This window comes from Elaeis guineensis, chromosome 9 (assembly GCF_000442705.2).
Source record: "Elaeis guineensis isolate ETL-2024a chromosome 9, EG11, whole genome shotgun sequence".
In the NCBI taxonomy this organism is placed as follows: Eukaryota; Viridiplantae; Streptophyta; class Magnoliopsida; order Arecales; family Arecaceae; genus Elaeis; species Elaeis guineensis.
The window spans coordinates 2,895,766-2,966,242 of NC_026001.2; the positions used below are offsets into that span (position 1 = coordinate 2,895,766).

General features: G+C 37.1%; 6 protein-coding genes across 12 annotated transcripts; 3 read left to right on the plus strand and 3 right to left on the minus strand.

Moving 5' to 3' along the window:
• The first annotated feature begins 222 nt into the window (after positions 1–222).
• LOC105052100 (OVARIAN TUMOR DOMAIN-containing deubiquitinating enzyme 6) lies at positions 223–11,203 on the plus strand. Of its 4 annotated transcripts, none has more exons than XM_019852914.3 (9): positions 223–459; positions 715–1,716; positions 3,759–3,920; positions 6,553–6,630; positions 8,055–8,133; positions 8,245–8,390; positions 8,713–8,778; positions 10,507–10,681; positions 10,820–11,203. In XM_019852914.3, exons 2-9 carry the CDS (start codon positions 1,051–1,053, stop codon positions 11,065–11,067), a joined length of 1,620 nt encoding a protein of 539 aa, XP_019708473.1. In that variant the 5' UTR covers positions 223–459; positions 715–1,050; the 3' UTR covers positions 11,068–11,203. The 4 variants fall into 4 exon arrangements, with proteins under 4 accessions (XP_019708473.1, XP_019708474.1, XP_019708475.1 ...); XM_019852915.3 differs by having other exon boundaries at positions 236–459; positions 705–1,716; XM_019852916.3 differs by having other exon boundaries at positions 236–459; positions 843–1,716.
• Positions 11,204–15,317: 4,114 nt separating this feature from the next.
• On the plus strand, positions 15,318–24,016 carry LOC109506282 (mRNA-decapping enzyme-like protein). Of its 3 annotated transcripts, XR_012134249.1 has the most exons (9): positions 15,320–15,683; positions 15,763–15,803; positions 16,163–16,212; positions 18,058–18,202; positions 19,734–19,787; positions 21,615–21,747; positions 22,192–22,653; positions 23,691–23,839; positions 23,947–24,016. XR_012134249.1 is itself a non-coding variant. In XM_073243120.1 (8 exons), exons 1-8 carry the CDS (start codon positions 15,525–15,527, stop codon positions 23,745–23,747), a joined length of 1,098 nt encoding a protein of 365 aa, XP_073099221.1. In that variant the 5' UTR covers positions 15,318–15,524; the 3' UTR covers positions 23,748–24,016. The 3 variants fall into 3 exon arrangements, 2 of the variants coding, with proteins under 2 accessions (XP_073099221.1, XP_019708411.1); XM_073243120.1 differs by having other exon boundaries at positions 15,318–15,683; positions 21,618–21,747; positions 23,691–24,016; XM_019852852.2 differs by having other exon boundaries at positions 23,691–24,016.
• Positions 24,017–24,899: 883 nt separating this feature from the next.
• On the minus strand, positions 24,900–29,057 carry LOC105052099 (geranylgeranyl transferase type-2 subunit beta 1). 2 transcript variants are annotated; one of them, XM_010932803.4, is made up of 9 exons: positions 28,794–29,057; positions 28,529–28,682; positions 28,327–28,443; positions 26,419–26,485; positions 26,163–26,311; positions 25,716–25,849; positions 25,518–25,616; positions 25,351–25,426; positions 24,900–25,191 (listed from the first exon to the last, which is right to left on the minus strand). In XM_010932803.4, exons 1-9 carry the CDS (start codon positions 28,845–28,847, stop codon positions 25,097–25,099), a joined length of 945 nt encoding a protein of 314 aa, XP_010931105.1. In that variant the 5' UTR covers positions 28,848–29,057; the 3' UTR covers positions 24,900–25,096. The 2 variants fall into 2 exon arrangements, with proteins under 2 accessions (XP_010931105.1, XP_010931106.1); XM_010932804.4 differs by having other exon boundaries at positions 28,529–28,679; positions 28,794–29,054.
• Positions 29,058–30,430: 1,373 nt separating this feature from the next.
• LOC105052097 (uncharacterized) lies at positions 30,431–46,409 on the minus strand. The gene is made up of 14 exons (XM_010932801.3): positions 46,026–46,409; positions 43,157–43,314; positions 41,080–41,183; positions 38,638–38,704; positions 37,335–37,427; positions 37,085–37,249; positions 36,821–36,961; positions 36,616–36,693; positions 35,525–35,637; positions 35,204–35,264; positions 32,726–32,893; positions 31,787–31,888; positions 31,032–31,121; positions 30,431–30,940 (listed from the first exon to the last, which is right to left on the minus strand). Exons 1-14 carry the CDS (start codon positions 46,315–46,317, stop codon positions 30,878–30,880), a joined length of 1,695 nt encoding a protein of 564 aa, XP_010931103.1. The 5' UTR covers positions 46,318–46,409; the 3' UTR covers positions 30,431–30,877.
• Positions 46,410–49,746: 3,337 nt separating this feature from the next.
• LOC105052096 (probable F-box protein At2g36090) lies at positions 49,747–51,093 on the minus strand. The gene has a single exon (XM_010932800.4). It carries the CDS (start codon positions 51,058–51,060, stop codon positions 49,963–49,965), a length of 1,098 nt encoding a protein of 365 aa, XP_010931102.2. The 5' UTR covers positions 51,061–51,093; the 3' UTR covers positions 49,747–49,962.
• Positions 51,094–62,656: 11,563 nt separating this feature from the next.
• On the plus strand, positions 62,657–69,557 carry LOC105052095 (uncharacterized). The gene is made up of 7 exons (XM_073243572.1): positions 62,657–62,883; positions 66,574–66,923; positions 67,599–67,702; positions 68,008–68,121; positions 68,386–68,520; positions 68,646–68,969; positions 69,072–69,557. Exons 1-7 carry the CDS (start codon positions 62,657–62,659, stop codon positions 69,555–69,557), a joined length of 1,740 nt encoding a protein of 579 aa, XP_073099673.1.
• Positions 69,558–70,477: the final 920 nt, after the last annotated feature.

A 70,477-nucleotide genomic window follows, 5' to 3' on the forward strand; every position in this document is an offset into this window, starting at 1 on the left:
AGAATAGGCTTTGTGCAAATCTTGTTACTGGTAGTGTTTTTATTTATATAATAAGTTATTATTATTCTCATTTACGTTTTAACGGTCGATGACGGCTGGGGAGAAGGTCCGTTATTTGGTAATTTATATATTATAATATAGTTATAATGTAATTATATCGGCGGGATGGAGAAAACCTTGGCAGGCGATGTGAACCCCACCCACCTCTATAAAACGCCTCCACCGGTGCCATTTGGGCATTTCTTCTTCTCCCCGTCATTCTATTTCCCGAACTCCGCCTATCTTCCTCTCTCACTCTTTTTTTCTGCCCTTCTCTCTTTCTTCCTCTTCGAGAGGAAAGAAAGTGGTCGAACGCTCTTCCATTTCTCACAAAGTATTGAAGTCGATTCCGAGCCCGCACGAATTCTTCGATCGGTCCCACTGTGGAAGATCTCGGCGCCTCTGCGGAATCCCCCCAAGGTAACTATCTCCATCTCCTCCTTCTGATGCGTTTCTTTCCTTCTTCATCGACCGATTCTTTAGGATTTTGGGGGTTTCTTTCTGGATTCTTGTTTCGGTTCTTCCAAAAGAATCCTCCCTTTTCCCTTCTTTTGATTTTCGTTTCTTGATGAGGTTCTTGATGTTCTTGAAGGTGTTTTCTTCTGTTTTCTTTTCTTTTCTTTTGTTGTTGTGTTTCTTTTTGATCCGAGATTTATGGATTTAAGGTTTCCACAGGGGAATTGGTGAGGTTTCTGGGATTATAGGGGCCTTTCTTGTGGTGAATTAGGGTTTATGATAAAAGGGGGTTTGTTCTTGGTGGGTTGAGTGGAAAACGAGGACTTTGGACTGATGAGAATTGATAGGGGGATGCAGAGATTGTGCTGCGGGGAGGAGAGCGTTCTGGGCTGGAAGAAGTCGTTCAGCCGAGGGATTGGCATTGGGGCGCCCAAGGTCAGAACTCGTAATAAAAGGATGACTAAGGTTTGGAGGCTTTGAGTTGTCAAGCGGTGGAGCTAAAAGGTCCAAAGGGAAAGAAGGCACCAGAAGGATTAAGATTTTTGGCTGAGCAAGATGACTCGTATCTTTGTCCAGCGAGGTTCAGCCTCAAATGCCAATCGCCCTCCCTCTACTTCACTGCCGCCACCTTCGGCAGCTCAGGCTGTCTCAACCTCGAAGGAGGAGGAGCATGATACGGAAGTTCTTCAAGAACGAGGTGTTCAAGGTGATACCACAGAGCACTGTGGAAGTTCTGAGGATAAATCCATAAAGAATGATGAGCTTCTGCCTGAAAGTTCCCACGGTATCCCTATTGAAAGGGGGTCTGATCAGCGTGTTGATGACAAGGAAGAATATTTGAAAGATGATGCATTGGATTCTGCAGTTCTGGAGGAAGAATTGGGTGGGTTTCGGGCATCTGAGCGTTCAGACCATGATGAATTGGTGCGTTCTAGCATTGGATTTTCCCAGATTGTTGCAGGAGGTTCTTACCCTCCACCTCCTCCAGTGCCTCCTCCAAAACCATCTTCAACAAATATGAGCCCAAGGAGAACGGGTTTGGGGTGTTCAAACGGTGCGAGGATTGGTCCTTCCAGAAGGCCATCAGCATGGCCTGTAGTCTCAACCCGGTCATCACCATCAGGTTCTCGGCCTTCTTCTCCCAGGTCATATGGTGAAGGCGAAGGTTACAACAGTGCTGATGAACAGAGCCCTCGTTATGTGTCCTCATATGATGATGCAGTAAGATCTTGTTCCATTGCGATTTGATTGTTAACTTGGTCATCTCACTAAATTTATCAACTGAATATTTATTACAATGAATAATTGCTTGCAGTAGATGATGTCCTGACATCTTGATCCACTGTGTTCCATGGCAGGTTGAAATCACTATTTTCCTTCTAGGAATTATTCTGCTTTCACACATGCTTGTTGAATTTCTTGCATTCTAGAATATTTTTCAGTTTAAAAGAATTCCATTTAGTTGAAATATACAGTTTAGTTATTGCTATTAGTTTTGTGTGCCTTTTGTCTGGGTAAGGAAAATCCAGTTGATGGTGATTGGTAAAGCCAAATGAGTAGATGAGGGAATGAAGTTTTCTATGAAACTTGATCTAAAGCAGGGCCCCTATGATGAAACATTGAACTAGTAGTTCTGACCAATTCAATCCGGCCTATAATTTTCCACAGTTATGGTTCTTAATTATGGTAATTTGGTTCAGTATACATAATAGAAAGACTTGGAACATAAACTGGACTATAAGAATTGAAATAAACATAAGAAAGTCTCATCTCATCAATCTTGGTCATCTTTATGTCTTGATGCCTTTCCAAGGTCAGGCTTCTTAAAATATAGAAGTATCTGCGACTTCATCCTAATTGTGAATATCTAATATCTAATTCTCCATTCTATAACTGGGTCCTCTTCTCACCATGTCTATCTTGGGTTCATGTGGATATATTACGATTGAAGATCAACTTTTTTGATGGTTCTGATTCTCGTCTATTTTCTCCAATATAGAGTTTAGGGTTGTTGTGGCTGCAATTTTCTCAAAAAATATTCTTTATTTGTTCATTCATTTCCCTTTTTCTTTTGCAAATCATATTTTGCTACGTATGGTTTTAATTCTTTTCCTTCTTGCAGCCAGTGGAAGCAGATATTTAGGGACTTGCATTATTATGAAGGCAATCAAATGTTGACATTACTTCATTTGGGTTCTTGTTATGAATTCTGATTACTGTTAAAGATGCCTTCTTATGGATGGTTTCACTGTATTTGAGCTGCTCCCATTAATTTCATTGAAATTGCAGTATAAAAATCAATGGGACTTGGTAGAAACACCAATCTAGGGACACTGATGGATAGATGTTCTGTCTTCTCATAAAATATGACACATTTGATTGAGCACCCTTCAAATTGTGCTTCAAACACTCAGGGTAACATAAACCTTTTACAGCATGAAGAATGTAATTTGTAATTATATCCTTTTTTAGAGAGGTTAGGATCATGTGAAATAAGGTAGCAAATTGAAAAGGATGTTACAACTTGGTTTTCTCCATAATTTGATTCACTCTTGCTGCCCTTAGTTGACATCTATAGAGCTCTGGCATCTAATTTATGGTTCATTTTTGTTTTCTGGTGCTTATTCTTAGAGTATTGTGAGTTGCTGTAGTGATTATGTCACAGCAAGGGGACCGACCAGCTAGTAGTGATGGAATTTCTACAATCTTCACCTGCTTCTGCTTGAAATAGAAGGGATTAAATTATATATTTAGAGTCCTTTAAGTTAAACAAAATAAATCGTTGTTTGCCTGATATTAGTAACGGTCTGTTGCCTTTGATAGACAAAAGCTCTGAACTGTGAGTCACATTATTTGAGTTCATTGGTTGTGTTTCTCAGCTCCTTGGAAATTAGTTTTGGTTATGAATCTAGCACCTAGCTTTATTGTAGATTTGTACCATTGAACAGAAGGCTGGGATTATGTCATTGGTCTGTCGGTTTTGCTGGACACAAGCAACATAGATTTGGAATGTTGATATCTGTAGTTAATGTGTAAATACGGCATCATCAGGCTGAGATTATTGAGACTAACGATATATATTTTATGTCCATTTGATTGTTCATAATTGTCAGATACAAAAACATGTACCTGTATCATCCTTTCCATCAAGTGAGCTTCACTTTATATGTTTCTTACTCTTGTTATAATACTGAATTGATTTCCTTTTTTTGTGCTGGTGTTTACTTTGGGATGTAACTGTGACATGCTTATTTTGTTTTAAGGAGAGAGAACGTCTATTTGACCTTGAGATCAGACGAACAAAGGGATTTGAAGTTAAAAAAATGTTGGAGGATGGGAATTGTCTATTCCGTGCTGTGGCTGACCAAGTTTATGGTGATCCAGAAGCATATGATATGGCTAGGCAAATGTGCATTGACTATATGGTAAGTGTTGGTACCAATTGACTGTGTTCTTTTTTGATTAGGGAAATGTGCATTGATTAGGATAAGTAATTGCATCAATTAAATGCCATCTTGTGAACAGTAGGAAGCCTGCATTTGTTATTAGGCATGTCAGGGTTTACTGTAGAAGTTAGTCATTTTAGCTTTCTTTTAGATATTTTCTCCTTTTAAGTAGCATTATAGAGATGGCCCACATGCACAAACATATACAATATGATTTGCTATTAGCCAAATGTCATATTACTATGGTTTGGTAACAGTTCTCGATTCATTAAAGCCCAAAGCAAATTGGTTTAGAATGGTTTCTTTTTCTTGCAGTACAGTTTTATCTAATATGAAAAGATGGGTGAATAAGAGAATTTTATGGGAAAAGACATGCTAATAATTCCTAGGTTGTTAACTCCCTTTGTCATTCTTCTTCTAACTCTCTTTTATTTGCTCAGTATTGATTCTAGTATATCTTGATGAATGCCAACCATTTTATTGAAAAATTTATGATAAATGATGATTAATTCTGGTTCTAATTTATTCAAATAGAACCCAACTACTTTAGAAATAACAGGTTGTGAGTTATGAGTGCGAACCAGAATCAAGTGAACCAATGAGCCTATGTAATTATGGTTTGGTATGATACAGTTTTTTTATATATAGGGAAAAAGTTTATCAAAAACAAGAGGCTATGCATTTCAGGAACCATCTGACCATCAAATGACTATCGAGGTGTTCAAACAAATCGAGGATGGCGGTCTTTTAGATCAACAATTCTTGATCATTGTTTATCTCAGTTCATGGTTGCACTGTTGTTTTGTTAATGCTATTTTATCGATGGTGGCGGATATGATCCACACCTTTTCCTCATGCCATTGTTGCAATCCATGCATCAATGAGGAGACAGTGGGATGACAAGTGACAAAAAGCAGAATGGCGGACAGACCTAAGTCCTTCAATATATGATGGATTCTCTGTTCTTAATGGAAGTTTAGACTGTTAGTCACCTCAAAGGATAAGGATCAAAATGCTGTACATTGGATTTTTTCTTTCTTTTTATTTTTTAATCTTTGCATCCTTAGGTTATTCTTCATTGTTTTTTAGTGCAAAATAGGTATTTTGAGTACCTAAACATTCTTCTGACTCAAGTAATTATGTTTGATTTATGCCAAAGATCGATGCTGATTATAATGGTGAACAAGTCATTGGCATTAAAATATCATATATGACAAGGTACAAAGTACTACCAGTATATAGCCTTAAACTAATGAAGATAAAGAAAATAAACCTAAAAGAGCCAGGGAAGGACTAAGGGAGGATAAATAAAAAAATGGAAAAAGGTGCCAGCCCATCTGAATGACATACTCAGTGTGTATAGATTCAGTTTTGCCCACCCATGCAGCAACCAGTGTTGGTTTGCATCAAGATGAAAAGCTGCAATATTCTGGGTAAGGAGGGGCCATTCGTTATTCCTACAAAGTCACAAACTAATATCAATATGCGTCTCCACTGTCATGTCATTTGTTGTGTACATGGTGCAATGGACTCGCATGTTAATTCTCAATCACCTTTCTATTGATGGACCAATAGTGAGATGCCCCTTTCTTTTTTAGCTTGCAATTATAATTTTGTATTTGGAAATAGCAAAGACCTCTCTCACAGTGGTCCTTTAGCCCTGCTTGTCTGAAGATATTTACTTGTGAAAATTCTAGCTCACAAGAACAGTCACATATATTTCTCATTACAGATTCTCAGCAAAGGATCTCTCCAGGTTCATGGTTTCAATAAAAAACAGCTGATGCGTATATACTGATAACCAAGTAATCTTGATTTGCCCATGTACTCTGAACATATAATTTGTGCCTCCGAACATCATGAGTAATCTTGATTTGCTCACTCATGATGTTCGGCGGTGCCTGAGGAGGGGCGGGGGGGGGGGGGGGGGGGGGGGGGGGTGGTTACTGAGCCAGGGGGTTTAATCAGATAGTGGAGGGAGAACTGTCCTAGTTCCTTGTTGGTTCAATTCGATATGTCCCGAACTGGGTGGTTAGGGATGGTGGGGGGTCAACCATGGTTGGGAATGTATTTTTTTGGTGATCTTATAAACACTTAAAGGCGGAAATGGAATAAATCTCACAACTTTTGGGAAAATCTTTATATATAGAGAATCAACATTTCTTGCATTAATTATTTTAAGCTTCTTTGAGTCTTATGAGTTAAGATTTTGACTGAAACCAATATTCATCTTTAATTACATTTTTTTTTCTTGAACATTGATTTATTTGCATCAAGGTCTCAAGTTGAATCAGTTTTTCAATTTTTGCCCTATTTTCACTATTCTAGGCAATTTTGTCTGGTAATATTGTACTGATGTTGCATTTTCCAGCCTGTGCTTTCCTTTCTATTGATTGTTACTTGGTCTTGACCCTTATTTTTAACAGTCATATTTGGGGCTAACATCATAGGCAAATACTCATTGAGCATAAAAAAGTATATGCGCGCTGTTAATGATTTGTGAATTGTGGAATCATCACTTGGAAAGAGGAAAAAATGATTATTATTTAGTGTCTGTGACATGTACTTTTGCAAATTGTAGCAAATCACAATCTTGTTTATACTTTCCCAGGAAAAAGAGAGGGACCATTTCTCTCAGTTTATAACTGAAGGATTTACATCTTACTGTAAGAGGAAAAGGCAGGACAAGGTATCTCTCTCTCTCTCTCTCTCTCTCTCTCTCTCTCTCTCTCTATATATATATATATATATATATATATATATATATATATATATATATATATATATTGATATAGATATGGACAACTGACTTGTTATTTGTGAGATGCTACCATGCATTTTGCTCTTGGATTAAATTTAACATTTACACTACACATCATACCTTTGTGCAACCCCTATTATTGTTCCTGATACACATGTGACTTCATAAGCATAAGGCTTAGCTTAATGTGACCATGATGGCTGTAGATGAGGCAGCAACTAGGTGCATGTTTATGTTAACTTAAACTCAGACCCATGATGCTCTCTTACAAGAATTGCTAAGAGCAGGCATAAGTGGGCCCACCACTCTGATTGCAAAGGTTACTAACTGCCTAGAGATATTTGGGTAAACAAATTTACTAGAAATCTCTCTGACTCTGCTTGATTATCAAAGAACCATGCATCCAATAATTTACATTGACTCTTTTTGTTTGCATGTTAGCTTAACATCTCTTTTATATATATTCTCCCAGACTATCTTAAGCCATCATTGAATAAGAGACCTAAGTGTCGAGGAAGTAGTTTTCTTGGCCAATGCTAAAACATTTTCCATACTTTGTAACGAATACTGTTTTGATCGTTCCTTTTGTTTACAACTTTATCTGTTTAAATCAATGGCATGATGATACTAAAGGTCTCACAAGATGAACATCCAATAATCACAATGAATGCGAAATGTTATAACAGACTCTCTAATTATGTTTCTTTCCCTTGGGATGGTGTTCTCATAAATGACTTTCTTCAGTGTTTACACTTTGTCAGGTTGGCTTGAGCAAGAAACCTAGGAGGGATTACTATAATGCTCTCCTTGTAACTAAACATGAATTGCAACTTTTCTAATGTTACTGTAACACATGTTGCTTAAAGAGCTATATGACTGCATATCTGAGACTCAATATGCCTCAGTTCAGTTGAGATCATCAAAATTTTATGCGGCAGCCTTGTTTCTTGTGAGATCTTATCTCTAGAAACTTGAGTATAATCAAGTATTCTGTTTGCCTGCATTTATTATCCTCTTTTATTTATTTAATGTCACTGATGTTACTATGATGCTCTCTCATGCATGTCAAGCTTTGCTCTTAGAACATCTTGTCTAGGTTTTCTGGGCTTCAATTTATCCTACCATGAGCTTGTAATGAGTGCTTGCAAATTAAAAAGGGAATCAAATCTGGTCCAACATTAAGGCATATCATCAGTCTCATTTAGAAATCCAAAAGCATATTTTGAATTATTTTTTCATCACACTTCTATCAATGAATTGTAGGGTCTTGTCGATGGAAATGTTTATATCCATAGAAATGTACCTACTGTCTGCTTAGCTGGGAAATTCATTGATTGACTAGCTTTTTATAGGTCTATGGAAATAATGTGGAGATCCAGGCATTTGCCGAGATGTATAATCGTCCTATTCATATCTATTCATACAGCACGGGTATGATCCAACCCCCCCCAACCCAACATCCTGTTCAGGCTATCATTTTTGTGGCCAATGCACTGCAATATTGTTTACAGTCAGCTTATAATGTTGTCATTTTATATGCAGAACCTATTAATATCTTTCAAGGAAGCTATAATACAGAAATGCCTCCCATTCGGTTAAGTTACCATCATGGCAATCATTACAATTCACTTGTTGATCCATGCCGATTATCAATTGGTGCAGGCCTTGGATTTAGCAGTCTTCGTGGGGTGAGTTCTTCTAACATAGTTTCTTGCAGCTGCATGACAGTCTATATTGACTCATATTATTGCCTATGTCCATCTCAAGCTCAGTATTTTTGCCATTTTCTACATGTCAATATAGAAGTTAGTGGGCATTGGTTGGGCGAATTTCAAAATTTTAGACTATAGATGATTGCTTTCAAGATTCTTCAACTGGTTAGATGGACTGTTGTTTTACTTGCATTATCGATTTTTATCAGTTACACTTAGGCATCTGTATTTATTTAGATGCTTGTTTTACAAATTCTGTTGCTTCTTAACCTGGTTGACCTCTTTTTGTCTTCTGTAGAGAAACATTAGTAAGGACCAGGTGAAGGCTGCTATCAAAGCCCAGCAAGACCAGCAGATTGATAATGTAAGCAGTATTTATCTGACTTTGCTATCCATTCTGTGTTGTGCTAGCGATGTTTGTTTAGAAAGCACATGTTTGACTGCTTTGTATTGTTCAAAATGAATATATGTCAAGTTGCATTTTAGGCGAAGCTTCTAAATCTTTTTGATCTAAATCATATTATTCTCTTCAAACTTATCTGGCATCAGTTGTTCTCTGAGTTTGACCATGTGTGACTAGTTATAGCTTTTAAATTACCTTATGACGTGATTGGGTGGTCGTTTCCTATAAATGATATGACATGACTTGTGATCTTTTCAGATTTAGAATTGATTTTACTTGCAGCCATTAATGACTAACTAGCCATTTTATTACATCATTGTTGGTATTGAATATTTGAAGCTTCTGATTCCCCCTCCCCATCCACCCCCCCACCAGTCAGTCCATTGGTGTAAGGTTATGAGATATGATATTATATCTGATTGAATCCTTCTTTTAATTCCTTTACCATGTTCTATTTTTGAGATAAGCATTTATGAGGATTGTAGATCGTTATGCTCGGAAATGGAGGAAATGGCAAATGGTTAGATCATAATTACCTAATTCACTAGAGCAGAAGCACATTGTGAATTGGTACACTTGCTGGTTGATAGTACAGTTTGGTGCAATAAAAAAGATGAGCGCAGTAAATTCACTTAATTCCTATTAGTCTGTCTCCTTGTATAGTTCCTTCTAACTCTCCTAACAACTATATTATCATTTAATGCATATATCTCAAACAAATCCAAGCCAACTATCAACAAAATTTCATAAACCAAAATATAATTGATAATTTGAATTAAAAAATTCTCATCCCACTCAAGGAACCGATTTACTAAGGAAGACTGGATAGCATAATTAAGAATATGAACCAGAACCGAGCGAACTGATCCGGCTCCAGTCATGCCAGTCATAAATCCAATGTTGTAGTATGTTGACAATCCATGTGTGTAGTCCATGTAACACACATGTGATTGGGATTATGATGTTGACTGCTCCATGTCAACCTGTAAAGCTCTTTTAAACTTTAGCTACAATGAGGTATTCTCTTCTATATGAGAGGTATTACTATTTGTTCTTTGACTGCCCTGATGGTGGATTTTTCTATTTAACGGATGTGAATAAGACCTTCATCACAACAAGCTATATGATGTCTACATCCTTGGAATTTAGCATCCTTGGCACAATTTTTGGCCCAATTGTGTGGCATTATTATGTGTTGGAGTCTCTGCCATGCTACCCTCAGTGTATGCAGAATAAGGTGCAAGTTATTAGCTTCTCTGCTGGTGTGCTGAGGCCAAGTATGATGTGCATTGAACATCATCGTAAATTCGTAATGGATATTTAGCTTTCAAGCTCAGCTTTTTTGTCCTTGTGATAAAATTTTCCATTTTGTCTTCCCTTATTGTAGTAACTGCAATGCTATTTGGATTGCTAAAAACATAGGCTGGGCCCTCATCTGCAAGGCTTATGTAGCACAATTCATATGTTGCAGCTCATCCATCTCCTTTGGAGTCACAATATCCATGTGCTTGTTCAGAATGGTGATGAAAGTAATCTACAAGGACGTATGCTTAAATTGTATAATCTTGTTTTCAGAAAGTATTAGCATCTTGACTTGATGCTTGTTTTGTTGAGTTGGAACTTGGTAATATATTTGATTCCATTTTTTATAGACTGACTAATTCTTCCTGAACAAACACCTAATGGCAGGCCCTTCTAGCTGAGGGGCGTTTTTACTCTGATCTGGAGCTGACTGAGAAGGAAATAGAGCGGATGGTTATGGAAGCTTCACGAGCTGAATATCTGGCTGAGGAGAAGATGAAACAGCAGCTTGCTTTCAGAGAATCTTCCACGTCAGGAGCGGAACCATCATCTTCAGGAGCAAGTAGGTTCTTTTTGGACCACACTTCTACCAAGATTTCAGTTGCTTGTCAGATGCTAAATTCATTATATATATATATATATAAAATGTCTTTGCTATTGGCGAGTCTAAAGCAATTCTAACATGCCTTTGATTGAACAGCAACTGGGATGGGGACATCCCGCGCATTATTGGAGGGTGGAAGTGAAAAGGCACTGTCGTCCGACATGGTCCTCACAAGCAGCATGCAGGTGGTCCTATCAATGGGTTTCAGCTATATGCAAGTTATTGACGCTTACAGCATCTTTGGCGATGATGTGGATTCCATGATCTGCTACCTGCTGGAGATGGGAGCAACTGGTGCTTTACCTGGCGGTAGCAATCGATGCAAGGGGAAAGCAGCGGAGTGAACCTTGGACCAGAGTGAACGTCTGGATAGCGTTTATACGGTTAAACATGTAAAAAAGCATTGCCTTCTTATGCTAATAATGTTTCAATACCCAACAAAATGAGTTCAATAAATGCTAACCTGGACTTCCGGATGCCTATGATGTTTCTCTGTTTGGGTTTAAATGATCATCATACAATGCACGTGTTTTAGGGCTCAAGGGATCAACCGTTGATTTAATTATATCTTTCTTTTTTTTTTTTTTGGTAAAGTTTTAATTATATCTTTTCAATAAAACGACTTGAGCTACTTATGGATAGCAGCAAAATAACTACTTAACTAGAGACTTAGATTTAATGTTTTTCCAGGGAGCAAAGATGGTGTTGAAAAAATTGTTTCGTTCTTATTGCAAGCCTCATACTAGGTTTCTGAGCAAAATCTTCTATTGATCTGTGAGGAACATAAATCATAACAGATTAGTTTTGGATGTTGTTGTTGGTAGCGTATCTTTTTTATTTTTTTGTCATTATTTTTCTTGTCGCACGCTACCTCAGAACTCCCTTCTTCCACGTAAGTATCCGCAGGCTGTTCAAATTGTTAACAAGATTTTGCAGTAGTTCAAATTTAAGCATCCAAGCAGCTTAGCTACCTTAATTCCTGCATCGCGCGGGCTTTGGCTTGTCCATGCAACTCCATCTTTCATATTTTGGTTGTAGCAGTGTTCGTTTCTAACGTAGTGGAAGAACAGATTATTTCAACATGCTATTCATGAAAGGGCGTCAGCATTAGTATGGCTTTAGGTGGGCGACGTAAAAACACTTGGACGCCATGGTCGAGATATTGCCGTTGTGACTATATGATGAAGCTTTGAGGCGAAACTGCTTGGGAGCATCAGAATATCATGCAAGAATAACTACAATGTAAATCCGAAAAACAAACAGCCTGTGAGCAGATTTACCTGGGAGCCTCCATCCTCAAGTTCTCTTAACACCAACTTGGATGGCGGTGTCTTGGGAGGTGGCCGGCATGGTAGATTGAGGTTTGTCATCAAGGGACCATATTCCAGGCTAGCGGCAACGTAGGGTGGTTGGATTTTGGATAGTTTGTTGCCTAGAGCTAAGCTAAGGTTAGTTTGGGCAAGGTCACTTATGTGAGACATATATCAAGGACTGACCATTTGATTATTAAGGGAGACTCCACTATAGTTATCAGTTGGGTCCAATGCCGGATGGAGGCTCCTTTTCACCCCCTTCTACATGATATTTGTGGTGTTTTGAGGGGGTGCATCTCTTTGGGGATTGAGCATGTTTATCAAAAGTTGAATAGGACATTAGATTGGGTTGCTGAGATTCGTTTCCTAGGCTCAATCCAATTAGAATTTTATTTTTAGTTGATCATTAATTTTAATGACTTTAAAATTTTATTTTTAATATTATTTTATTTAATTATTTTATTTTTAAAATTATTAGAATTTTTATCTTAGTGGGTCTTTGATTTGTAAGTCAAGATAAGAGTCAAACTCCCATCCACATAATGTCTCCTTAATAGAAAAGTCATGTAAAGAATAATGTGGAAGATTGTATGGAAAGAAAGAAAGAAGAGAGATTATTTGTGCATGTAGAGATTTTTTTGTAAGGCGCCTTTGTGAGGTTTTGGTCTTTATTTTTTGAATAAATTTATTTTTTCTCTCTTATTTTTTTTATAATTTTGTTCTTCCATAATAATTTTTTCTTACGATTCTCCGTAAATATTCTTTTGTTTGGTGTTCGTTTTTTATCTTGGATTGGTACAGTTGATCTACTACATGTAGCATGCCGTTCTGTATGGTATCAGAGTGAATATTTTGATATTTGTGACTTTACATGATATTAGAATTAAAATCTCAAAATTGGTGGTCCATGTCTTTGTGGCTTTATATGATATTAGAGTCGTAGGCTTGGAGAGTGGTTAAGCGATTTACAGCTTCGAGATCAGATTTATTTGGAATGCAGTTTTTTTGGAGCAGCAATTTGATTGTTGGTGATTCCTATATTCGTAGCTTGACACGGTTAAAGAGCTTTCAATAATTTGCTATGCAGTGGTGCAAGTATTTGGACTCTTGTTTGGTGATTCAAAAGATGAATCATCATAGGTGATACTATTACTATCTCTATCAATGGGTTTAGTATGAGATACCTGATCTTATCAATATCAATAAAGTTGCCTTTAATATTACCACTATTTTTCGTAAGTTGAACAATACTTATTATGTATATTGGAGAAGGCTCTTGTCAAATCTTATTTGACAAGCCCAGATTTATAAGATATTTTGGATGAATCAAAGACGGTGCCAATAGATGAGATTAGAAAAGAAAGTGAAATTTAAAATTTCAATAGATCATATGGATTTTTCAAATTTCAGTTGATAAAAAAAATTATCTCCATATCCAGAATATAAAAGAGCCAAATAAAGCATAGAATATTTTTGTTGTTCTCTACTCAAATTTTGGTAATGTGAGAAATCACAAATGAAAATCACCTGAAGAATGAATTCTAGTTTCAGACTTTTTCAAAAATTTAAAAAAAGAATAAAATTAATTTAAAGATGAAGATTTGAAATAGGAGGAGCTTGATCAGTTAGATATTGGATTAACTTCTGAAGACTTGAAGCATGACAAGATTGATTAGCTTAAGAACCAATCAAGTTCGAAAGAGAATCTTGAGCAGGAAAAGCTTAATAAGATGGCTGCAGTCTCAAATTCAGAAGAGATCATGATTGAAGAATCCACTAATTTTAAAATTGCTCGGAAAGAGTCAAAGGATACTACAATTGATCCAGTTATAGAGATCTGTATAGAAAAATCAAATCATGCGGAAGAGTCCTATATTGAATCTAGCCAAGATCTAGATGCTTCTTATGGAGAATTAGTCAGCTATAAAGATGAAGAGCTGATTAATTTTAATGTAATTTTGAAGATCAAAGAACAAGAGCATATACTTGGTGGAGATGATTTTTATTGTGCCTTGGTATCAGTTGATTTTAAAGCTACTCCAAAGTTCAAACTATTAGAGGACTCTATATACAAAGATTTGATTCCATATGTAAAAGCCAACGGTGCGTAGAAACTTGAAGCTCCTCAAGTAGAGGTATATGCATATGACCAAAATTTTGCTTTTGATTTTGATTGTGTGCAGGTAACAGCCGATGCTCACAATTCTTATAACTGATAACTTAATATTTGTTGGGATGAGCTGGATGTTTGAAGGAGTCTCGACTTCTTGATCGTAGAGTCAATGTCGAGAGAAAATATTGTAAGACATCATCGTCTTCAACATATGCATCGAACAGGACGAGCTAGCAGAGGAATTATTGTTCGAGCTAATAAAGAAATTTTGTTATTCAATTATTAGTTCGATAAATTATTACATATTGCTACGTAGCAATGATGGCAATGGCTATCATAATGTTTCATAACATCGATAACTTCAGCATTATCGATATAAAATTTTCAACGAGGGAGAGTGTTCAAATTCATTACCAAATCTCAATTCAATTAAGATTCCATATTTAGTTGATCATTGATTTTAACAACTTTGAGATTCTATTCCTAATATTATTTTATTTAATTATTTTTTAAAATATTATTAGAATTTATATCCTATCGGGTCGAGTTAAGATATGAGTCAAACTCCTACCTACATGGTGCTCCTTTAAAGAGACCTTTAATTTTTTTTTTTAATAGAAAAATCATGTAGAGAACAGTATAGAAGATTATATGAGAAGAAAAAAAGAGGAAAGATTATTTATATATATGGATATTCTTTTTTAAGACATCTTTATTAGATTTTGATTTTTATTTTTTTAGAATAAATTTATATATATTTTTTAATTTTTTCTCTCATAATAATTTTTTCTCTCTCGCTTTTCAACAAATATTTATTTATTTATTTTTTACCTTAAATCAATGTGATCGATCTATCATGTGTAGTATACTATTTTATTTGAATTATCTAATATGTGAATATAGAGCATTTTGGATAGGCCCATAGATTGATCATTCATTGGTTTTGATGGATCTCTACGATATTTTATTTTCTGGCTTTATTACATGGTTACACAGAGTCCATCTAAAATTTAAGGAAAAAAAAAAGAAGCAGCAGCCTTCTTGGTTTGTAAAGGAAACTAGAATAGCATGTCATGTCATGCCATGCCTAACTCAGCTACAGGAGTGGAGGTGCACGTGTAGAGGTGGGAACCGCTCGGTCGGGCATGGCATGGCATCGTCCTTCATGTTTTCCTTTCCCCATGTCCTCCCCCCCCCCCCATCTCTCTAACTCTGCTCACCAGCGAGCACTCGAAGCTCTCCCGGCCCTCCCCCACCTGCCCATTTTTTTTTTTTTTTTTTTGCCCCTCCAACGCCCGCTCGCTTGTTGAGTCCTCCTCTTCTCGTTAGGGTTAGGGTTTTCTATTTGGGCCTGCCAAAAAAAAAGAGAAAAAAAATGTCGCAGAGCGGGAAGTTGATGCCCAATTTAGATCAGCAGAGCACCAAGGTCCTCAATCTCACCGTCCTTCAACGGATCGATCCTTTCGTCGAGGAGATCCTCATGACCGCGGCCCACGTCACCTTCTACGAATTCAACATTGAGCTCAATCAATGGGTATGCCTGAATCTTTTTATTCCCTTTTGCCCCTTTCCGTCCGGCCTTCCTCTGATATGACCATCGCCTTCTCTCGCAGAGCCGCAAGGATGTCGAAGGCTCTCTATTTGTCGTCAAGAGGTGATCATTAGGATCTCTCCCTCCCACTTGGATATCCGATTTGATTGATATTCTCGAAATACTTCCGGGTCGCTTCTGGTTAGGAATTGGAATCTTGATCCTTTTAGATTGATAATTCGTTTGAGTTTGTCCGACATTCTTTCTTTTGTTCCACCTCTCAATTCTCTTACAACCGTTTCGTTGGTTTCCAATCATTGGTATGGGGCTTTTACTTCTGACACGGTGATATCATACCAGTTTGGGCACCACCTTTTCGGAGATTTTTTTTTTGTGTGATTTTGTTTAAAAACCGCATGGCATTATTTGCTCTGTTGCCAGATTTATAATGTCAAAAAGTCGTAATAATCGCATTCTTGCAGAAATACACAACCCAGATTTCAGTTCATTGTCATGAACCGACGCAACACAGGTACAGAATTAGATCTCTCGCTCTCTTATAAGAATTTATATTAATTTATGCTGTAGCATTCTGCTGCACAGTGTTTCGTTGAGATGACATTATAGTGGCAAATGACATAGTATGGGAAAGCTAAATATGCCGAAACATAGGTTCACGGTGGAAGCAATCACACCTGAAGCAGATTTTCATATTTCTTTATTTTTTTCTTTTCACTGAAGATCAATTGGAGTGGGCTGCACCTCTGTCCTTTCTGCTACAGATCAAATCAAATACAAAATGATAAGAGTGATTTTGTTTCCAGGAACTTTGTCATTACATGAAATTTTAATTAGTCTTCTTTGCATCCAGATGCTTTAAAATATACTGTAATTAAATTTGGTGCTACTATCTGATATCTTCCATCTTCATACCAACTGGTATAAGCGAAGGAGATTGGGTCCTATTGTGTCGGTTGATAGCTAGCCTCATAACTCTACTCATCTTTTTCTCTGGAGCTTTCTTGTTTTAAGTATTATTCTGTAGTCAATTTTGTCATGATGGAGGGTTCTGGCTTGGTTTTTCTTGTTGGCATCGTACTGTACAACCCAACCACTACGTTGATCTCTCCATAATGGGGTGAATTGTTAATCTATTACAGGATGTGGCACTTGCAAAAGGTTTTGTTGCAATATTATCATGAATTATAGCATTGACAGTGTGATTGGTTAAGATCCTTGTCAATGATTTCCACATACATACCTGCTGTGGAAATTCTGTGGAAATTCAATCCTGGACCCACTTCCTAAGCACACCTGCACTATTATCCATGCAACCATACTGGCTCCCACACCCATTCCCAACTTTTGGCAAGTTATTTTCCATTGGTTGCCCTCTCAAGACCTTGTGATGTCTTTTGTTTGATTATACATATATCCAAGATTTGTCATACTGTACTGAATCGGACGGTGTGGAGCATATACCGTGCCATACTGGTTCAGTACCGAGAATATGGGGGGCATATCAAGACCCGGGTATGCCGAACCAGCCCTGTACCATTAAAGTAATAGGTTGGCATCGGTATGGGGCCTAGTATCAAGATGGTGGACCTTGGGTATAACATCATCATTTGGATTGCCAACACATTGCAGGATGTAAGAATTATAACATGGTTCGTAGGAAGGTTATGGCAAGTTAGACTAAGCTAGATTAAGTGATTTTCAAGCTAATGATTGATATTTGTTGAGAAGTTTCTGCATTTTTGTTTAATGAAGATTAAGAAACTGTGGTAAAACAACATCCATATGCACACATTACACTTACTTTTTAATATATTGAAAATTTGATTAATCAAATTTTCATGTTTTGTTTCTCAACAGATATCTATCTCTAGTAATCACTATATCAAAATTTAAGACAGCTGACGGATATTTAAGGGTGAAAATTGGAATCTTATACAATCATACCAGCTTGCATAATGCTATTACTGGTTTAAATATAGTAGGAATGCTTTTGGATGTTACATAATAATACAATTGCTAGTCACTTTTCCTTGATGGGTCCAAAAGTTCCTGCAAATTGTCGAACTGCTCTTATTTTTACTAGAAAGTAAGAGCCTATGCCACGTAGTATTTTTTTTAGTTTGGATTTGCTCTTCTAATCAGATTGGTGTTTGGTTTGCAATTTCATTTTGTTCATTGTGACTTCCATATATTTCCATTCGACATCCTTTAGACTTTAAAAATTCTTCTAGTTTGGATGCAGATTGATTTTGAATCTATATAGTGCAAATATAATTGGACCAGTGAATATTCTCCCTATCTAATGGAGATACATTTCTACACATGTATCTAAAATAGCCTGCTATTTTATGAACAGATAATCTGGTTGAGGATCTCTTGGGAGATTTTGAATATGAAGTTCAAGTTCCATATTTGTTGTATCGGAATGCAGCCCAGGAAGTTAATGGTATATGGTTCTACAATGCACATGACTGTGAAGCTGTTGCAAATCTTTTTGGCAGGTATTGAGAGTTAACTTTCCATTTTTTTGCATCCTTCAACTTTAAGAACTATTTTAAGAATCTCAAATAAACTGTTAACTTTTGTGTTACTTATGTCACTAATAGATGGGGTTGAAAGATAAAGCATTTTCCTGATGACTTGTTATGTTTCTATTTGTGCTTATAATGGTATTTAGAATCCATTAACCATGACCAGAAAGCCTTATTCCATCCTTGGATCAGGATCTGTACTGTTTTTTCCTCTGGTAAAGGACTACATCTTCTTTCACCTGTAATCTTTCCTAATATGTTTATCTTACTCCCTCTTTCCCTGCAATCAAGGTCTACTTTCTTGTGGCATCTTAGGTGGTTCTTTGCTCCTTTACCTCTTAGAGATGCAACCCTCAAGCTTCCAACAATCCTTTTTGTCTAATAGAACAAACACAAATACCTTAATTCAGTCAGTAAATATCAAACCTGTTTATCAAAGTGCTTCTCTGATAGCTCAAGACATCTATTTTCAACCAAGGAACAATCAAATCTCATTTTGTTCCATTTTTAGTAAAATAGTGAAGGATATTCCATTAATAATGCCAAAAGGGGTGGAGGGATATGTATTTGTTGTTCAGGTCGATTAGGTGTGGCAGATGTGCTCAATATGAACTCTTTATTTATTTCGCTGCAGATCAACCCTGTAATTGCTGGATCCAGCATCTTAGATGGTGAAACCCTCTTCTTACAGCTTAACATTTTGTGTTTTTGACAAAGTCAACTTAAACAACTTTGTCAGTGATTTTGCTAAAAACTCAATAGCTTGTGATATCACACAGAACTTCATAACCATTGTGACATAGTTGATTATTTCAATTTTCTTATGTGTTTTCTGCCCTCACATCTAAGCCACCAAAATCGAAATTCTCTTGAATAATTATGTTTGTCGGATAAGGACATGGAATTCAAGTGCTCAAGTATCCCAAAGAGTTCCACATGACAAATTTAGAAGATTTAAAATGATAATGCATCCATATGATCAAAATAACACCTATATGCATACCTATTGGACACATATGTGTTTGCTAACAAATATATGCATGTGCATGTGTGTGCATGCATGCATATATGTATGTATCATTTTGTGATGTAGGATGTTACTTTTCAATCACTTGTGGTTCCTTCCTTTTTCTTTGGAGAGCTGCTTAAATTTGCACAGGATTGCTGTTTCATGTTTGTTCTGTTGCTTGGGTCAATCATTGTGGTCACCTTGCAGAAGCTGTGTGTGTCTACAGTGGGTGGAGGGGGGTGGGGGTGGGGGAATTGCTCTTAAAAACCAGATGCATGTTACTTTTATCAGTTACACTGAGGAGCATTATGTGTGACAAATTTTATTTTTGCATTAATATCATGTACCAAAATGGTATAATCCATGCTATTAAATCCTTTCCTGAGATCTCATTGTTTTTTATTGTGTGAGCTCGTGAAGTTTACATTAATGCTTTAAATTGATATGATGTTACATGATATGTCTAAAATTAAATTGATCTTCGTTGACCAGGATACTGAATGCATACTCCAAAGTCCCTCCAAAGCCCAAAGCTTCAACTAAAAGGTAGTATACAACTTTCTTTAACTCAAGCATCAACTATGATGTGCTATCTCCTTCCTCTGCATCTGAGTGTCATAACATGTTGAGTCGAAACCACAGGAAATTCATGTTATATTCAGGCAATTTGTTTCTTTTAGTTATTTTTGTTGTCTGTGTATAAGCATTAAACACTTGTCAGCCCTAGGATATCTTCTTAGCATGCTTGGTATGGATGCTAATGTGCTGGCTAATGAGCCTTGTTCCCATTGTTTGGTCAAGTTGTCAGGCCATTCTTGGTGAATTTTAGATATCATTCACCCAGGCCTGGCCTTCATCCCAAATACCTGTGTCTTGTTTGAGCAGGAAAAAATTCCTAATGGCTAACACTCACTTTAAAACAATCTGCATGCTTTTTTGCTGTTTAACAGTGTATCTGTAGGCTACAGTTTTGCAAAATACTCATGTCCGTTCCTTAGGCTTTTCGTTCTTTTCTACGTACATACATTCATACATGCATAGCAGGCACTTGTGAGTTACATTAGATTTGGACCAATTTTCACTCATTCACATAGGAGCAAAAGAAGATGGGCAAATAGAAGAACAACTAGGGAACATTTGCACTGATTTCTTTCTAAAAGAAGAATCGGAATATTTTGATCAGCCATTGTTGGGACTGAGACATAGACGTTTTGGTAATTATTAATGTATAGTCATTACTTGACCAAAAATAGAAAAGAAGTGAGCAATTTAAATTTGGATTGGATATAAACAGAATCACATCCAGTTGTCCATTTGGTGCAGTTCTTAGCAACACCATTTGGAGTTTTGTTCTTGAACAAAAAAATCTTTATAATGAAAGATCGCTCTTTTTTTTGCACTTAATCAAAGTTTTTTGTGGAATTCCCATAGGTGATTGTGATTGTGACATTTCCTTGTTCTTTTTTTTTTTTGGGAATTTTTCATATGTAACAAGTATAGCAGCTTTCTATTGTAGAAGCATACTTTATGATTGCAAAGAGAATTGGTTTTGGCCACTGGAACAGGTTTTTTCCCGGACTAGATCAAACTGGTCATGTTAATCACTGAGAAGTTGAATGAAATGTCATCATTTTGCTAGTATATCTGGAAGGCAAGATTTTCTAATATTGCTTGAGAGCAGTAGAGACTACTGAGACAAGTACTGGCAATAAGTTGTCTTATGGGGATTCTGTGTCATTGCTTGGGACCAATACTGGTGATTCTGTGACATTGCTTAATCATGTATATCAAGATCCTGGTGGCACCACAATGGTGGTGGGATTTCTTGACTTATTATATATGAATGCTATGAGTAGCTGTGTTCCTAGATAGCTTGTGGATCAAGATCAGCTGTACTCTCTTCTTTGACTTGTTTTCTAATACTGCATTCTATTGATATTATCAACCACCTCCTGAAAATATAAATCTCTCTCTTAATATCCTGTTCAAGTTCTTTCTTAACAGTTCTTTCTACTGAGATTTTATTTTTTGTATCCAATATGGCAACATGATATTATAGTGTTGACATGATGCATGTTTAGTATATAGCTTGTTTATATCATATACTAAATAGTGGCTTCTTTTGGTAGATCTGATCCCACACACTGTATTTTGATTTGGTGCGTTGCTTTTTCTCTGAATTGCATACTGCTTTGTTGCGCTGATAATTGCTCCAAGAAGTGTTTTTTTTTTTTTTTTTTTTGAATTCTAAATTCTTTGCTGCAATCCTTGTGTCTATAATTGTTAAATATCTGAAGCAATACTTTCCGTTATGTGTAACCGACTTCCTGAATAAATTTGTGTCTGTTTGATTCTCCTTTCCCACATTTGCAGCAGTGAGTTTGAAGAGTTGGAAGCTGTTCCAACGTCAGCTGTTGTGGAAGGTCCTCTGGAGCCACCACCAACATCATCTGCAGCTGCTGCTGTTCCTGATGTTCCCGATGATTCATTTGTGAACTTCTTCAGTGTATGTTCTTTTGCTGACAGTAAACTTAACCTTGCGATTATTATTGTACCTGTGGCTTGAAACCTTGTCTAACATGCCTGGTTATGTTACCTTGCGTGAAAGGGAAAGTCCTATAAATTTGAGTTGGCCTCACTCGTTTCACATGATAATGTGTTCCTGAGACTGGATGGTCCTCGTGACATCTGGACAAAGCTTCCACGGTTTTTTGTCCTTGCATGGCAATGCAACATTATTATTATTTCCTGGAAAAGTAGTCCCTGAACTCGAGTCTTAACCAGTCGCTTTCTTGCTGGAAACTTGTTCCCTTCCCTTTTTCAGAAGATGCATCCACTTTGCTGCATAGGGCATAGGATGGTAGTAAAAGTAGGAAAAAAAATGTTGGACGTGCCTTTACAGCTCGAGTTCTTGCATCTCTCTGACTGGAATTTTCCATGGTTTTTACAGACAGCTACAAATATTGGGAATATATCAAATTCAACAGTAACCGGACAACAACATCAATCTTCTGTGGCAATTCCTTCATCTTCCCATGTACCTAATGTCATTCCATCACCTGCGCCAACCCTGCAGTCTGCCCTTTCTCTGCCAACTTCAACCCCTCCTCTAATGCCACTCCTTGATGTTCATGAATCTAGCAGCAATATTAATCGTGTTACAAATCTGGTCAAACCTTCCCTTTTTGCACCTGCGCCCGCATCTTCTTCATTGATGATGCCACCATTAGCATCTTCTATGCCCACTGCTCCCCCACTTCATCCTCCTTTAACCATGCAGCGTCCGTATGGTACTCCGTTGCTTCAACCATTTCCTCCACCTGCTCCACCTCCTTCGCTTACTCCTGCTCCAAACTATGGTTCCGTTATTACAAGAGACAAAGTCCGGGATGCATTGCTGAAGCTTGTGCAGGTACTCCCTTCTGCTCTTTGCTACCTCTAACAGAACATATTTACTGCTGACATATCTGACTCTGACCAGCTTGCTCCAATGAACATGGCATGCTAAATTCAGTGAATATATAACATATGGAATCATGATTCAACAGTTACTAAATTCTTTGGTGACAAGAAAACTGCAGATCTATAATTGTAGGTACTCAGTTTTTGGCCCATATTAAAAATAATTTGAGGGAATTAACAAAAGTAGATCCATACTTGATATTGTAGTTGGGAAAAAAATTATGAACTAGAAAGATAAGCAGCTCCACAACTTTTTTTCTTTTTTTCTTTGGCAGCTAAGGGATGTCAATTTAAGGACTATAATTGGATTTGAAAATTCAGAGGAAATGCTCCCATCTTTTGTGCTGTTTTTTCCCCTCTGATTTCTACTGTTGTCATCACTGTTAATGAAAGCTTACGTTCACGTGTTCTATGTTGTGTTACTGACAAATATTAACACACCTGAGATTATAAATTGTGAATGGCCTTGATTTAATCTGTTAAAGGATTTAACATTTTCTGATTATCAATCTCAGTATATAGAAAATTGGTGGTAAATAGCATAAATCAGTTCAATGTTTACATTTTTCAACATCACCTGATTCAATCTGATTCTCCTATATGATAAATTTATGAACATCTGTGATATGATTGTACATTTGTTGGAATTCCTAAAATAACTGAAGCAATTTTGTTGCAATTCTTTGTTTTCCTTCAGATGTCAGGATCAGAGTATTTTCTTCAGTCTTGGCTTGACTCTGTATTCATCTCAAATTTTCATGTCTTCCCCAATTTAACTACCAACACTTGGCCTTTCCTTCTCTGCATTCTCTGTTGCATCTAGTGTCACCTTGTGATCTGTTCTGTAAACCACTTTTTTTTTCATCTCTGTTTGGGTGGTATTTCTTTTAATTATCAGCCGGCACATTACTGCTTAGATTATCACATCTGCATGATAGCTTTTGTGAGTTTTTCTGCACTAAAGCTTTCTGTGTTACTTTGTGACAGAACGACCAATTCATTGATATGGTGTACCGGGAGATGCTGAATGCACATCTTTCATAAAACTGAAGAGTGGGGTTTTGGAGTTGTGCCTGCTTTTGTTCATGTGGTTTCTTCATTTCCTGTGCTTGTAGGACGCTCGCTTATCTAGCTTTGTAAGTCTTTGCCGTACTCATGGGAACCCCTATTTTATGCAAATTTTTCGTACATATATCAGTAGTGACATTGTACAGATGTTCATTTTGTGTTTGTGAATTCTCAGGTTTTTCATTATTTCAACACCTGATTGTGGAGCATATAAAAAATTGAAAAATAACAGGTGTTTTGTGCTACTCATCTCCATAACCTCTCATGTTCTAAAAAGCTAATATTAGCTCATTAATATGAACTGCTCTTTGCATAAGTCTGGGAGTTGTCCAGCCCTATCAAGTGACAAGCAGGATTAACTACATTTCGGACATGGCTGTCGCTAACAACCATTGCACTTTGTGTAAATTTGCAATAAATATCATTTTCCTGCAAAAGGAGCTGTGAACCACAGTAAAGATGAAGCTTTCCTGCTGAATTATATCAGCGGGGCCCTTTTTTTTTCTTTTTTTTTTTTTTCTGGTGGAAATTATCTGGGTCCTTTTGAAGTGCATTTGAAGCATGAAGCATCCAGTCAGACTTGCAAATTTATTTTCCATTGTTTAATAAGAGCTCCATTTAAGTCATAGAGGCTGATTAGAATAGTATGAATGTATAAGGATTTTACCGGCGGGTAAGGTACAATTCTCAGTATGGGCGCAATACAGGGTTGATGTTCCGATACAAATGAGCCAAAAAAAAAAAAAAAAGCTAGTGAAAATTGCTGAGCCTTGTGAGACATTGGGATGGCATGCATCCAGATGCCTCGATATGGATGGATGCAATTCACTTGCCAGCAATCGGAGAAATGCAATCAAGATAAAGATCACTCCTTCAAACGAAGGTTAGCATTAGAATGGTAGTGTAGCCGTAGGCACCACCATTAGGTGTTTCTGAAATTGGAAGAAGTGAATTGGCATGGTGATAATTGGAAGAACGTTGGTGATCTAGTTTTCCTCCACTCGCAAAGCAAAAATATTGCATGTGTTAAACAAAAATATTGCATGTGTTATATTAAATCCACCCCCACTAACCGTAAAATTATTATTCCCTGCAAACAAACAAGACGGATTGGTATCAGAACAGGGCTAACGGTTATAAGACTTCAAACCTGTATTAGAGAAATGGTACAGTGAACTCCTCATCAAATTTAGAACAATCACTTTGGTCGAATCTGTTTGAGCACAGAACCCATTGTACCATGACAGTGATTTTAATTCTTTTCCATCACATGGCTTCCGTCAATCACTAAAAAGGATTTGGCTTGCCGGTAGTGAAGGAGCTCTCTATTTTCCAAAGAAGATTCGATTCACAACATCAACAGGTAAGGCATAAGCAGGATCTATTGACTTTAATCCTGGATATTCCATCAGGGACAGTCCTGTTTATCAAACAAAAGAAGGCTTCAGAAGTATCCACAAGCCTCTGACGCTAGAACAGAATATATTGCAATGCACTTTGAGAAAAAGTTCTAATTCAAGGGAGATGATGAACATTAAAACACGGAAGGAGGAACACAAATGGAGAAGCTGGTTAGCACCTGCTACTCCAAAGTAGGTATGAAAAACATCAACAGCATTATCTGGCCTATCTGAAATTCCTCCATTCTCCCTGTCCTGCATTATGATAATAATGACACACTTCAATGACAAATACAAGAAATCAAATGGTTCCATTATGAACGGCGTGTGGAATATGAATTCAAACCTGGCAATTTAGGATGAACCGAGTGAGTTTATCCTTGTCAATCCAGTGCACCCTATCAATCATTATGAGGCTGGACAGCACCCACCAAGAGTAGCAGACCTGGAAAAATTTTGATGACATTGATAACAAGGAATTAGGAAAAACACCTCTAAATTAAGTTAAAAAAGTATAAAATAAAAGGTTCAGGAAAAGTCTAACATCAGCAAGCTTCTCAGGGCGGCCATTTAACCCTCCATCTTTACATTGCCGCTCACACAGCCACCAGCCAAGAAGATCTTTGTCAACATGGTGCAGAGAACCTGTGATCGCAAGGGCTCCCACACAACAGAAGACTGCAGTAATGGTTGTTTATTGTATGTTCAATCAACCTCAGTCGTGAAGGGAAAAACAAGAAAAATAACAAAAGCATTGCCATTAAGACAGCAGAAAAAATAACATATGATTAGCAGCTAAGAGAAAACTGAGAATATCTTAAATCATTTCAATGTTCAATAAGCCTTGATAAATGACCAAGAAATGACTGACATATGAGTAGTGACATGCACCACAGTTCATAAACTGTGACACAAGTCTTCCTTTTTCTTTCCTGAGAAGAGCTGTCATTCAATATAATGCAAACTGACTCAATAATATCATAAAACATACTCTGCCCAGCATGCGACTCCCCTCCAGGTATAGATCCAAATCCACCATCCAAATTTTTGCAGCTCACAATGTAACTCACAGCCTTTTCCACATCAATTTTATCTAGACGATGCAATATCGAGAGACAGCAAATTGCACAATAAGAGAACCTACAGGGGAACTTGTTGCACTAAGGACTCTTGTATATGCCATGCAATAAAATAGCAAATAGGTTTTTTTTTTGCTTAAGAAAAAGCATGTAAATAGAGAATTATACCTTGTGTCAGTTTCACCCCATATATCACCGGAAAAAGATCCATCTTCATTCAGCAGCCCAGCAACATCTGACTTATAGATCAAGTGAAACAAGAAATGGACTAGGGCCTTTTAGATTCATTACCAATAAAAACATTAATTTATATGCAATACTAGTTCAGGATGCTAGAAGATTCCTGCAGAATTTCCTAAATCCAGAAAGCAATAAAAAAAAATGCTGTGTTTGATCAAAATACCAAGTTTTGATCCTCAGAGAGATGAAATTATTTTCAGAAAATGAAGTGTCAGGACAAGCAATATAGCAAACACTGTTAATATTGCTAGGCAAACATTATAGAACAGTGCTTGTGTTGACAATTTGCAGAACTCAATTACGGTCTGAACCTTTGGTTTATGCCACTGCAAAGGCATACAGGGAGATGCTGATTTAGGTTGATCAATGGACTACTATAGCATAAAGGACATAAGCCCGTTAGTTGCATCAACAATCCAAACTGACATCCAGGTTTCTCAGCTTCATAAGATTGAAACATGAATGTCACTTTAGAGCAATTCTATACTCTGATGAGATATCTAAACTCTGAAAGATAGGAAGGAAAACATCACATTCTTTCAACCAACTTAACATCATTATATTCTTACAGCCAACCGAAAATTGAATGGATTCATCTATTTCCTGCTAGCATGCACTCCATCTTAACGACAATGCCATCAAGCTTGGAAGAATATGGTTGCACATCAGACCCTTGATCATAGAAACATCAAGAGATGACAACAACAACAACCACAACAACAACAGAAAGGAGGCACACAAAGTTCAATTGCACAATTGGCACCTGCAGATTACTCTATGCATATTGTCTCATCTTGAGTTTGTGGGAAACAATATCAAGATGAGACTTGAGTTTATATGCTATTGGTGGATTCCAGCTTATGCTTTGACTTGTCATGTTTACTTCTAAAATCAGCTTCTATAAGTTTTCTTTTGAAGTGCTTTCCTCAAGCCAAGCCTCATAAAGTTCAATATAACTAGACCCATAAAAATTGGCATCCCTAATTTCCAGCAAACTTTTGATCGCTTCTAATTTCTGGTCTACAAACCATTAATGCTACAATTCCTAGCCATCAGAAGAACAAAGTGGATATCAAGTAGTGCACTTATTACTTTTTATAGGGAAATATGGATCATACATGTCAACATGGGAACCCTTAAGCATGTGAGGATAATAGATCTTAAAGCATAACATGTCAAAATGCAAAACAACCTGGAGAAAGGACCCTAAAACCTCAATATAAACATATGTCAGAGATGACAAGTTCTAAGGGTGGACAGTGCAGTAGGTCCTGAAACTAGAACTTTTCATATTAAACATATTCCCACACCAACCCCTTTCTTTTTTGAAAAAAAAAAAAAAAAACACTACTAAGGATCTCATTCTTTACTCCTTCGAAAGCAGATGATTTTATCTAAAAAGCAGATATGATACTTCAATGAAATTGAAAATTCAAAAAAATGAAGTTAGTCAGAGTTTAAGGGCTAAAAGAAACCTACCGATTACCAAACAGTGAAACCACATAGTTTTGATCAAGTTTTCACTTCGGAGACCAACCCAGATTTCTAGCTAGAATTTTTTCAATGTTGAGTTAACTAATCAAGAATAGCATGAAAATGCAAGATAAAATGATTTTGAAGCCACCCCTCTTAATCAAAAGGAAAGCTCGCATATACCATAAAGATTGGAAGCCTAAGTTGATAGTAAAGAGTTCATCAACAATATGTGAGTCTAATGTTGCAAGCAGTCTACCATTCATTAGAATTACCCAACTGAAAAATTATATCAAGAGCCTTCTATTGACCATCAAAACAAATTTAAACTTCATAATATATCTTTCCAACCAAAAAGGATACAATCCGAGACCTTTTCGATATCAAGAACATCAAGCCTGTCAAAAAGGGCCAAAATCTGCACGGCACTGAGTGTATAAAGAAGGTGCGGATCGTGACCGATATTCCCACCAAACCCTCCTGCGATCACCCACTTACAATTACCAAAAGAATACAACATGTTTGACCTAGAAAATTCAATCTCTCGAGTTGGGGAATGACTTACCGCAATCCTGGTGATAGCATTCCATCATCCACGAGACGACTTCATCCGGATCGACAGCGTCGAGCTTATGGAGGAGATCCAGAGTGGTCAGACCCCAATAGGCGCCGTTCATCCTCAGATGCTCCAACACCAGAGACTCGAAATCATCTTTCTTCTATCGAATCAAATATTTCAAGAAAGTTCGTTTCCTTCTTTTTCCCCGATAGTTTCCTAGGAAGATTACTAAATTTATTCGAGAACAAAGAAGAGGGAGAAAGCAGCGAACCTTTTCCACGGATAGGATGTACTTCACATGCTTTTCCGCTTCCAAATCTCCCATCGTCGCCCCGAGCCTCGATCCAAAACCCTAAAGCAATAGATCCAGAGAAAACCTAATCAAAATAGCGTGGAGTATGGTCGAAGCAGAGCGAAGCCAGAGATCCGGAAGAAAGCGAAGGAGAAGGAAGAGGATCCCCGCGCGAAGAAACGATCCAATCCCGCTTCAATCCCGGTCGATCTAAACCCGGCCGCGACTGGACCTTCACTAAACTCGGTTATAACTGCCTTCATTTCAGACCGAATGATGGAGATGGGTCTGGCCGAGGACGAACCGGGCCCGAGCTCGACGCAGTCCGACCCGTTCGATCTTGGAACGCTTGGACGGTCCAGATTCGTGAATTGCTATAAAGACTCGAGGAGCAAAGCACAGGGGACGAGAGGGGAGTTGGAGAGAGCTCCGCCGTGGCGGGTTCGAGAGGACCGTCGCGTCTCTTAAGCTTGCGAACCATAACACTATAGTTCTTCGTCATCTTCCTTCCCAGCTCGACGACTCTAGAGGAACTAAAGAGAATGGAATAAAAATTTGTTAGATTTGACTCTGTTTCTAAACCCGATGGGAACTGATGGTTTAATGCATACATACAATTTCATTCAAAGATTTGGACAGTCGCGAAAATGGGAAATGGGAAATGGAAAATGGAAACGTCATCAAGAGAGAGAGAGAGAGGCTAATGGAACATTTTTTTAAAGTTTAGTGGCAAGTGTTTAGAAGACTTATAGGAGGATAAGTTGGTTTGTGGCTGGTTTAAGGGAAAGTCTTTTATCGTAAAGATCTTTGATGGCAGACTGCATGGCCGCGATAGAGCAGGTAAATGTGGTGAGACCCAGGAACTTTCACTCTTGGCTACAGTTTACAGACGCTCTTGGTCGAGACAACCGTGGATGAAGCTGCAAGAGACATAGGGGCGGACAGAAGTTATTGAGGTGCTTGAAGGTTATTTTTTATGGTGCTGGCTGGTTATGTTCAGAGGGTCAATGATCTACCATGGGGCTTGAAATGATCATAGGGGCAACAAACGGCAAGACCTAGAGGAAAAAAAGATGCGTTTCCGCTGATGAAGATAGAGGCTATAGAAGGTTGAAGGCGCACTTCGGCTGAGCAAAATTGGTAGCTATACGATCAGGCCATTAGAATAGCAAAGTTATTAGACAACTCCTTTGCTAGTTCGACTGCAAAGTTGAAAACTCTTTAGCCCATTTTGAGTGGGCATTTCGTTCTGTTCTACAATGGAATGACAGACATATTTCAATTCTGGATATTCTTATTTCCCGGAGATTTTAAGCTAGGATAAAGCCCATACCCTATGCGCAATGATGCATTGTAGGACATCCTGGAACCTTGCTATTGATGACATTGCCATTGTGCTACAATCATAGATAGCAAGTGTGTGTCTATATATATATATATATATATATATATATATATATATATATATGTAAGCATATTTGACAACGCTTATTTCATCTATTTATTAAAGCTATGTAGAATGCACAAGATACTGCGAATGGAAACAGCCCTACGGGCTGAATTAGTAGCAATTGCCCTATCAAGAGATAAAAATGGAAATTGCCCGACAGGCTGAATTAGCAGCAATTGCTCTACCATGAGATAAAAAGCATCTGTATCAACTTCCATATGGATCTTATGCTGCGTCAATTGCATCTCAAAATTCACAGGCCCTTCATTCTACACAACAGAGGAAGCCTTATCTGAAGTGTTTTCACAATATGGCCAAGGGATTGAAGGTCTTCCAATATCTTCCAGAAATCTGGTGCTGCTTTAGTTCTTACGAGCAAACAAGCCGTGTCTCATTTCTGACATAATTGTCTCCAGCCAAAAAAAAACAATGGGCAGTCTCCAAGGGATCAAAAGGATTTGGATTTGTAACATTTGCCTCAAAAAATGAAGAACAAAAAGCCCTCACAGAAATGGACGGCAAGGTGAACACACAAACATCCACTTGATGTTTGTCAGCTGGCTATAACCGAAGACTTTGCTGCTGTCCTTGGGGGAAAATTAACTACAAAAGCTCATGATGCCTTGACCTTCCGGGATGGAGGCCGCCGGAACATATTAATTAGATCATCAAGGCCCTGTGGAAAAACCATCAATTACCCGTATAGGATTTCTCAAAATGAAGCATCATGGTATCTAATGCAATGTTAGACAAGCAAGCATACATACCCGTGTGGTGATAACAAGGAAACTGAAGAGGAGAATTAGATATGATCCCAGTACTAGAAGTAAAAGAAGATCAAAAGCAACACTTGCAACCTGCAATTTCATAAATCAATTTCTCATGATGAGGTTCCCCATTGAGCAAACACAAATTGTTATGTAGTAGTTTGTGGATCAATGATGATGGATGATAGAAACACTTTTGCTGGAATGGTTCTTGTCCGGCCATTAGTGTTCTCAAAGTTTGTTCTAACAAAATTTTAAGCTAACTAAAGTTTAGCTATAGATTAGCAAGTTCAAAAGTAAACAGCTTACAACAGTTCACTGATGACCAACGTATGGGACATCTCTCACAAAAGCATAATTTATTTCTTTTGAAACTAAGACACTGTTCTACTTTGTATAATCAGATGAAGGGTAAAAACTGAAATAGAGGTCCAGTTTGTGTCAATTTTTTGAGTTATCAAGAGCTGAACAACATGCTTGGCATAATTTATAAGCGGCCACCAAGAGCTTTTCTTCATGAGATTGACAACATGTGTGTGCTGAACTTAGAGATGCATGTGGGCAAAATTCATAGACTATAAACAGTATTTCCTGCTCAGCATGTGAGGCCCACCTGCATTTAAGGCCACATTCCACAAAACAGAGATATGGTACACAGTGCAGTGACTCCTATACATGTGCGTGTGTGAATAAAGCACGCTTTCTACCCACATAGGCAAGAAAACAGAGTGACAACATGGATATGCTTTAAGCACCTGATATATGTAAAGTGTTGCCCTTGTAGAATCATAAAAACTGAACATCCCATCAATCATCTCATGTTGCAGATGCACCTCAACCGTGTGATCAGATAATTCCTGCCATAAATAATAAAATCAGCTTTTCAGATTACATGGGAGAAGAATAGGGCACTTCGAAAAGAAAACAAAAATAAATGTTAAATCTTTTATTAAAGAAGAATAACATAGCAGAAGCATTTTGAATGTATGGAATATGGTTATAATTAATATTTTACATAGTTCTTGTATATCGCATGCACACACACAGAACCATATTGCAGCACTTATGTGATTAAGGTAATTATGTAAAATCATGATGCTCCAAGGAGGATGAGTGACAGGTTTGGTGTTTATATGCATCCACCATTGGTACAGTAAGTTACCTTTAGCTTTCACAAGGAAGGATATTCCTACTCTGATCAATATGTTTGGAGGAAATTAAGATGCAATAGACAAAATCTATGGCCAACTATTCTCAGTCAACTGTATGAGATGTATATAGTTCCACCCAATAAAGAATGTTTCTGTGATCTAGAGATGTAGGAATATGCAAACTTTATAGACTTTTAATCTGATTGTCTTCAAGCCACTAGCAAGAAATGCTCTGGGTTGATTATTTTTTTCCCCTTTTAAAAATGAGCATAGACTGCGAATACTGCCAAGTGCCAACTAGAGGCATTGACAGGAATGAGCATGCAAAGTTTGTGCCTACAAAGGCTAATGTACAAGCTCACGGAACTTTAGGACTGATAAGTTTGATATTCACTTTTTTCTATCAAGCCTAAAAATATTAAACAAAAAGATAAAATAGTAGAGCAAGGCATTCACCTTGATATCCTAATTCAAGCTGTATAGATTATTAATAAAAATTAAATCACAATACAACAGAAATTAAAAATTATACATCTGTAAAACCTTTTTCAATGCAGAGATAATTGGGTCAGTCTTCGAAAGAAAGGGTCCCACTCGAGGTGTCCGTGACAAAAGATCCAACCATGACTTAACATAAGAAGGATTTACAGCCAAACTACTATTATCTGCGAATATCTGAATGTTCCTGCCTTGGTATCCATAAATATGCCTCTGCATAAAGGGGAAAGAAATTTAAGTTGACAACTAAAAGCCATAATAGAAGACTAGAGTTCATAGCTACAGTAGATGAGCAAGCACAAAAAAACATTTATGACAAATTTGCCGATCTATTTTCATGTACTTATATCCATTTTAAGCATTTCAAATTTAGACATCTTCGTGGATGCAAAAAAAAGTGAACCTTAACCTGTGAAGTAAATTCATCATCAAGCATTTAAAACCTAAAAATAAGCACAACTAGCACATAGGTTAATACATATATGGACACATGTAGATCCATATGGTGGCTTTTCCTTTTCTTAATCTAGTAAATGCACTTGCCAGACATGAATAAAATCACTATTGTTCTCCATCATCCTCATGATACAAAAAGATGTAACAGATAATGATGTATTACAATCAAAATCCGTGATACATCTGCTGATAGCCTGGGTGGGTTTGATCAACATAATTCCCTGATTAAATAGTTATCCTCCTCTGGCACTTCTGCCGATATTCCAGTCAGCAATATTATCTGATATAGTTATACAACACAAACCTAAACTGCATATTCCATAGAATTAAAGTAACAAATTACTGGTTCAGAAAACAATGGACAACACATGCATCCAGGAATAATACATTGATGCGAGCAACAGCTTGACATCCATCATTATGTTGCTTAGCACATGTCTGAAATAATTTTAGAGTGACAAAACAGGAGAATATTCTTGAAAAATTATTATATGATAAACAAAAAGAAATAGCAACTTCATAAATGAGAACAAAATGTTTATGGCTTCTGGGCACTTAGCAGAACAGAGACTGTTATCAACCAAACATCTAAAAGAGAATCTTGACCAACAAGGCATAGAATCCATGTGGAAAAAACCACAAAGTGCAGTTATTAGCAAGTGGCCAAAAACAAAAAATATGCTACCACCTTACATTATTTGCAGATGTCTTTAAAGCTGTTTCATCCAACCTTGTAGATCTAGAATTTTATAGTAGGTTAACAAATTCTGAACAACACAGGGTATTTGGTATTGGTGAGGAAAATTTATGATATGACTTGGATTATTTAAGCTCTAGTTCGAGCCTCATGAATATGATTGTGTCCTAGTAATCCTAGGAACCGACAGTATAATATCACACTGCAAGGTCTCCAATATTAGCAACATATTACTCCTAAAAAATAATACATTACCATTACCCTGATATGCGACAGCAGACAAGGAGTTCTGGAGCCAAATTCTTGAGTTATCCCCTCAGAGATTGGGAAACAAAGAAATCAACATCTTTCTTAAAACAAGTGCTTATCAATTTGAGAGAATCACTGAGAAGTCAAGAGACAGCTCTCTTTTGCTTATTCTCTCTCCTCTAGGAAGCTTAGATCTTCATTCATGATGGAAACAATAATTGGTAAAATGTTATCACATCTTCTTGTTACAAAACCAACTTAAAGCATGTCTTGCAACTAGCTCTGAGGTATTTCAAGTTAAATTTAAGTTTTAATGCTTAGGCGTTCATTTAGTGGTACTGATGATAGTGTCCCGATCTGCTCTGCTTTTTCTTGGTGAAAAGGAAACAGTATATGAAACCAAGAAAGGCACCAAGAAACGGTCTTTATTTCAAAACGAACCACATCGGGCAAGTTTTCTATTTGAAGAGTTTGTAAAAAAATTACCATTAGCATAATGAGTTATCATGCACATTAGAAATGTTTTTGTCATTTGATTATAGACATTGTTTTATGGTTTACCATATAGTTTTGCTGTGTAAATCTATAACAAAGTGGAAGACAGATTTGGTCGGTTCAGTCTTGAAATAGAGATTATAGAAATGATGATGACATGTTTTTTCCATTCAATTTTCAAACTTTTTCAGCTCATTGATGAAGAACTGCATCCTTCTGTGTAGTCGTACTGTTTTATGACTCTGCACCTTGTTCCATAAAAATAAATCTAAAAAGAATTTCTTGTATAACCATTATACTGAGAAGCTAATGAAGATCATATCCAACAGGAACAGATAATCCACCACTTTCACTTAACTACTTCAATAATCTAAACTATTTAAAACACCAGATGAACATGGATATGTTCTCCAACTATAAACTTCCACAATTCCTGCTGTGATCAAATCTATGCCACAAAATAGTATAATGTAGTTCTAGTCAATTATGCTGCTATAAACATTGAACATTGGTGTGTAAATGTGTCGCTTCCAGTTCATAAAAATGGGACAAGGAAAAAAATAACATTACTGATATTAACAACTTGAAAGCTTGTGGAATGACAAAGAAAAAGTAGCTGATCATACCGCAAGACTCTCTGCAATTAATCTGATGCTTCTGTAGACTGCAGCTTCATCCACTGAATCCCTAAAGCAAAACTCAAAAGCTTAACAAGGAATCATTTAGGAGAGACTCAAGATGAAGTAATGAAAATGCTTGTGTGCCCTTTAGCATACCCCAACTTGGTTTTCTATGAGCTGCCGGGGTAAAATGAGCAATAAAGCCCTTCATGTACTGCCAACCCACATATATGACACACACAGGAACCCAGTTTGGAGCTCATTCGGGGCACACTAGGGGGTATGCACAGCAGTACCGGTGAAATAAAGGAAAACTTGCAGTCTTACCTTGTGTCATAAAGTCCTCCTGTATTTTTGAGCAATTCAGGTGCAGCAGAAAGCTCAGAAAGTGTGACAGCAGTTATTCTTAACCTTGAAAATTGCTCATGCTCCCAGGCAACCTAAGTAGGCCATATATTTGTCCATTAAAGAGTTAAGGTCTGCTTCTATCATGCAAGTGCGGCAATTACAACAAAATAAAGTAAATTTCTTCCGTAGAAAACAAAAGGAAGTTCACACAGAAATGTTCAGTTCGGTTATTTTAACATGTAATATGCTCAGTTGGCTGCAACAAGCAATAAACACCAGATATTTTCAAAGAAACTCAGACAGTAGGCGCATTTAGTAGGGCATTGTAAGTGACTCATGGATGAAGGTGTTTGGCTGAAATATTCTAACCATTCAAACTTAAAATGTGCTGTACAAGAGTTGACAAAATTTACACCTTGACTAACTCCAAGAAGATTATTCTAAAAACGGATGGAACCATGGCATATGAACGTCAGAAAGAGGTGACAAGGTCACAAGGCAGGTAAAGAATAACAATTTTAACCATCAAATCAGGTAGACCAGTTGATCAGCTTATATCAGCACAGCTGCAGATTGTGTTGCTGTGACAATAAAAATTAGTGCTTTTCTTCTGAACATAAGCACTTTCGCGATCAGCCACTAGTCCATAATTTGGGCATTTGCAAATCAAGTCCATCTAAAAACTTTCCTAAGTTTTTTTTTTCCCCCCCAAATTCATGAATTTTTAAGCAATAAGATTAATTTGCTGAGAAACTTAACTCACTTCCCCAACAAGAAGACATATGATAAGAGATGACAAAAAGACAAAGCTAAGGAAAACTTGTTCTACTAGGATACACTGCCGTAAATTTCACCCTTCCATTAATAAAACCACACCCCATACTACAAAACTAATTGAAGACAAAAGCTTATGGTTTTTGACAATTCTATAAGAATTCATCAACTTATGTATAATACTCCTTGCAATGCCAATACAGAAATCAGATCTTGGACAATCTCTTTGGTTGGATTTATGCAAATTAACAGATTGCTGTAGTCATCTAGCATGCATAGGAGTAAAATCCACTCACTCTTGGGTCTGAGATATTTATCTTCTTGTGCTTTATACCAATGGTAACTCCTTGCTCTTTTGCAACATCTGACAAACTCTGCCATCAAAATAATTCATCATATTTAAAAGAAAAATGTATGTGTTCTTAAATGTGAAAGAGGTGCAGCTTCCATAATTTTCACTAACATATCAAATTAATTTTATCATTCTAGCACTTGACTTACTTCATGAACTTGTTTTATGTAGGCATTTTCTGGAGGCTTGGACACATGAATCCATAACTCATTGTTCCAAGAACCAATACTATTCAAGCATATGGCATAGTCAATGCTCTCTCGTAACCGTTGATCAAAACTCCTTAGCCACTGATACAAATACAATTATAATATGCGAACATGAATAAAGGCTATCAAGGGTCAATCAATTAGATGAAAGAAATAAATATAGTGACTTCTATGGTTGCTGATGGAAGGAAGAGCCAAAGTTACCTTAAGAGTTCCATTATAGTTATAAGGTCCGCCGGATGTTAACCCAAAAAGAAGGTTATATCTTCCTCGGGTCTTTGGATTTGAATAAAGACGTGAGAAAAGTCTTGCTATCTCTAAAAGAGCCACAACTCCACTCCCATTACCATCACTTCCCACAGAGAGTGCCTTGACATAATAAGAAGAATTTAAATCCTAAAGTATTAAACAAAAAGATGTAAGAAATACTGGACAAATAATTTATAACCCATACCGGCGCAGCACCAAAAGTATCATATGGTGCAACTACAGCAATTGTTGGCAGTTGATTGGTATCTCCATCTCCTTTCAGCCCTGGCAACCATCCCTGGCATATAATCCAAGTTAACTATATATTAAGTAGGAATGATGTCTGAATGTCAAAGAAAGCATGCAAAACACAGGTCTATGAGTAGACTGGATAGAGGAAAAAATTAGTGGTTCCATCATAGCTAAAACCCAACATTTTGAATTGATGGTAGCAATATCAAGGGACTTTAAATGATACAATGCAGCAGATAAATATACATCCCCGTGGGGCAAGAGATTTTGGCCTACAGTGACCATGGCTACAAACACTTGGCTTGTTAAATCTGTTCCCATATCTTCTGGTAAGAATGTGATATAAAGACAAAATGGAGGAAAAGAACATCCTCACAAACCGGCACAAAACCTTGAGATTCTCTGGAAGGAAATATTACAAAGTGGAGGTCCACAAAACAAATTGCAGGTGCAGTGAAAACAGAAGGTGATGGTCCGGCATTTACAACCAAGAGATCTTTCTGACCTAGTTTTGTCATTTTTCCTCCAGAAGATACTAATATTGTGAGCAAATTTGACAGATTTGAAATAAAAGATGCCTCCTAACTCCTAAGGGTATGCAATTAATTTCCTATAAAGCAAAAGTTGGAGGAGTTCACGAAATGGTGTAGCTAACACACTTGTCCAGTTGTCCTATTGGATTTTGCTAAAAAGGGAGTGTGATTCCTCTAGAAATATAATAATTTCTAGAATTAACAAGTTTGCATTTAGTTTTGTCTGTAAAAGCTTGGACCTGAATGTCCGTTATTGTTAGAGATGATACCTTTTAGGCTCCAATGGTGACACATTGTAGCTAACACACAAGTCTATTATATTCTGCTGATAAGGGAGTGTGGTTCCTCTTCTGTACCTAAAACACTAGGCTGCAAGGTTTGCAATCTTGGCACTAGACCCAATACCAGTACCATGTTAGCATTGTGTTGGTATTCCCAATATGAGGGTCGATTTGGTGTACAGATACTTGGTACGCCCCTCATACCGAGTATGGTATTGTTTCCATACCGATAAGGTATTGTATTGCCCAATATTGGGTGGTACTCATTGATACAATGAACCTTGCTTTGCCATATAGCGCTAGCTAACACACTTGTCCTCTTTGATTGTGCTGAAAAGGTAGTACGGTCTTCTAGAAACATAATAAGTTATGTCTAATGAACAAGCTAGCATTTAATTTTGTTTGTGCAGTTCATAGTTCAAGAATAGAGAAGAGACTAGACCTGAATGTTTGTTATTGTTGGAGATGATAACTTTTTAGGCTCTGGTGATGAAACAACCAACTTGTAGCTGCAAAGTCACACAACATAAGAAGGAATTAGTGGACAATAATATCTTCCACTCTAAGCATGGAAAACTGATTTATCATTTTCCATTAGTAGTGCATTAGGACAACATATAGCTAACACATCTTATAAAGAAAGAAATGATGAATCTGCATTCCATAAGAATTAAAGTACCGGAAAGTGTTAATTGTATTCAAACTAATCTCAAGACAAGAAAAATTAATAAGATCAATTCAGTCAATTTAAGATGAATCCAGTTACTGAGTTGTATTTCTCATAACAAAAGTCATGAGTTTATCTTGTAACGGATGCTTCTGAAATACTTTTTTTCAAATAAATTCCTGCAAGAAATAAACTGAAGCTTCCATTCACATTTAAGGCCACCTTAATTCCTTCTTTCTCCTTAATGTTTGCTAGTCGGACACAAATGGCCAGAGCAACTGTGCAAGAAAACTACTACTCCTTTGTCATACCAAAAAGTTTCAAATCAATTTTTGAAACTGATTGTAAAAGATAAGTATAATCAAAATGCCATGCCTTAATAATCAAAAAGCCATATCCCATCTATCTACCGGCAAGTATACAAAATCTTCTGCACTATTGTTTCTTATCAAGATCCAAATCTTTTGTTCAGAAAATATTTTTAACATTTTTATAACTTCCATCACAATTTATGAAGGATCTACATATAATTGTTTCTAAGCCTTCTGCATAAACCAAAGACCTTTCCATTTGTCTCTGCCATCTATGATGCACAGAATCAATTTATCATTTACAAATGTAAATCGTAAATTCCTCCTAATAATAACAACGCTTGTTACAATTTATAATCCTAGTTTACTAAATGTTTAAAGTTCCTAGGCGGCCCTGACCAGTAAACCACTTGAGGCATCAAATCATACTGGTCTGTAATTTAATAAAATTTAGATTTTTTTTCCCCATTCTATGAAATTCTGAAAAAAGTGGATGATGATAGAGAAGAATCCATTAGGCAATTTCAAAAGAAACATAAAAAAAACTAATATTCCAGAGAAAGAGCAAATGGAAAATGAGAAAAATGAAAAAAAAAAAAAGCCTTGCGTTCAAACTCTTCAAAATTTAGTAGTTAAATATCAATAAGAAGGAGATGTAGGACAAAGAGAGGGACAGGAGTTAAAGATGAAAAGGGAAAAAAGAATCAAATCTCATTTGGCACTTCATGCAGATGATCGTTCAAACCACTCGAAATTTATACAATGGAAAGAAAAAGGAGAGTGAGTAAGATGGAGAGAAAAAAGAAGCTATTCTATCTAGGAAAAGAAAAGTGAGAAAGATGGAGAGAAAAGAGAGGTTATTCTTGGTATTTTTTCTTGCATGGGTAAGAGAGCACATAATACCAAGTACTCTATTCTTCTTTTTCTTCCTGGAAGTTTTTCTCTCTTATAATGAGCATAACAGAGAAGAATAGTTACACATACATTAAGTTAAGAATCCTATTTATGCTACTGAACTTCAATTAATATACAAGTAATGATTCCACCATTGTTCAATTTTGTATGACTTCATAAAGGCAGTAACAATTAGAGTTTAGAGATGTCAAATCAAGCAGGGGTTAAAAAACCATGTAGGAGACTCTGATTACTAAGAAGAAAATATTTCATTTTTTTTAAATGTGACAATTGTTATGCAGTAATATATTCACTGAGTTGTATCTTTTGAAGAAAGAGCTGGAGGTATTCATACTTGAAGAAAAAAAAAAGTTTAGGTTACCAATAAGAGCTTCTCTCTATGTTTTCTTTTTTTTTTTTCTTTTTTTTTTTTTTTTGTGGTGGGTGGGGGGGAGATCATGGGAAGCGGGTTAAGGGTGGAGAGGCCAAAAAAGAAATATCACCAAAAGGAGATGCCTTACATTGCAGGGAAGATGATTATGTGCTTATAAATACAGCTTCTACATCAAAATTTTGTTGTTGATAATTTGCATCATAGTTATATTTAAAGCAACCACCAGTTCCTCATGCTGAGGTAAACGTGTTAGCTAAACTAAATAGTTACAAATTGAGGCTTCATTGTATGATAAGCAGCAGCAACATGCAGCACATAATGCAGAATACAAGAGCTAGATGACTTTTTTTCTACACATTGTGTTCGGGTAGATTGCATGTTTCAGATGGATATATAGCAATAAGTCATGTCTTTAATGAAGCAGTTATCATTTTACAGGCTAAATGTCAGCAATAACATTGGCTAAAAAGCTGCCAACTCTAAATCAGTTTACATTTTGGAATTGAAGAACATATATATCTTGGCTAACCATACTTCAAGCGGAAGTGTACGACGCAATTTCTGAGAGTTGCATAGATGTTCTGATTATTTTAAATTACTGTGTGCAGATCAACTTACCCGCCAGTGGTTGCTGTGGCAGGTTGGCCAGTAGCATCACTTCTCCGGACATCAGCTAATAAAGCATTGATTTTATCATCCTCAAATGCAAAATAAACTGGATACTGCAATTATTAACAAACATAGCAGTCAAGAAAGCACAAGCATAAAATATAAATAAATAACAGAGGACGGAAATTATTGGCTGTGCCAAATCTACTTTAAATCACTAATGACAAGCGATAATCCATCCTTCAACAGATAATGTGGAACCCATAAATTAGAAAAGCTGAAACTTGATTAAACCTCAGCAAATTAAATCTACAGAACTCCTACAAGTTGCAGATCATATGGAGTTAAAACGACAAACCTGCAATATTAAACTAACATTAAAAAAAGGTCCTTTAACACTGAATCTTGATAAGAACTAGCATTTCTTTCTTCCCTTCTAGAAGTCCCTAATGCTCATAGAATAAAAATAGTTATGGAACTCATGAAACCCTTGATATTTGCATCTAATTCTTCGATCACATCATCGACAAAATTAAGTTGAAAGGAATGCATTCATGAACAAAAATAAGGTAACATGCAAATGCCAGAAAAATCTGAAGCAGTCATGGCAAAATCATAAGTGAAAGCACCAAGTGTCATGACTCCAAATAAGTAGCAAAAAAGAACAATAAGGCCACCTGGTTGCTTTCCAATGAGGAAAAAAAATGTTGATCTAACCTAGGAAAAAGAAATTATATATATTTAAAAAAAAACTGCAGTCCACTTCTCAGAAAAGAAATTTGACTGAATAAAAAGGACAACAGCCCACCTCCTTTTGAATTACCATGTAAGCTGAACATCATTCCAAAGCCCAAGCAGCATCGGCACACAGCCATAATTTCTCCAAGGGTAATATGATGCATGACAACTTCACTGCTATACCTAAGATAAGGTCTCAATAGGTGATGCGCTGAATTTTGTTCCAATAATTTTCTGAAGTGCCATCAACTTCTCTTTCCATTTCTCAAAAACAACTGCATCTACATAATTTACAATTTTAGATCAAGCAGCTAGGGCAACTGCCAAGGAAATTTAGAGGTCCATTGAAGCACCAGACTTCAATGTAGGCACACATCTGAGCAAATTTGGAATTACAGTCTTCCAGACAATCCTCTGGAGATCAATTTGAGAAAGCATAGAGGAATGCCAATGAAGGGTCTTGAAAGATCTCACACCTGGTTATTCCATCTCCATCACCTCCTATCTTCCTTATAGAGAAAAAGCTCTAGCCTCAAAAAAATCACCAGCATGGATCAATATCTCCAATGCCATAATTCAGAAAATTTAACTAAAGAGAATGACTTTAAATTGTTAAATTTACCTCACAATTCAAAAAGTCTCCCAAAGATATGAATCTCAATATAAAAACAATAGCTGCATTATTCCCATCCAAGAGCTCTAACAACCACTCCTTAACGAAATTGGGAAACTACTTATTTTCCAATCACATCCCAAATCCAAATGAGCACTGAACATAAATCTTCCCACGGACTTTTTCAATGCATAATTGTGATAGGAAGAGTAGGTTTGGTAACCCAGATTTGCAATTGATAGAATTATGTTGCCCTTAATGAAAATATCTAAGCCTACATATCCACGATTAGACACTGAAAACATAATGTTAATCTCAAAGAAAATCAATGGGACGGGCACTTAACATAATTTGAAGACTTTAATGTTTCCTCTTCCCTCCAAAGGATAAACTAATAACATAGAGTAACATGATCTTGATGAAGACGATAAAATATCTATGTTCACAGGTCAAAAACTATTTAGCAAATCTAAAAGAGTAAGTTGCCAAAAGACTTGCATCAAAGCACTAAGCACCTACTGTAGTTAAAACAAATGGAAAATTTGTGATAAGAAATCTCAAAAAGGAACAAGGAATTGAGAAACAAACATAAACTAAAGATCTTAGATCTGCTATACTACTAGCATTGAGCCAAGGATCCAAAAACGTAAAAATAGAAGCCAAAATGGTAATCATATATTTGAGTGGTGACTATGTGCACATGAATGGATTTGAACAAAGTGTTATGTCGCTTACAGGTATGCTGGCATGTATGAGCAATTGTTCCAACTCAACCAATATTTTTCTCATGAGCCCATCATCTTTGCTCTTGATCTCCCCAACAATCTTTTTGCTAACCTTTTGAGGAAGCAAAAATAACAAGCCTCCTAATTGCTGCTTATTGATGATGTACTCTGAAATTACATAATTGTTGCAAAATTTAGCAATATAAACATGCAGATAAACAACATAAAAAGCAAGACTTATCCCACCTATTCTGCATCAGAACAAATTAGCACCACAAACAGTGTTGGTGATATCACTGGTGAAATTCCATGTATGAGGAATTCAACCTCCTAATGCTCAAGTTTTTTTATAAATTTAATCAGAAAGAAAGCACACAAATCTAGTGGAATAATAATTGCAAGTAGACCAGTTGTATGCTTTCAGATTATAGTTGTTACAAACAAAAGATGAAATGAGATGTATTAGGAATTTAGGCCAAGTATTACTTGAAAGCAAAGGCTGCCACTACAAACGTGTGGATGGATACAAGATAAATTTTGTTATGGCTCACTGTGAAATGGCCGGGTGGAGAGCAATGAACTTCTTGAGCCTTCACTGGACTATAAGAGTGACATGCCAGTATTTTAAGAAAAGCAGGTTGTATTGTCACATAATAAATTTATTTGGAAAGAGATTCAATGCATCTAGCAAAGTGAAAGTTAACTTTATTGTCAAAGGATGGTAGTCCCAAACCAAGTTCATGCATAGAAGTCTTGATATTCTTTAATGAATGTCAAAAGGTAATACTCCATCACTTGCAGCATTGGGAGGATGTCAAATCTAGAGATGCCTAAATAACATACAAAATACCACTTTGACCCCATATAGCATTGTTGTAGGTAGTAGAGTTTCTGCTTGTAGAGCTTTTGCTAGCAAAGATCTCATAAAAAGTTGTTTGCTGTTCTGTAACTACATTTCTGAAGTGCTATGCAACTTTAACATCTATTTGCTATTAGAGTTTTGTAACTATATTTTAGTATCATGAAGTGATAGTAAAGAATGTTGCATAGTACTTTCAATTATCTAACTATTTGTACTTTAAAAACTATTGTTATAATTCTTAATTTATGAATTATTTATATTGATATTTAAGCTAAATAATATCTAAAAATAAATTTTAAATTTATCATAAAATATAAAAGTATTTTTAGAGTATTATTACTATATATATAATAACATTATATTAAAATATGATTTCTTAATATAATATAATATAATTATTTGATCATATGATATAATACGGGTTTATAATAATATTATATATTATATTTTGCTAGTACATTATATTTCTAAATTAATTTCCAAAAAAAATCATGGTCGAGAATTGAACTTGGGTCTCTCATATAGAAAACAACTTCCTAGGGCATCCCAAGTAGAGTTTTTGTGCAAAAGTTCCCTACTAGATCTTTCTCGAGTAGGTTGTTTGAAAGAGCCAAAAAGTTATTTCAAAATTTTTACCAAATATCTTAAAATTATCCAAAAAAGCTTCTCAACCTCCAAAAGCAATGCCAAACAAGACCTTTAACTTTTTTTTCTGAATATTCTATAATCGGAGCATGCATAGTATGATCAATATGATATCCTAATAATGTCGGTTGAGTACCTGCTTTCGTGCACCCATAAAGAGAACTACAAAATGTTCATCTATAGGACCACTCATGTCTGAAGTTTAATTGGATTCTATGAAATAAAAATTTGAACTGTCAAATCATGTTTATTTTCTTTTTTCATTTGTTAGTAATTTTAACCAACATTGAGGGGCATTTGGTTCATGGCTGGAATTAGAATCGGAATCGAAATGGATTCGAATGAGAATTGGAATGGCTATATCCCCCAACATGTTTGGTTTGTGATCGAAATCAGAATCAGAATGGAGTTTGAATACTAGAAAAACATAGGAGTTGGGTTTGGGAGTATTGGACCATAATTGGGTTTGGGAGCATTGGACCATTTCCATTCCTCTCAGAATCGGAATAGAAATGGGAGTCCCCCCAATCAAATGGCTGGAATGCGAATCACTCATTCACATTCCTATTCCAAAGTCCAAACCCCCCCTTCCCACCCCAAAAAAAACACCAAAAAAAAAAAAAAGCAAATATGCCCTGATAGTACGGAGAAAGTTAACTAAATGAAAGAATCAGTGAGCCCCATCAAGAAAAGGATCGGCAAGTACTTAGAACACAACCTCTGGCAGGGGCTTTCACAGAACCAATATCAACTTCATAGAGAGATTCTCACTCGTGATTAGTTTGTTTTTAAGTCCAATCTGAACCGAATCAAAATCATAATCTGGGAAGCCTGCCGCTATCCAGGACCCAACAATTACAGGGAACCAAGCAAATTACATTCTAAACCACAGGACAAAGTAGATTTTTTGATGCTCAACGATAAAATAAAAACCATCCAAATGAACAGGTTCCGTTCTTGAAACAACATCAGAGAATGGTCATTTATACCCAAATGAAAGATATCCAAAAAAGAAAGGAAAAAAAATGCAGAAGACTACTATTATACCAACCAAGATTTTTTTTTTTTTTTGCTTTTTTCCCCTGACAACCACATTAACCAAGAAATACTTCGAAAAAACGCCTAGTAATAATGAAAGAAAGATTGCAATTTACTATGTTACCCGAGGTATCTAATTTAACAGCGACACTAACCAGGAGTTATTACTTGAACGAAACGCAAGAAACGAGAACCGAAAGAAAGAAAGAAAGAAAGAAAGAAAGAAAGAAAACGATCATTTAAATCTCCAAGCACAGATCAGAGCGGCAAGTGTCCCGTTCTGCTCTGTATAATTACGAGTGGGGGCCAGGGAGGGAGACGAATGGCGAATTACCCCGAAGGAAGGTGAAATTCAGCTCCCGGACAGGCATCATGACGACGGTGCGGGAGAAATCGGCGCCGGGAGCAAAGGGGAAAGCGCCGGCGTGATGGTTGAGGCCGCCGAAGCGAGATCCGTAAGGCACGCCGGCTAGATCGTACTGGATCAGGCGGTAGACGTCGACGGCGGTGGCGGCGTCACCGAGCTCGACACATGCGACGAGGATGAGGACGAGGGCGACAACCGAGTAGATCGACTCCAGCACCTCCACCCCGCCACCGCATCGGCCTCTCCTCCTTCCCGCCATTGACGTACGGACGAGGCTTCAGAGAGACAGAGAACGAGCGCTTCCAAGAATCCAGAAGCTGTCCGAATGCAGCTTTCTAGGTTTCGACGGAGAAGCGGTACACTGCTCCGCGGATGATGTGAAAATGGGGATGGACGTCGCTAGATTCACTTTTAGACGAGTACCGAACGCTTCTGTGTAATATTTGTGTTTTATGGGAGCTGCATGTGAAACACTGAAATAGTTCGTACTGATTTGAAGTTACTCGGTAAATTCTGCCGATTTTGGTGTTTTGCTGTATAACCCGTAATAGAACGAAAGTATGGCATGATACCTGTTGTGTGACTGGTTGTATAAATTATTCTATTGCCAAGATTTAAGTAATTTTGGCAAATTGTTTATCGACATTAGTTCAAACTTAGCATTGATAATTTTATATATTAACCCCTTCTATTAAATTATAGCATTTTACATCCACAATGCTATGGGAATAAAAATGTATAATATTTCTTGTTTTGTGAACAGATGGGAATGAACTTGTTTATGTAAAGATAAAAAACACTATTTTCAGCTGAATCATTAAGATTAAAAATCATCATGGATCTTAATATTTGCTCTACACCATAATGATTTTTTATGTGATCTCTCATAAATGATCATATCTTGGCTCACGCAAAAGCTAATGCATACTGGAACAAAAACTCCAAATTGCTCTACCGCGGTCGCTCCTCCAATCTCTCGGATGCCACCATAGCTCGCCTCATCTTCGAGCGAATCTCCCACAAGAGCAAGTATCTACAAGCACTTCGCTTCAGCTCTCCCATCGAGTCCTCTCCGATGCAAATCTCACTACTATAAAAAAATTTAATTTGGGATCGGCATTTAAATGCTTTATTTTAGCGATATCAATAAAATTTAAAATGTGGATCTTCCGATAGTTTTTTTGCCTCTGCATGTCCCGTGTTTGAGGAAAGATGTCATCAAATTGGAGGAGATTGAACGCTAAGCCAATAGAGAAGATTGCTTGTCTCACAGTAAGGATAATATTTATATTCCTCTCCATGACGCCACTGAATTTTGGAGCAAAGGAGGAAGTAAAGAATAGAAGGCTTAAGTTAGATGTTAAGGTCTCCACAAAGAACATATCAAGAGGCTTTAGAGACGAAGATCATGTCTCTCCAGTTTGTACTGTTGTTGAAAATAAAAAGGAAATAAAGGGGGGAAAAAATCAAAATCAAGTGTAGAAACCAAGCAAAGTAATGCAGTTCAATCAGAGGAGGATGGTTCTCCCCATGATACTGCTGATCTGGAAGTGGCAAAGGAACTAAAGAGGAAGAAGCCTATAAATAAAGAAGAAAGCCAATTTGGGGGAATTGATGATGCAGAAACACCATTACTAGATCTCGTTCTTTCGGATAGGACTGGTCAATAATTGGACAAGAAGAAGGACAATGAGGTAGTTTGAGATGCAAGCCTGCTAGGGGGATAGGTCATCGATCATGCTGAGAGGAAGAAAAAAGTCTAAAGCATAGGTATGGGCCATTCAGCACTTCAGCTTAGAAATTGGGATGGGTGGGCCATCAGCATGGGATGATTAGTCTGTAATCAAACTCTTACAAGCATTAACTGCATTGTTGCTTATCTCTTTAGTATGATATTTGAAATTAGATATTTAATGGAAGTTTTTTATCTCATGTTTGAATAGCAATCTATCATCAGTTTTATGTAATTCTTTAATAGTCCTTCCACTGAATGAAAATCTAAAGTATCTCAGGCTCAGGCAGTCCGTAGTTTTGTGATCCATCCATATTGTGATGCATCAAATGTTTTTATGACGATTAAGTGCTCGCTGTTGAGAAATTTCAGAGCTTAGAAGCTGTTGAAGAAACGTCACTAGTCGGTCAGGCTGCTTTGACAAGGCCAAATATGGAGCCCCCTTTGAGAATTTAGATGTAGAAGACCATAATAGTGGTCCTCATCTTGGCGAATTTACTTGTTTTGAGTGATCTTGTAAATGATAATTCTAGCATGCCATCGAAGGATTAAATGCCAAATGTTGTTTTCTTTGTTGTCAACATAAGATGGAGGAACAAATGTCAGCAGCAATCACAAGTTTAGGGCTGGGAAATAATTTAGATGGGAAATGACTTTGAAATATAAGATTTAAAGGTAATTTGCTAATAGTTTGAGAAGAATTCGGAAAACTAGAAAACAATAAAATCTACACAATGTTGTACAAAAGCTGTTACATCTTTGTTTGTATATTTTGAAAGAGCATCATCAATCCATAGTCGACAATTTCGGCATCATGAAGAAATCATGAATAATCCATGAAATTCATGCATTATTAAGTGAATAAATAGATTTTCAGAATTTTATCATTATTTGGCAAACCAGGAATCAAGAGCAGTTAGAAAACTCCTCCCTAGTTTGGACAGAATATTGCAACTGCCTCAAAGATGCTACCATGAGAAGGCCCCCATACTAAACTCTATACTGCTTCAAATGCTTAGGTGCATCCACCAAAATGTCTCATCCATGATCTCTTTCGACTCGTGCTGATGCAAATAGCATGCCTTGTGTTTTGCGTCTCGATGCCTTCTGCTTGCTTCCATTAACATTTGCAGACAAGATCACCAGCCTAACATCCTAGTTTGCCAACTGATCTGTTCTGTTGATCCAATTGGCTGAGTAATCAAACAACCAGATGCAATTAGTTGTCTGGAAACCACCAACATCCCCTCTATCCTGGCCTTCCTCTCCTGTCTCTGCTTCCCTTCACACTACACTCCATGCCCCATTTTCCTTTTTGGTACAGAACATGATCCATTTAACTGCCCAGATTATAAGATATACTAGGGTACCCTTCTCTTATTTCCTAAAGAAAATCTTTGATTAATATCTTTCTGTGATTATGAAACATTACCTGGAAGACAGCTCATTTGTTGTAATGTCCAGAATATTAACATGAGGGGAATCCCAATTTGAGATATTACAAGACCATAGCGACAATCCTGATCTGGTGAAATTACTTGTTTGCCTTGCTATCAAGATAATTCCTCTTCCTGTGTTTGCCTCTTCTTCTTATTTCTGGACTGGACTAGATGTGTTTAACCACGCTCGTAATCTCTGATCCCTGATGTCACCATAAATGAAACCTTCTCATTCTATTTACTTGTTTACAAAAGCTAACCAGATTATGGGAAATTTACTTGCATGCTTGGTCTCGTATAATTCATAATATTAGCAAGTGTGGCTACATGTGGTGTTCAGCGGAGGAGAATAACTTGAGAGGGAGAAGATTTTAAAGAACTCAGAAATGAACATGTAACTTCTCAAGGTATCATTTGGCCAAAAAAAATACAAGAAGTCAAGAACAATTACATTATCTTAAGCATGTATACATGATATGATGATTAAAAATAAAAAAGATTATATCAATATTAGGTATAATAGAGGAACCTTATCCATGAGCTTTCTTGTCTCATATAGGCATATATTTTGATGTATGATGGACATTGCTTCCGTTGCTGGCGCCCATACATGACCTGGGGAGGTTTGTTTCCTGGTCTTGGCTGCCGATCCAATATTTCCGGCGGACCAACCGACCGGCGATGAATAAAAGAAGTATTATACTACTCTCTTCTTGGATTTTATCTATGGGAATTATCTGAAAGCCATCATTAATAAGAAACTGAGGAACACTGAGACCCCGAGGCCGGTGCACAACATGTCCAGCATCCTCTCCCTCCTCACAGTCCGCTCCTTCCGCCGCCGTCTAGCCTTCGAAAACTCCTCGTATCTCTCCATCGTTTCTCCTTCCGTTTCCCTCCTCCTTTCACCCTCTAATGTGGCCCCTAGGATTCCCAAACTGACTCTCCCATTCAAGCAAGCACCATCCAGGTTTTCAACCGTTAGGCTCGCCTCCCTCACGTGCCCCGTCTCCTCCCCGCACGTGACCACCACCGCGGCCGAGTAAACCGACCCGCCCGCCTCCAAAACCGTCGCGAACCGGACCAGGGTCTCTGCCGTGTACCAGTGCCGGTCCACCGCCACCGGTCGCCGGCTCGATAGGTTTACCGCCCGGAGTCCGACCGGGTCGATCACGACCCAGCTCAAGGTTAACTCCGCCGGCGAAATCGTCGGCGTCGCCGCCGCCGGATCCTTCCGTTCGATGGCGTCGATCCGAAAGGGCGCGCCTTGGAACCAGGGAGTGGTGGTTTCCGTCTCCACGACGCGGGAGAATATCGGGGCGCCGTCGTGGCAGAGATCGACCGCGGAGATGAGCTCCGTGAGGCGGCGGCCTTCGCCGGCGGCGATGCTGGCGCGAGGAAAGGGGAAGGGGTGGGCATCGGAGAAGAAGGAGTGGTGGGAGTGGGGGAAGGAGGGAAGGAGGTGGAGGAGGCGGGGATGGCGGAGGGAGGGCCAGGTGGAGAAGCAGAGGTCGCGCCAGAGGTGGGGCTGGGTGGAGAGCGACCGGAGGTGGGCGGTGGCGCAGCTCGAAGCCGCCAGCGCCGGCCCGTCCAGGAGCCCGAGAGCTCTCGTCAGGATGTCGTCGTGGAGGTCCTCTATCGTGGTGGCTTCGCGGCCGGCCGCCGTCGGTTCAGGGGCCATCGGAATCGATATCGAGTTAAAAATCTCGCCTTTGAGCCGAAGGGAGGGAGAAGGGCGGTCGCTTTTATATAGAAAAGGGGGAGGGGATCCCGGTAAGCGACATTTTGATGGTAGTTTTTTATCTGTTGGGATATCTTGGAAGGGAAACATTAAGATGTGACACCGTTCGGGATTGGTTATTCCGGGAATAGGATATCTGGCCGAGGGGCGAAAGAGGGGAGCCGACGTTGTTACTTGTTAGCGCGGTTCCAAGTTGTCGGATATCATACGCACTGTTTCGCCGGATTTAGCCGGTTTTGAATCTGTTTCTAATTCAAGATTACGTGGCTAAGCGTCTCACAGCAGCTGCTGGCTGCTGCTGGCTCTTATCTCTATCCTGGTCATAGCCTAATCACGACGTAGCCGACACTATGGACAAGAGACTGCGTTATTCTAAAGTTAACCAAGAATGAGAGACTTGCAAGGAGTATTTGACAAGAGAGCTCTAAGATCAGAAAATCTACTATATAGGAATTCTATTCCTTCCTCAACCTCACCCACCTCTTAAAAGATAATTTAGGAATGCTTGATTCGTAACCAAAATCGAAATGAGAATGAAAATCGAAATAGTTTGAAATCGGAATCGAAATGATCAAATCTTCTGAAGCATTTGGTTCGTGACCGAAATCGAAATCGAAATAAAAATTTGAATCCATAAAACAGAGTAGAGATTGAGTTCTATATAAATTGAACTATTCCCATTCTATTCTGGAATCGGAATCAAAATGGGACTCCTCCCAACCAAACAGTTAGAATAGAAATCACTCATTCCGATTTCGATTTCATACCCCTATTCTTCCCTACCAAACGTCCTCTTATAATATTCATAGTTTCAAAATTAATTGCGAGTTTGTAAGTATCTTTAAATGAGAAAAATTTCATCTCTTCCCTAAATGACCTATTATTCTCACCATTTGCCATGGATAAATTTGTTTATTATTTATGAGTTATTTATCCAAACATCCAAACCGGACTTCAAGTGAACGAATGATTTAGATGAGATGTATAAATATATTTAACATCCGATATGCATCAAATATATTTGGATTACATTAAAGGAAGAGAAGTAGAACAGTGCATATAAATGACTTTTTTATATCTGCCACATGTGCTATATGCACTTGTTTCCACCAAAATGCAAAACATATGATAAACATGCATGGCTAAGTTAACCCCCCCCCCCCCCCCCCCCCCCCCCCCCTTTTTTTTTTTTTTTTTTTGGAGGAAATAGAGAGGTTAGAGCCACCCATTTTATTACAGCAGAATAGGCTAAATTAATCTGCTAACTCTGCTTTCAAAACAACAACAAAAACAAAAAAATGCTATGAACTCATGCAATCACCTATGCAGCATTTTTAAGTAAGCCATAAATTCGATAGTTTGATAACCACTTATACGTTCTCAATAGCACAGATTGGACTTTGTATCCTTGAATTACGTACACTTGGTAAGAGTTAACAAACCACACCACACGCCAACTGTGCTACAGTGCTAATTATTACTCAGTTGTTTTATACTATCATAAGCTCAGAGTTTTTTTATAGTTTCTCAAAAGAATATACACCTATCTGACAAAAGAGCTTGCCGAATATTGTAAAGAGCCTTTATTTTATACAGTTTAGGTTACTGGATCAGAATATTGCATATTGCTAAAAATATGACAGAAGATTGATCCTTTTTAGTCGTAGGATAGTCCTAATTTATGCAGTTTACAAGGTTACTGGATCACAATATGATTCATCAAAATATTTGAGGTCTTTGCCCTAAGAATCTAATGAGGGATATTTGTTAGTTGGTGTTGAAATCCTCTTCAAAACAAAAGAACCAGAGGAGCATGCCAGGAAGCTTGGAAATTAGGTCAGCATGAAGATAAGCCAGCTTTATTTTCCAAATCCTTAGTGTCATCTTATAATTAAATTAGGTCGGCATGATTTTAATATGGAGAATTGCATGCATTTTCCATGGTAGAAGATTGAGTTCATTCTTGATCTACAAAATTTATGCATTTATGTTACATGTCATTACATCATATCAAGCACACAACCATAAGTGATACATATACACCAAATACAATCTAATATATAGATGTCACTTTGCAGCTCCCCTTGATGTCACATTATATAGACTATGAATCCTTTTTTTTTAAAAAAAAAAAAGGAAAAAAAATGGTAGATGATAGCTTGCCGACAAAAGAAACCGACTTAAAGAGTTGAGATTACATTTTTTGAGGTCGGTCATATGATCTCTTATTAAATTGTTATAGTTCTATATAAGTAGTAAAAGGGTAATATAATACGATAGTGTTTAGTTTTGAGGTAGACTTCAAACGAGTTCAGCTTTCCTTTTCACCATTAGATAATGGCACTAATTGCATGCCTAAACGCCTATATATTACGTGCTCTAGAAACCCCGTCACCATTAATTAAAAAGGAAGCAGTTGAGAGGAGGAGAGGTACCTTTCCTGGTTTTATTATTCCCCTAGCCTTCGCGTTCGGTGAACGTGTGAGTCAAGTGGAGTGGACGCGAGTGTTCCCAGCTCTAATCTCCAGGCCTCTTTTGCCACCATATTTTGACTTGTTATAAGAGAAGTGTGTGTCACTCTCATCACCAGGTCGGGCACGGTCATGCTTGATAAAATGCATGAAAGAGAGGAGTTCTTAGGTCGTTTTCAGTAGGCCTAACTCTGGGCCAAGACTGTCTCATCCAAGCATCCACTGGGGGTCCATAAATTCTAGGGAGACGTGATCTCATCGAAAGCTGCTATATTCTGTAATTTATTTTTGGCACTTGATTTGAACAGGCTAACCGAGCAAATGAAATGGTTTTGATGGGACTTACGTTTTTGTGCAACTATTCTTCGTAGATTTGGATCCCGTGATGTCTGAACATAAAATGTATACGTTTAAGTTGGTTCCTTTTCTTAATTCAAAGTATTTCTCATGTAGTTTCCACTCTGCAATCATCCATAGCAACGGACACGGAGAAAGCGCGGCGATCATTTTTATCCACTTATTTATTTATTTTTGTTGCCGTGTAACATGCTTCCTCTTTTACCTGGAGAGTTGAGTCAAAATGTAATCGGGAAAGATGGCAGTATATTTTCTAAAAAAATGGTAATATATATATATATATATTGGTGGGGAGGCGGCCCGTTGGATGTGGCATTTATTTCATAAAATGAGTAGATAAAAAAAAAATATTTGGGATAGAGAGAGGTGGAGATGATGAATGAATCCTTTTTTTTTTTTTTTTTTTTATAATAAATTTAGATTTATTAAATCATTCTAGTGAGAATATATCTATAAGAATCAAAAAAATAATTATAAAAAAAATTTAAAAAAATCTTTAATAAAATAATCTACAAGGTGGATCTCATATGATCAATCACATATGTCATCATCCAAACAGTTATACTATTAATCTCTCTATATACACACGTTACATAATTGAAAAGAAGCAATTGACCTCCAACAATCTATTGATAATAAATAGAAACAAATTTTAATAGTAAATTGAGTAGAAAGCTATCAAATCATGATTATTGAATCACTTTCAAGAATAACATATGTTGCCTTCAAATAATTTATCATATACTTCATATTAAAAAGTAGGATTAAGATTTATCATATACTCCAATTCTTTCTATGCAGTATGTAACTTAGTTATAAAAATATTTTTTTTATCACTAAAATATTATTTATATTTTTAATAATAAAATTATTCACCATAATTTTTACTTTGGCGGAAGTTGGAGACAGTGGCTCCAAAAAAAAAAAAAAAAATCTGACAAGATACAGAAACTGTAGGATATAAGTCATAGTTTTTTGCTGCCATCAAAAAATCATTCAAAGCATCAAACTTCTGAGCTAAAATGATTTCTTGGAGTAAAATTAATTTTGAATTTAAATAAATATTTTGAAATATTTATTTATTTCTAACCAATTAAATCTGATATATAGTATAGAACATCAATATTATCTCGGACCTTCGATGTTTCACCATAGATTTCTCCTCTCGTTTACATTACTATACGGAAAAAAACGTTGAAGTTGATCCACGGAAGGCACATTTTTTTCTCCTTTTCTTTTGTAACACAATTCCCATGCTGGTGGAGAGAGAGAGAGAGAGAGGGAGGGAGGGATTCTTTTTCCCTTCTCTCCTCTTTCTTTCCGCGAAGGTACAAATCACTGACATACATAGCATTTATTAGATACTATAATAAAATACTAGATAAAATTAAAAAAGAAATACATTGGAACACACTTGCGCTACAGCTACCCATCCGCGTTCAATGTGAACCGGTCATGTCGTACTTACCAACAAAGATCGCGCATGGTTTACTAAAAAATAGCCGGTTACTTGGTTCATATGTGGAGCCATCCGCCTGAGCTAGTGTTGTGCATTGGACTATCAGTAATGTGCCTGCAAATGGCCAGGCTGTTGGAGGTAACCCTTTTGGCCATTAAATATGATAGAGCTATATACTCACCAAGAAAAAATATGATAGAGCTATAAGGCAAACGTTGTTCACTAGATTCTAGAGCAGCTTCTTACATTAAACACACAAGCAATGAGCAATAAGTGCCATTTCGCAATTTAAAAATGAGAAGTCGAACTCCTCCTTATTTCCATTTTAGCCTCCAGCTTGTGAGCCGTGTGGACCCCTGCATAAGCATGTGGTTGTACATTCCGCCTGTGACTGAAGTTGGACTATAGAATGGGATTGTAATTAAGTCGAATCGGAATAAAAATAAATTAATTAAAAATATATAAATTTAAATTTAATTTATTTATTAAATAAATTAAAAATTTATATTCAAATCCATCTTTCTTATTAAACTAGTAAGCAAACTCAATTCACAGGATTCTTGATAAATAAGATGAGTTAAATAGATTTCAAATGGTTAAGGTAGGTTTTAAATTGATTAAGTGGGATTTAGATAGGTTAAATGGGTTGAATAATGACCTGATTAAATGGGTCAAAAATTGAAATCCAAACCCAATTTGTTCAATAAATATTTCTAGCATGTTGACCGATTTATGATCCGGATATATTTATTTCAAACTTGAACTTCTTTAAATGGGTTGGTTGCGAGTTAGGTCAGTGGGCTAGTTTGTAAACTACCATCCCTAAACATAGCTCTGTATCAAGCTCTTGCACTAATTCCAATCATAGAGAGTAATCGGTTGTAGTCAGGGGTGCGACTCAAAATAGACATATCATACCATATGGTTCATGGACTTGGAGACAACTTTTAGATATTGTTAAATCTCAAGTCGAGTGGGGAGTTGATAGGGATTGCAACAGATCTGATTGGTCAATATCTATATCAATCTTATATTTAAAAATTCTATATGCATATCTATCCTGTATTTATCTCGGATCAGATTGGATCAAATTAAATAGAAATACGGATTGAGTCAGATTTGATCAGATGGATGTAAATATTACAAAATAATTATAATTTTGAAAGAGAAATATGGATTAAGATTACATTGGATCGGATTCAAAATTATTAGGATTTGATACCTCGAGATTCGATCCATATTAAGTCCACAGCGAGGTTCGTGACGAAAAACGAAGTCCAACGAGGCCAAGATCATCTCAAACGGAGTTCGAATGGTCGAAATACGTGCTTTTGAAGCTTGCACAGAATCCGAGATGACGGAGGACCGCCGGCGGTGCGGCCATAGGAGGCGGGACGTCGCTCAGCGCACGGCAACACCGCGCCTAGGGCCTGTACCTTGATCCATCGTGGATCGAGTGGTCCACGGTCCAGTGCATGGATCGCGTGGGCGTATCCCACACGTTTCGCGTGGTCTACGATACTATTCCGTGGATCGATCGCGATCGGACGGCTCAGGGAGCTTCTGGTCTTGATCCAACGGCTTGGAGCTAGATCTGAAATTTGTTTGGGCCTGTTTAGGAGATCTAATCATGTTCTAACACGGGTTAAGGCCTTTAAAAGGGCCTGATGCTCAATAGAGGGTGTGTGGCTCGGTTTTACGCCGCAGAGGACCCATAAAAATTCGTGGAAGAGAGAGAAGGACTGATACGCTGAGAGAGGAGCAGGAGGCTCTTGGACAGTGGATGCCGGTCACGTCAGGGGTTCAGAAGGGTCTTTTTAGAAAGAGAGCTTTTGTGAGGAAAACTTTCTGTGGAGAAATATTGGATGTATGAGGATTGAGGGTGAGATCTCCTCTTGTAAATTTTTTTTCATAATGAAATTTGTATGCCCCATGGAAGCGAGCCCTTTTGTGGCTGATCCATGTATTTTGATTATTTTTGTTTTATTTCTTCTTTCTTCTTATTGCATCACGTAATACTGAAAAAGTCTTGAAAGATGGTGTCCTGACCAGATATTCATCCAACAAAAATAAGACATATCATTATTTGTATCTGATTTGTATCTATTTTAAAATTTTTTTATAATTTATATTTATTTTAAATTTTAATTGAATCTAATAAAATCCATCCTATCCGAATTAGGTCAGATTGAACCACGTATCCAACGAGGTTAAAACTAAACATAGCTCAAAGAACGAGACTTAAAAGAGTGGTGTCATGGGGTGTCGCTAAGCCTTTTCCTATTTATGGTGGCTGGGAATTGGTGTTATTCATGCAGGATTGGCAGTGTTTCTATTTTTTCTTAAAAAGAAAAAAATTGCCCCATGGCATGGGAGCACTACATTGGATGACCTGGTGTCCGTTTCACGGCTTTTTCCAAACTCAAACCAGGAGCGAAGAAATGTAATTTAAAATTATTTTCTACATGATATCTAGCTTCAAAATTATCGAGCACATGGGTGGTGTTTTCTTTTTGGGTACACATGGGGGTCTAAAAGACCCTGATCAAGAATCAAATTGATAAAAATAAAAGACAAAGCAACAAATTAAAATAAAAATACTAGAGTCTAAGAAAACTAAATGCTGATGAATCCGCTAATACCTGCATCTTCATATGAAGAGATATGGATGATAAAGAATGAAAGTCTGAATTGTATTGAAGACTTGCTAGAGAGCCTGTGAGCCGATTTGCCTCCTTAAAAAAGCATGGGTAGCCAAAAAAGATTCTAAGAATGCAGCTATTTGAACAATATTTGATAGAAGAGGATGGATGCATAAGCTGAAACTTTTTTAAGCTGCTTTGTAATCCAATGGATGATTGTAGCTGAATCTCCTTCGAGCCAAATCCTTATGTAATTTAAATACATAGTTGCTGTTGCCAATCCTTCCTAGATTGTTTGAAGTTTTGCTTCAAGGACCGAAGATGCAACATTTTTTCTTACTCCAGCAAATAGTACATATCCTACATAATTCCTGATGGTAAAATCAGCTCTTGCCTGACCATCCCTTCAAAAAGCATCGAAATTCACCTTAATCATTTCGTAGGAGAAGGCATCTAAGAAACCAATAAAGATGATGTTTTTGATGGACTCACAGAGCCGCCAATGCCCTACTGCTATTGATAAATTATTTTGGAATCCTCTGATGAAACTTCATGAAATTCTGTTGCCAAGTGAAAAGCCACGGCTGAAATATCATTGGGATTGCTTTGTTGCCCTTGAAACACCCTTTGATTTCGAGCACCCCAAATGGCCCCTGCATAAGCAATGGTGGTCTTGTCAAGTGCCGGCCACATAGGATTAGCACAAACATCAACTAACTGCTGCAGTGAATTGATGTAAGGTATTCGATGATTAACCATACACAAAGTATTCCAAACCTATTTTGCAAAGGGACACATACCCAAACAATGGTTTATATCTTCCTTAGTTCTGCTACGTAAGTCACAACATGAATCTGTATGCTACGGACTGTTGCGTATTCCACGAGAATTGAGTTGACTTGATCAACTCAAACAACTTTCCACCCTAACCATGTAACCAACTGATACGTGAATAGTTAGTTACGGCTATTATATCGCTCCACCATTGGTCACCACTGAGACGTGGTTTTTTGTTTTTTGTGAACAGGAGATTAGTGAGTAAAAATGTGAGTTTAGAAAAATCTAGAGTACTTTAGTTTGTTTTTTCTCCCATTGTGGTGCTTGGTTTAGCTTGGAGCAATTGTTAAGAAGAAGGTAAAACCTCTGATTTCATCCGAAAAGACGATCGGTGACGATATAAGGTCTCTTCTCACTGTACTTTCATTTTTAATAGTGATGTCTTCGTCGATGCTCTCCCCGTGAATGTAGGAGGATCGTTCCTGATCTCCGAACCATGTAAATATTGGTGTCTTAATTTTTTTCTGTGATGTGTGCTTGCTGAAATTTATTTTTGATATTTGCATAGTAGTAAATTGCACACTATTGATTGTGGTTTCGCTTTTGTCGATCTATTCTACTGCATGGTATTAAATATAACCCCTTAATTCCATAACATTTGATATCAAAGCATAGTTTTGTGATTCTAACAAGCATTTGGTGCTGCAAATATGGCTGCAAAATTTGAAATAGATAAATTCGATGGCAAGATGGATTTTGACCTATTGCAGAAAAGAGTCAAGGCACTGTTGGTTCAGCAGAATTTTCATAAGGCCCTTCTTGGCAAGGAGAAATATGGAAAGAAAGATGATGATTGAGAAAAACATGATTTGAAGGCAATGAGTACAATTTAGTTGTGTTTAGCAGATGAAGTGATATACAATGCTGCTGACATTCAGACTACTATTGAATTATGGCAAAAGTTAGAAACTTTGTATATGTCAAAGACTCTCACAAACAAGCTCCATCTGAAAAAGCAACTTTATAGTTTACGTATGTCTGAAGGCACAAATATTTTGGTCCATATGAATACTTTCAACAAGTTAATCACACAGCTTCGTAGTGTTGAGGTTAAGGTGGAGGAAGAGGATTAGGCTCTTCTTTTGTTGTCTTCTTTGCCTAAATCCTATAATCATTTGGTGACTACAATCCTTTATGGCAAGGATACGCAGAAAATAGAGGAGGTTAAGGTGACTCTGCTATCAAATGAAAAGCGAGATAAACCTATTGAGAATAAAGGTCTAGTAGCAAAGAGTTCTGGTCAAGATAGAGGACGTCAGAATAACAGAGGTGATAAGAAGACTCGTAGTTGGTCTCGTTCGAAATCAAAAGGATGGGACAATCGTTGTAATTATTGCAAGCAAGAAGATCCTTGGAAAAAAGATTGCCCCAAGCTAAAGGAGAAGTTCAAGCAGAAGAACAAACAATCTGAAGAGGCCGATGTGGATTCAGATTCTGAGGTGGAAGGAGATGTGCTCACAATCTCCTCAGGTATGGACTTCTCTAGTGACTGGACTCTTGATTCTAGTTGTTTCTATCATATGTGTCCACATAGGGACTGATTTTCAACATATAATTCATTTAATGGTGGCAATGTTCTTATGGGTAACCATACTGCATGCAAGCTTATTGAGATAGGAACTATGAAAATCAAGATGTTTGATGGAGTCATGAGAATATTGACAAATGTAAGACATATTCCTACTCTTAGAAAAAGTCTCATCTCCTTGGGCACTTTAGATGAGAATGGTTACTCTTACGGTGGCTCTAATGGAGTAATAAAGATGAAGAAAGGTGCATTGGTTGTGTTGAAGGGAGAAAAGATAGGTTCACCATATAAGTTAATTGGAAAAATCGTTACAGGTGATGCAGCAATTACATCTTCTTCAGATAATGATGCCACTCTGCTGTGGCATGCTAGGCTCGGCCACATAAGTGAGCGAGGTTTGTTGGAGCTGTACAACAGAAAATTGCTCAAAGGCATAAAATCTTGTAAACTTATTTTTTGTGAATCATGTGTATTTGGCAAACAGTGCAGGGTGAAATTTGTCACTTCCACTAAGAGGAGCAATGATATCTTGGAGTATGTGCACTCTGATGTTTGGAGAGCATCCCCAGTAACTTCTCTAGGAGGAGCTTGTTACTTTGTCACCTTTATAGATGACTTCTCTAGAAAAATTTAGATTTACTTCTTGAAGCATAAATCAGAAGTTTTTGAAACATTCAAGAAGTGGAAAGCTGCAGTTGAAAAGACCACTGGGAAACAAGTTAAGTGTCTTCGCACTGACAATGGTGGTGAGCACATCTTAGATGAGTTTAAAGAATTTTGTGCAAAGGAAGGCATTGTTCGGTATTATACTATCCCAAAGAAAGCACAGCAAAATGGGATAGCTGAAAGGATGAACAGAATATTGCTTGAAAAAGCTCGTTGCATGAGATTATTTGCAAAGCTACCTAAATAGTTCTGGGCTGAGGTAGTGAGCATAGCATGTCATCTTATCAACATGTCTCCTTCGACTTCATTGGGCTTGAAAACATCACAGAGGTTTGGTCTGGTAAGCTTGCAGATTATTCTGATTTACATATATTTGGCTGTCCTGCTTATATGTTGTTGCAAGATGGTGAAAGGACTAAGTTGGATGCTAAATCAGTGCGGTGTATCTATCTGGGTCATAAAGTTGGGGTGAAAGGTTACAAGTTGTGGAATCCTGTCACTCAGAAGGTAGAGCTCAATAAAGATGTTATTTTTGATGAAGTATCTATGTTGAAAGAGGTTTAGAAACATGTTCAAAATGAAAAGAAGCCTAGTACCTCATGGAGTCAAGCATAGATAATGAGATTAGTGGTGACACTAATCAAGAAGATTCTTCACATCAGGAGGAACCAGCTGTACACCCACAAAAGGAACCTTACTCTATTGTAAGGCAGAGGGAAAGAAGATAGATTTAAAAGCCATTAAGATTTCACGATACTGTTGCTTATGCTTTACCTGTTGTTTCTTCTGACCCATGTTTATTTCAGGAAGCTATGAAGAGTAAGGAAAAGAATGGGTGGCTGAAAGCTATGCAAGAAGAGATGTTTTCTCTTCAGAAAAATCAAACTTGGGAGTTAGTTCAGCTTCCCAAGGGTAAGAAAGTAATTGGCTGCAAATGGGTTTATAGAAAGAAAGAAGCTTTATCAATTAGGGAACCAATAAAATACAAAGCAAGATTAGTAGCTAAGCAATTTGCACAGAAAAGAAGAGTTGACTTTGATGAGATTTTTTCTCCAGTTGTGAAACACTGTTCTATTAGAGTTATGCTTGCTATGGTGGCTATGTGGGACTTGAAACTTGAACAGCTAGATGTAAAAATTATTTTTTTATATGGTAATCTAAATGAGGAGATCTATATGCCGCAGCCAGAAGGATTTGTTGAGGCTAGCAGTGAGAAACTTATGTGCAAGTTAAAAGATCTCTGTATGGCTTCAAGCAGGCTCCAAGACAGTGGTACAAGAGATTTGATATCTTCATGTTGGCACATGACTACACAAAGAGCAGGTATGACGGTTGTGTCTACTTCAAATTTCTATTTGATGGTTTCATTATTATAATGATGTTTTATGTTGATAATATTTTGATTGCTTGTAAAAGTATGCTGGAAATTTTTAAGCTTATACAGGAACTTAGCTCAGAATTTGAGATGAAGGATTTGGGAAGTGTCAAGAAAATTCTTGGCATGGAGATCTAATGTGATCGGTATAATGGCAAGCTCTGGTTGACTCAGAAAGGATACATTGACAAAGTGTTGGTCAAATTTAATATGAAGGAGGCAAAAGTAGTGAGTACTCCTCTAGCACAGCATTTTAAATTACCATTGCAGCAGTGTCCAAGTTCAGAGAAAGAATATCAAGAGATGCTTAAGATACCATATGCAAGTGCGGTAGGTTGTCTGATGTATGCCATGGTCTGTATTAGATCAGATTTATCTCAGGCTATCAGTGTGGTCAGCAAGTACATGGCAAATCCAGAAAAGAAGCATTGGGATGCCATCAAATGGATTTTACGCTATTTGAAAGGCACATCAGATGTTGGTTTATTATTTCAGAAGAACACTGACATGAATGTTTTAGTTGGTTTTATTAACTCTGATTATGCAAGTGATCTGGATAAAAGAAGATCTACTTCAGGGTATATTTTTACTTTAGGTGGTGGTCCAATTAATTGGAAGGCCATGTTGCAAGATATTGTAGCATTATCAACAACTGAGGTTGAATACATTGCTGCAGAACCATACACAACTTTCATAACTCTTGATTCGGTTTGATCAACCGCTAGACCTAATTGAGCTACCCAAGCTCGAACCCAATTTTATGAAAATATCTTAGATCTGAAATTCTCAATTTTAGATCAAATTAATTTCATAAACTTAATTCATTAATTAAGTTTGGGTTCATAAATAAAATATGTAAAATAAATCTTAGGATTTCAGGATCTAGAATTTTACAGAAAAGTAAGTTTTGATTTCTGATTAAGGATGAATGCGCGGCACCCCTACACGTCATAAGAACACCCCATTGAATGGAAAGAGAGGGTCTTAAAATCCTACTTCGTTCTTATGACCGGACGGCCATGAGGAATACCTTAATTAGAAATATAAATTTAACTACAAAACTAGTTAGATCTAAATTTACATATCTCATATACAATTTAAGATCTAACTAATACATGCTTTGTATACATCTCATGTATCAAAAATTGATCTAATTAATATGCTTTCAGATCTGATACATCACATGTAATATCTGAAAAATAAAATTTAAATTAAACTATTCAAAATTAAATCTATTCTAGACAAGTTACTGGAATAATTCTACAACTAGTCTAGGCATGCAACAGATCAATTTTATAAAAAAATTAAAATTTTATTTTTTATTTTTTAATCTGATTATAACACTTATAACATCAAAAAAATAGAGAATAAATTAGATTTAATTTATATTTTAATCTCATTAAAATATAAAACTTAAGACTGTTCATGAATTCAACTAATCCTAGTCTAGTCATGCATCTCATACATATTAGATCTTCTTAGATTTAATTTTAAATATTTTAATTTCAGATCTTATCATATCTGATGTGATATCTGAAATTTTTTAAATATTAGATAAATAAATATAAAAAATTAGATCTAAATTAGATCTGAAATAGAGTCAAAAATCTGGCTCTGATACCAGTTGAAGAAAAAATCACTTTTTTCCTTTGTAGGATCTTCCAGATTTCATCAAATCTGGGATGGAATAATTTAAAAATTTTATTCTATACTATTTCAGATCTAATGTCTGTTAGATTTAATTTTATTATCTGATATTTAAAATTTAAAATTAAATCTAAAAGTATGAGAAGTATAGACATACCTCAAGGGCAATCTGATTACCCTGTAGATGATCTCAGCACAGTCCGAGGTTCTAATGTAGCCACGTAAGTGTCTGACCTCGATCGGTATCCACTCGGATAGGTCTTGGAACGTCTTCTCCTCAAAAATCTACGCTCCAAAAATCAGATCTCTATCTGATTTGAAAGTACTTCAGAACTCCTTCTGAAGTTGGAGCAGCAGCCTGTCGAAGATGTCCTGCAGCCTTCCTGTTCCAGACGTCATCATGCCTTTTTCTTGCACCAGATGAACGTCCAACTCCTTGGACGTGAAGAGGGGAGATAGGAGAGCAGGGAGGATGTGGAGAAGAAGGGAGGGGGCAGCAGCTATTGGGTTTTGTGCATAAAATAATTTTTTTTTTAAACCCTAGGTGCAGAAGGGTTTATATAGACCCTGTATGCTGTGCAGTGCCACATCATTCAACCAATCAAAAAATTTTAATAAATTATGAAAAAATTTTGATTGGTTGCTTGATGTCATCTAATCACATCAGATAAGAACTCAAGCCTCTATCTCACAGTTGGCGCCAACACTGGATAAGGACAAAGAGAGGTTGGCATCAAAGAGTCCAATCTTATCAAGACTCTCCAACCTTATCCACTTGGGGCGCCCACTTAATCCAATTGGGCTCGCACCATAATCTGATTATGGCACCCAATTTGATGTAGTTTGGCTCCACAAAAATCTTTCAATAAGCTCTTGCCAAGTGGCCTTCAATTTAAGACCCATATGTCAACTTTTGACAAATATCCTAAAATAAAATTGGCAGGTGACAGGAATTAGCAGGTGCTTGTCTTAAATTCATCTCATGAATTAAGACAAGCCTTTTCTGAGCTGGACAAGTTTCATTTAGACTGAGAGAAATCTTTTCAAGGTTCTCTAGATGAGTCAAATCATATTTGGCTCAGTAGAGACAGAAAAGATTACACAAGGAGAAAGTTAGGCTCAATCGTGTGCTAGCACGATTTTCTTGAACCTAATTGGATCTTATCCAAATCAATTGGGTTAGCCCAATTGATGACATCCAGACCCTAACCTTTGTTTGTGTGACCCAGTTAGGTTCAATTCTGTATGGTAATGAGACATGTCGTGATCTCATCATCGACATCATCGAAACTCCTTTCGATGGACCAGAACTCTTCTGATTCAAACAATTAGAATGATCGATCATCAAGATCATTCTAATTGCTTCTAAAATTCACAAGTGACACCTAGCAGTATATGGTGGCAACCCATCAGAACTGAAGACGAACCTATCGGTGCAACTACCTGTGTGATTGAGTTTCTCTATCAGAGTCCCGACTGAATTAGGATTAAGGTGAACTCGTCAAACCCAACATCAGTCATATGAATCAATCGATCGAACCGAGTCCGATGTGAAATCCTAATGAAAAATTTTTTTTTTATTATTTCACTCTGCCATGGCCATGGGCTTAAGGACTCGATCTTTCGATCATCATAGGACTACTTCTCTCATCTACCGAGGTTGATAGATCCCATCTTGGTGCGACTTAGTTCCTACAATGAATATGCTACAGCCAACATATACCTCAGAATTTTGAATAGCTAGGAGATCGAGTTATGGTGTAGTCAAACTATAACATACTCAAGGTGAACTATCGATGCACCTCAGGTCAAAGAACTAGACACACAACTGCAGCATCGAGCTAGTTATTGACGAGAAGGTAGACTTCCTTATGACTGCTCGAGGTGATCACGCTCAGTACTCTCATTCTCAATGAATACCTGTACTCTCGCTCCGGTGTCTCCACACCATAGACTCAAGACACATCTATCCTAAGAAAGCGATCGTACACCAACCTTTCGGATCGATCACCATCCTCATGATGATCCTATGGTCAGGAGCTGTTTATGAGTTAGTTATGTAAATTCATGCCTTAAATTTTCAACTCTTGAAAATATGAATTGACATTCCTACTAACTCAAAGGATGTATCACAGACACAATGTACACAATGTGATAGAAAAATAATCTATTTATTGATTTACAGTCAAAATTATAAATTTATCCTTAAATTTATACAGGAATGTGTCAGCCAATCTGGCATTTAGGGCACACATCTAACATGAAGGTCTAGTAGCAAAGAGTTCTGGTCAAGATAGAGGACATCAAAATAACAGAGGTGATAAGAAGACTCATAGTCGGTCTCGTTCCAAATCAAAAGGATGGGACAACCATTGTAATTACTGCAAGCAAGAAGATCCTTGGAAAAAAGATTGCCCTAAGCTAAAGGAGAAGTTCAAGCAAAAGAACAAACAATCTGAAGAGGCCGGTGTTGCTTCAGATTCTGAGGTGGAAGGAGATATGCTCACAATCTCCTTAGGTATGGACTTCTTTAGTGACTGGATTCTTGATTTTGGTTGTTTCTATCATATGTGTCCACATAGGGACTGATTTTCAACATATAATTCATTTAATGGTGGCAGTGTTCTTATGGGTAACCATACTGCATGCAAACTTATTGAGATAGGAACTATGAAAATCAAGATGTTTGATGGAGTCATGAGAATATTGACAAATGTAAGATATGTTCCTACTCTTAGAAAAAGTCTCATCTCCTTGGGCACTTTAGATGAGAATGGTTGCTCTTACAGTGGCTCTAATGGAGTAATAAAGATGAAGAAAGGTGCATTGATTGTGTTGAAGGGAGAAAAGATAGGTTCACTATATAAGTTAATTGGAAAAATCATTACAGATGATGCAACAGTTACATTTTCTTCAGATAAGGATGCCACTCTGCTGTGGCATGCTAGGCTTGGCCACATAAACGAGCGAGGTTTGTTGGAGCTGCACAACAGAAAATTGCTCAAAGGCATAAAATTTTGTAAACTTAGTTTTTATGAATCATGTGTATTTGGCAAACAGTGCAGGATGAAATTTGTCTCTTCTACTAAGAGGAGCAATGATATCTTGAAGTATGTGCACTCTGATGTTTGGAGAGCATCCTCATTAACTTCTCTGGGAGGAGCTTGTTATTTTGTCACCTTTATAGACGACTTCTCTAAAAAAAATTTGGATTTACTTCTTGAAGCACAAATCAGAAGTTTTTGAAATATTCAAGAAGTGAAAAGCTGCAGTTGAAAAGACCACTGGGAAACAAGTTAAGTGTCTTCGCACTGACAATGGTGGTGAGTACATCTTAGATGAGTTTAAAGAATTTTGTGCAAAGGAAAGCATTGTTCGGTATTATACTATCCCAAAGAAAGCACAGCAAAATAAGATAGCTGAAAGGATGAATAGAACATTGCTTGAAAAAGCTCGTTGCATGAGATTATTTGCAAAGCTACCTAAATAGTTCTGGACTGAGACAGTGACCATAGCATGTCATCTTATCAACATGTCTCCTTTGACTTCATTGGGCTTGAAAATGCCACGGAGGTTTGGTTTGGTAAGCCTGCAGATTATTCTGATTTACATATATTTGACTGTCCTGCTTATATGTTGTTGCAAGATGGTGAAAGGATTAAGTTGGATGCTAAATCAGTGCGGTGTATCTATCTGGGTCATAAATTTCGGGTGAAAGGTTACAAGTTATGGAACTCTATCACTCAGAAGGTATAGCTTAATAAAGATGTTATTTTTGATGAAGTATCTATGTTGAAAGAGGTTTAGAAATAAGTTCAAAATGAGAAGAAGCCTAGTACCTCAGTTCAGATGGAGTCAAGCATAGATAATGAGATTAGTGGTGACACTAATCAGGAAGATTCTTCACATCAGGAGGAACCAGCTGTACACCCACAGAAGGAACCTTACTCTATTGTAAGGCAGAGGGAAAGAAGATATATTTAAAAGCCATTAAGATTTCACAATATGTTGCTTATGCTTTACCTGTTGTTTCTTCTGACCCATGTTTATTTCAGGAAGCTATGAAGAGTAAGGAAAAGAATGGGTGGCTGAAAGCTATGCAAGAAGAGATGTTTTCTCTTCAGAAAAATCAAACTTGGGAGTTAGTTCAGCTTCCCAAGGGTAAGAAAGTAATTGGCTGCAAATAGATTTATAGAAAGAAAGAAGCTTTATCAATTGGGGAACCAATAAAATACAAAGCAAGATTAGTAGCTAAGGGATTTGCACAGAAAAGAAGAGTTGATTTTGATGAGATTTTTTCTTCAGTTGTGAAACACTATTCTATTAGAGTTATGCTTGCTATGGTGGCTATGTGGGACTTGAAACTTGAACAGCTAGATGTAAAAATGATTTTTTTACATGGTAATCTAAATGAGGAAATCTATATGCTACAGCTAGAAGGATTTATTGAGGCTAGCAGTGAGAAACTTATGTGCAAGTTAAAAGATCTCTGTATAGCTTCAAGCAGGCTCCAAGACAGTGGTACAAGAGATTTGATACCTTCATGTTGGCACATGACTACACAAAGAGTAGGTATGACAGTTGTGTCTACTTCAAATTTCTGTTTGATGGTTTCATTATTATAATGATGTTTTATATTGATAATATTTTGATTGCTTGTAAAAGTATGCTGAAAATTTTTAAGCTTATACAGGAACTTAGCTCAGAATTTGAGATGAAGGATTTGGGAAGTGTCAAGAAAATTCTTGGCATGGAGATCCAACGTGATCGGTATAATGGCAAGCTCTGGTTGACTCAGAAAGAATACATTGACAAAGTGTTGGTCAAATTTAATATGAAGGAGGCAAAAGTAGTGAGTACTCCTCTAGCACAGCATTTTAAATTATCATTGCAGCAGTGTCCAAGTTCAGAGAAAGAATATCAAGAGATGCTTAAGATACCATATGCAAATGTGGTAGGTTGTCTGATGTATGTCATGGTCCGTATTAGATCAGATTTATCTCAGGCTATTAGTGTGGTCAGCAAGTACATGGCAAATCCAGGAAAGAAGCATTGGGATGCCATCAAATGAATTTTACGCTATTTGAAAGGCACATCAGATGTTGGTTTATTATTTCAGAAGAACACTGACATGAATGTTTTAGTTGGTTTTATTAACTCTGATTATGCAAGTGATCTGGATAAAAGAATATCTACTTCAGGGTATATTTTTACTTTAGGTGGTGGTCCAATTAATTGGAAGGCCATGTTGCAAGATATCGTAGCATTATCAACAACTGAGGTTGAATACATTGCTGTAGTGGAGGCTGCTAAAGAGGCAGTGTGGCTAAAAGGCTTGGTGAAAGAACTCAACATTGATTCGAAGAGTTTTAGATTATATTGTGATAGTCAGAGTGCTATTTGTCTTGCAAAGGATCCTGTTTACCATGCAAGAACAAAACATATTAATGTACGATATCACAAGCTCAGAAAGTTTATTGCAAATGGCTATATTCAGCTTGTCAAAATTTCTACTCAAGATAATGTAACTAACATGATGACGAAGCCTTTGTCAGGGGTCAAGTTTAAGCATTATCTTGACTTGGCCATTGTCCGTGCTGCTTGAGGAGTGAAGAACCCAGGGAGGGGGGTGTAATATTTGTGAAGACTTTTGTGTTAGTCAAAGAAGATAGTCTGTGGTCATAGTATTGAGTTGTTCAACGTCAAAGGTGGAGAATGTTGCGTGTTCTTTGAAAATTGAGTTGACTTGATCAACTCAAACACTTTCCCACCCTAACCATGTAACCAACTGATATGTGAATAGTTGGTTACGGCTATTATTTCGATCCACCATTGTTCACCACTAAGATGTGGTTTTTTGTTTTTTGTGAACAAGAGATTAGTGAGTAGAGATGTGAGTTTAGAAGAATCTAGAGTGCTTTAGTTTGTTTTTTCTCTCGTTGTGGTGCTTGGCTTGGTTTGAAGCAATTGTTGAGAAGAAGATAAAACCTCTGATTTCATCCAAAAAGACGATCGGTGATGGTGTAAGGTCTCTTCTCACTGTACTTTCATTTTTGATAGTGATGTCTTCGTCGATGCTCTCCCCATGGATGTAGGAAGATTGTTTTTGATTTCCGAACCATATAAATATTGGTGTCTTAATTTTTTTCTGTAATGTGTGCTTACTGAAATTTATTTTTGATATTTGCATGGTAACAGATTACACACTATTGCTTGTGATTTTGATTTTGTCGATCTATTGTGCTGCAAAATATTAAATATAACCCCTTAATTCCATAACAACAAACCTCTTGCAACCGAAACTTCTTTATATGGCAACCGATCTTAGTTTACTTTCCACCAAAAGATTTTAATTCTAGGAGCTACAGCCATATCCTATGTCCAGCTGAAATGATCATTGGTTTGCACTTCACTTTCCTACCATATAAGTTTATAGACATCACTAGCTTTTACTTGAGTAGATCTCGTTGGAGCCCAAACCATTCCATCCTGATATGGAAATCTTGGTATAGCAATAGACATTAC

What these genes read in the sequence shown, in the direction of transcription:
- LOC105052100 (XM_019852914.3), top strand. Translation starts at nt 1,051, where the DNA reads ATGACTCGTATCTTTGTCCAGCGAGGTTCAGCCTCAAATGCCAATCGC. An exon ending in AGAGGAAAAGGCAGGACAAG is followed by an intron (nt 6,631 to 8,054) that starts GTATCTCTCTCT and finishes AGCTTTTTATAG; the next exon opens with GTCTATGGAAATAATGTGGA. An exon ending in AAGACCAGCAGATTGATAAT is followed by an intron (nt 8,779 to 10,506) that starts GTAAGCAGTATT and finishes ACCTAATGGCAG; the next exon opens with GCCCTTCTAGCTGAGGGGCG.
- LOC109506282 (XM_019852852.2), top strand. Translation starts at nt 15,525, where the DNA reads ATGTCGCAGAGCGGGAAGTTGATGCCCAATTTAGATCAGCAGAGCACC. An exon ending in GTTGCAAATCTTTTTGGCAG is followed by an intron (nt 18,203 to 19,733) that starts GTATTGAGAGTT and finishes TTCGTTGACCAG; the next exon opens with GATACTGAATGCATACTCCA. An exon ending in CATTTGTGAACTTCTTCAGT is followed by an intron (nt 21,748 to 22,191) that starts GTATGTTCTTTT and finishes TGGTTTTTACAG; the next exon opens with ACAGCTACAAATATTGGGAA.
- LOC105052099 (XM_010932803.4), bottom strand. Translation starts at nt 28,847, where the DNA reads ATGGGAGATTTGGAAGCGGAAAAGCATGTGAAGTACATCCTATCCGTG. An exon ending in ATGCTATCACCAGGATTGCG is followed by an intron (nt 28,444 to 28,528) that starts GTAAGTCATTCC and finishes GGGTGATCGCAG; the next exon opens with GAGGGTTTGGTGGGAATATC. An exon ending in GGAGTCGCATGCTGGGCAGA is followed by an intron (nt 25,850 to 26,162) that starts GTATGTTTTATG and finishes CCATTACTGCAG; the next exon opens with TCTTCTGTTGTGTGGGAGCC.
- LOC105052097 (XM_010932801.3), bottom strand. Translation starts at nt 46,317, where the DNA reads ATGGCGGGAAGGAGGAGAGGCCGATGCGGTGGCGGGGTGGAGGTGCTG. An exon ending in TCATACATGCCAGCATACCT is followed by an intron (nt 41,184 to 43,156) that starts GTAAGCGACATA and finishes TAATAATTGCAG; the next exon opens with TATCCAGTTTATTTTGCATT. An exon ending in ATACTTTTGGTGCTGCGCCG is followed by an intron (nt 37,250 to 37,334) that starts GTATGGGTTATA and finishes TATTATGTCAAG; the next exon opens with GCACTCTCTGTGGGAAGTGA.
- LOC105052096 (XM_010932800.4), bottom strand. Translation starts at nt 51,060, where the DNA reads ATGTTTCCCTTCCAAGATATCCCAACAGATAAAAAACTACCATCAAAA.
- LOC105052095 (XM_073243572.1), top strand. Translation starts at nt 62,657, where the DNA reads ATGGTCTGTATTAGATCAGATTTATCTCAGGCTATCAGTGTGGTCAGC. An exon ending in GGAACTCTATCACTCAGAAG is followed by an intron (nt 67,703 to 68,007) that starts GTATAGCTTAAT and finishes TGTTTATTTCAG; the next exon opens with GAAGCTATGAAGAGTAAGGA. An exon ending in GGCACATGACTACACAAAGA is followed by an intron (nt 68,521 to 68,645) that starts GTAGGTATGACA and finishes AAGCTTATACAG; the next exon opens with GAACTTAGCTCAGAATTTGA.